At 33.0% G+C, this 58347-nt stretch overlaps 4 protein-coding genes across 12 annotated transcripts; 1 reads left to right on the top strand and 3 right to left on the bottom strand.

The window, feature by feature from the left end:
• Nucleotides 1-3472: 3472 nt before the first annotated feature.
• On the bottom strand, nt 3473-8899 carry LOC133668499 (uncharacterized). 3 transcript variants are annotated; one of them, XM_062088393.1, is made up of 4 exons: nt 8389-8899; nt 6738-7442; nt 4842-4882; nt 3473-4749 (listed from the first exon to the last, which is right to left on the bottom strand). In XM_062088393.1, the coding sequence occupies exons 2-4, from the start codon at nt 6961-6963 to the stop codon at nt 3757-3759; spliced, it is 1260 nt and encodes a 419-aa protein (XP_061944377.1). In that variant the 5' UTR covers nt 6964-7442; nt 8389-8899; the 3' UTR covers nt 3473-3756. The 3 variants fall into 3 exon arrangements, with proteins under 3 accessions (XP_061944377.1, XP_061944376.1, XP_061944378.1); XM_062088392.1 differs by having other exon boundaries at nt 6711-7442; nt 8389-8898; XM_062088394.1 differs by lacking the exons at nt 6738-7442; nt 8389-8899 and adding an exon at nt 6102-6686.
• A 28193-nt stretch (nt 8900-37092) lies between these two features.
• On the bottom strand, nt 37093-39481 carry LOC133668679 (thioredoxin-like 1-1, chloroplastic). Of its 2 annotated transcripts, XM_062088633.1 has the most exons (4): nt 38974-39472; nt 38407-38583; nt 38107-38271; nt 37093-37680 (listed from the first exon to the last, which is right to left on the bottom strand). In XM_062088633.1, exons 1-4 carry the CDS (start codon nt 39226-39228, stop codon nt 37390-37392), a joined length of 888 nt encoding a protein of 295 aa, XP_061944617.1. In that variant the 5' UTR covers nt 39229-39472; the 3' UTR covers nt 37093-37389. The 2 variants fall into 2 exon arrangements, with proteins under 2 accessions (XP_061944617.1, XP_061944618.1); XM_062088634.1 differs by lacking the exon at nt 38407-38583 and having other exon boundaries at nt 38974-39481.
• Nucleotides 39482-40461: 980 nt separating this feature from the next.
• Nucleotides 40462-43107, top strand: LOC133668489 (uncharacterized). The gene is made up of 2 exons (XM_062088368.1): nt 40462-42333; nt 42729-43107. The coding sequence occupies exons 1-2, from the start codon at nt 40784-40786 to the stop codon at nt 42805-42807; spliced, it is 1629 nt and encodes a 542-aa protein (XP_061944352.1). The 5' UTR covers nt 40462-40783; the 3' UTR covers nt 42808-43107.
• A 1437-nt stretch (nt 43108-44544) lies between these two features.
• Nucleotides 44545-55067, bottom strand: LOC133668490 (U11/U12 small nuclear ribonucleoprotein 65 kDa protein-like). 6 transcript variants are annotated; one of them, XM_062088370.1, is made up of 12 exons: nt 54788-55067; nt 54470-54541; nt 54146-54358; nt 52670-52751; nt 52331-52513; nt 51827-52015; nt 51572-51742; nt 51304-51391; nt 50991-51049; nt 49919-49984; nt 45289-45417; nt 44545-45026 (listed from the first exon to the last, which is right to left on the bottom strand). In XM_062088370.1, exons 1-11 carry the CDS (start codon nt 54997-54999, stop codon nt 45334-45336), a joined length of 1419 nt encoding a protein of 472 aa, XP_061944354.1. In that variant the 5' UTR covers nt 55000-55067; the 3' UTR covers nt 44545-45026; nt 45289-45333. The 6 variants fall into 6 exon arrangements, with proteins under 6 accessions (XP_061944354.1, XP_061944353.1, XP_061944356.1 ...); XM_062088369.1 differs by lacking the exon at nt 44545-45026 and having other exon boundaries at nt 45109-45417; XM_062088372.1 differs by lacking the exon at nt 44545-45026 and having other exon boundaries at nt 45109-45417; nt 54769-54966.
• Between the last annotated feature and the right edge of the window lie 3280 nt (nt 55068-58347).

Consider the following 58347-nt stretch of genomic DNA (forward strand, 5'->3'; position numbering starts at 1 on the left):
CTTGTCATTCGTTTTAAGACTAGATTATAGACTAGATTATAGCTCATGCTATTATGTGAGCGAGGTTAAATTTTTCATAACATAAAAAAAAAATATTCTAACAATAATAATCTGAATTAATACAAAATCTGAATTAATACGAGTTAACTTGATTAATATGTGATCTAGGATATGAGATTAATATAACATGTTAAAAGAAAAGTGAAAAAAACCAACAAATCTTAAGGTCCAATAATCTAATATTAAATGATGAAATAAAAAAAAAATTTCAAAGAAATAACGTTGAAGAGAGAAACAATCTGCCATGTAACATGAGATTGAGATTAAAAAACATATTTTAAAAAAAATGACCTAGCAAAAAAGATTGAAGTTAAATAGAAAAACACAAAAAAAATAGTTTAACTAATATTAACTTGACTAACCTGTATTTGAGATAACCTCAAAAAAAGAAAAATGAAAGAATTACAAAGTTCAAAGGTCAAGATGAATCACAAAGTTTTAAGGTCAATAATTTAATGTCAAAGAATGAAGTTGAAAAAAAATCTACTTTATAAAAAAAAACATTGAGAAAAAAATATTTAAATCAACTCGGTTTAACTCGACTAACTCGTTACTCGAGATATAAGATTGTGATAAACTCACAAAAAAAGTAGAACAAATAATGAAACTCAAGGCTCAATAACACAATGTCAAATGATGATATTAAAAAACAATTAATAAAGGACCTAAAAAAAACCCAAATTAAATCAAGATAATTTTCGAAACAAGTATCCCAAGTTATAAGATCAGAATTATCTTATAAAAAGGAAGACACATAAAAAATTATGAAGTAAAATTTTCAATCATAAAAGAAATTTAAAACAAAACAAATAATAATCAAAATAATGAGAATCAAATATGGTATAAAAATCTTATGAAAGAAAATGATTAGGGATTAAATTGAAAAACAAAATAAATTAAAAAAATCAAAATTAAAAGTTTTGATAAAAAGATTAAATGAAATTAAATATTGAGGGACAAAATTAAAAAATAAATAAATCAAGATAATGATAAAAAAAAGGGGCAATCAAAAGAACGAAAACTAAAATTAAATAAAAAATTAAAAGAATAAAATGATGAGGGATGAAATTAAAAAAAATAAATCAAGAAAAGAATAAAACACAAAAAAAAAAGAGTAATTAAAATAATAAGGATCAAATTAGATACAGAAACTAAATAAAATAAAATGCCTAAAGAGGAAATTAAAAATAAAAAACTTCAAAAAGTAGTAAAAACAAAATAAATAGTAATCAAAAGAAAGATGATCAAAATTGATAGAAATAGAAACTGAAGAACATAGTTAATTTTTGGAAAGGCTGACATGAATTTTCAGGGTAGGAGAGACAAAACAGAAAGAAAAAAAAAAAAGATCACCGGAGCCAAACCGCACATATGCCATGAACTTGCGCCTCACCAATACAAGTAGGACAACATGCTACTTCAAATATCGTAGCATGTTGGTGATGTTGGTCGCTAGATGGCTTCGCTTGCATTGCCTGAACGGTGTGAGGGTCATCACGCACTAACATGTGCACGCATCAACAATTTTTTTTAAAATAATATTTAATTTTTTAAAATTACCAAATAACCCCTAGGTCAATCTAAAAATAACAAAAAAAAAACATAAGGAAAAAGAAAAAAAAATACCCTTAGAACCAAACTTATATATTTTTTTTATTTTAAAGGCAATTCCATTACTTCATTATTCTAAAAAAAGAAAAGGATGAAAAAACCCTCTTGTGCAAATTAAATGGTTTTTTTTTTTTTACTTTTAAAGGTATCAATGTAATTTTATTGTGCAAATAATTTTGAAAGGATAAAAAAACACCTAAACATTGTTTTCCTTTTAAAGTCAACAAAGTCATTTCACCACGGAAAAAATAAAAATTAAAGTTGTGGATTAATCTATCTTCAATCAATTTTTTAATGTTTAATGGATCTCAAAAAAATGATTTTACCCTAATTGCAAGTTTTGTTAGTTTTTTTTTTTTTAAGACAAAAGCATAATTACATTGTTTTATTGAACAATGTAACATGTCTTAGTCACATTGTTTTAATGGTGACTTTTATTTTTTTTTAGTATATCTTTATCAAAAAATGACGAATGAAGAAAAACATACAATTATAATATTTTTAAATTCTCGAATGTGTTGAGCTGACACATGTCAATACTAAACACGTCCTAGTGGAGGCGTGCCTAGTTTGGTATTGGTCAAACCTAAGAGATGATTGGGTCTAATATCATAAATTCTATAGATTTTTACATAAAATAATAGAGGAATTATTTCTCAATAAATAGATTTAATTAAACAAGTCTACACTCCACCAACACTATTACGTGTGTTAAAATCTATCATGACCCGCCTTTCCATCTTTTAGCCGTATAAAATGAGTGTACTACAACTCAAAATGTCATAAATGTAAAGTTAAACTTCAGCCTCTCATCTTCACGAAAAGAACAAAACGCATTAGCTATAAATATACCATGAATCTTTTAAGATAGAGGTTCATAATTTTTATTTTCTATTACACATTTTTAGAGTATTTCTCTTTGAAATATTATTGTATTTTCTCTCTCTAAAAAAATACTTACGCATTGAAAAGTTCTCATCTTATTCAAATGAGATTTTTTACAAGTATTAGTCACATGCCATCTTAATCTCCTACAAGCTAATTAACTAATTATTCCATCCCGAGAATTCTAATTCTGTTTCTAAGCTAGGTTACGTGGTTTTTGAGGACATCATTAGCATGTCACATGGTCATCGGTTCAAGCTGTAGAATAAGATGTATAGCACGCCTAGGGGCCTCATTTGAGACACCATGATAGCTGTGACGTAAATTTGTCCCCCATTTTACCCAAAAACGCATTCTCTTCTCATCATGGTTTACAAAATATGTTCTTCCAAGGACGCCTATGAGCCACGTGATTACATGAGGCTAGAAAGTAACCACTGGTCCAAATCATGGAGAGCCCACTGAGTTTCCTTGTAGACTGGTGGCTTTAGCCACTCGGAGTTGGAGACAGCACGCTCCTATACTTTTGAAGGGGCATGCATTGAAATAGATAAGCACTCAACACAAAAGAAGAAAAGGGAAAAAAGGAGTAGATGTGCACCATCACCATATGTTCAAGCCCACCTGCTTGCAGCAAAAATTTGTCCATAGATGTAACTGGCAACTTTGGCACAAATATTGATCAATTTAAATGATTTTTACCTCTTGCATGCACATTCCCGAAGGCAGTAACCAACAAGCTACCGTGTCTGATGCTCGCACTTCACTCCAGTTCAGCACCAACATAGCCATGCAAGCGGACTCCGTCCTCAGCTCATTTCGATTGTCCAAATCATTGCATGCTAATGCAATCCATGACGCTCGAGACTTCCATCACTAGGTCTAGAGGGGCCATGCTAATTAAAATGCTCTAGTCTTTAAAACAGTATGCAATATTGCTTAATAATAATTGGAAAAATAAAAATCAATGTATAAATGGACCTCCATGGATAGCCATGACTGATAAGAGATGGCCCAATATTTCAATTCGCCACGGCATATGTATAAATAACAAAAACATGCAAGGGTTCTTACCAATGTCTTGAAAAATGAACCCAAGCACGATGAGAAAGGCATCATGAATAACTCATCAAACATCTAAATCTTCAAATCTACTTGCAAGTAAATTACGTACACGAGCTACTCGATGGACCTTCTGTGTCAAGCTGGTTTTTGGCTAGAAGATGAACCGATTCTCTGGAGCACCTTGGTGTTGAGAAGTTCTTTACCAGACTTCCCCTTGAACATAAAGTGCCTTCTAAGACGACTTGTTATTGAAGAGCCATTGTCATTCTGTCGCGACACTGCCTGAGGCCAGTTTCTCCTCAATCTGTCCTTGATATGATGAGAGACTTCCATATTACTGTGACTACCCTGGACCTCAGATATCACCACCCCCCTGCTTCTCCGCACAGATCTTAGGGCCATCTGCAAGGGCTCTGAAACTGGTGGGGACTCTTCAATTGATCCTATAGTTTTCAAGCACAAGGGGCAGGGAGGGTCATGAATCTGGGTCTTCGGAGTGACATGTTCCAAACATTCAGCATGGAAAACATGGCTACAGGGTAATACCCCAGCAGTTGGCATGTCCCCACCTCTCATGATTCGATGGGAACTCCAGGGGGACTTTTGCCACATAAGTTTTCCACAGACTCCACACTTTTGTTCCACTACGGGACCACTAGGTGACCTCAGACTCTCCATATCCATGTGCTCTGCTATGTCAAACCTTTCTCCATCAATTCCCAGATCATAACTGCTTGCACTGCTCCATCTAAAACCCTCTCTTCTAGAGCTTGCACTGGGGTCTGGTGAAATCTCCAACTTTTGAAGTTCAGTGAGGGTTTTATGGAACTTATACTCAACACTTGAACTGTTATCAGGCCAATGAGATGGTGATATCCGATCCTCACGCGATGTTAACCTACCAAGACTGCTGTTATCTGCATCCCCAAAGGTTTCACAATCTGACACAGGGTTGCGGAATACTAGCGGATAGACAGTTTTTGACATATACAAGCGTCGGGTTGAAATGTTGCGATTGGAGAAAGCATATGGCCGCTTGCTAGTTGATTCCCAATGGCTGGTGTCTGAAAGTGAGGATGGAGACCCAAAATCAGGGGATGTCACACTTGCTCTAACAGCAAATCTTCTCTGAAACATTAAAAAAACAGAGAAGGAAATGTCACTTAATATAACCTTTTCAGCCAGTGCTAATAAACCCAAAGACTAGCAATAAAAGTCACCTCAGTGGAGCATGGAAACCAAGTGGGCTGGGATCTTGATCCTGGCAATTGAAAATATGTTAAAACAACAACCACGTAAAACAGTAAATAATAAACTCATCCAGATATCTAGCACAGAACCAGTAGGTTAAGCAATACTGCTGGATTTTATTAAGAATTGGAGTGACATAGGACTGAAAAACAACTACCAAAAAGCTACAAGTTTTCCTAAACATGCGCTTGCAGACATGCACGCAAAGATGGACTCTAGATTTACATACCAAAGAAGCCTTAAATGAAACATTTATCTTGTGCAATCTTAAATCCACCAAGAAGAGATGAATTACTGATTTCACATACAAAAGAAGACTCTTCATATTCCTAATTTTACAGACAAAATAAGTCTTATATGAAAATTCTCTTGTGCGATCTAAATCCACCATCAATGAAGGTTAATACACAATTTCCCCTAATTATTTTCAATCACCTGATACTATATACAAAAGAAGCCTTATGAAAATTCTCTTGTGTGATCTAAATCCACCAGCAAAATATAATCATGGATTTTGCTTCTTTTAAGTTTTTGTTTTCATGAAAATACTACATAATATTCTCAATTTCCAGTCCATCATTTTTGGCTTATGCAAAGGCACATATTTCCAGTCCATCATTTTTGGCTTATGCAAAGGCACATATTTAATATATATGAAGCACTAGAGATAGTTATCGACCAACTGTGATTGCCATATTGAGCATAAAGAATGGAGGGCGATAAGAAGGCCTTGTTTCATTCTAAGTATATTACCCACACTACAGAGCGAAGTACCAATTTTGAAAATGATATGATGAGAGACGAACCTAAAACTTAACTAAATTCCATGCAATAATTAGTACATGAGCTAATTAACTTGTCTACAAATTTCGAGTTCCTCTTTTTTCACTTCTTTCTTTCAGTTGAGTAAAATTGATAATTTACTTGACTGTACATCATGATCAGAAGAGAAAAAAGTAAAATATAGTCAAAAGAAAAAGAAGATCGGAACCATAAAGATTGCACGAGAGTTCATATGAAGCTCAAAAGCATATTTAATAATCATTAACCAATGACTAGCTTGAAAAGGAGCTGCAAGGAGTACAAAACTGCAAAGCTGGTGGATTTATAGATATTGACAATTTCTCATTATGCTGACCGCAATATTTTCCTGGTTTCCACTCGAAGGTGTGTTTTCTGTATAATCTTGCATTATTTTCAGCAACATGCCCAGGATGCTAACAACTTACTCAACGTAGTTTCCAACCCAATATTCATTCTAGATATCAGCAATCTTCTTGACATTAATAGACATTGTTGATTTTTCTCCATCATTACAAGTATAACTGTCCAGACCTTGCAGTAATAAGACAAACAAGAGAATGGAAACCCTGCAGGAAAAGATAGGTAACCTAAAAACAGAATTGGACATGACACAGCCTCTGATAAATTTTCCAGAAAACAAACAGAACATTCAGCACGTGAGACCAAATGGAATTCAAATGAGAAATGACCTAATCAATGCAGATCTTTTATGTAATTAGGATATTCTGTTAGTTTATACTTGATTCACCAAATATAATAATTAAAATTACAATTACCTATTCTTAGCTGACTAATGTCAGAAAATCTTTCAATTGTGATTTTAAGAATCCCTTAAATGATGGAAAAGGTGAGAAACAGCTTGACCACATACACAAATATATGAAAAGGAACAAGAGAAAAACCTCATATCACACAGTTCCATCAATATACAGAACCTCTAAACAGGACTTGCCCTTGTCATGACAGGTATATTAATAGACAAAAAATCAGATCACCATGAATCTAATATTAGAGAATGATTATATTAAGATTACCTCCAGCAATAGAAGCAGCAGGCTCACCAAGATTAAATTTCCGCACAGGTGATGTCCATCGAGGCTCCTGAACAATATCAGGTGGGCTGTCAGAATAAGGGAGTGCACCATCAGACACAGAATGATGATGGTTGGTATACTGTTCACTTCCCACCCAGCTTCTGCTTCCCCTGCTATTTGAGGACAATGAAGAACCATGAACTGCACGAGAGCCATGTGATAAACCATCTGACCGTAACCTGCAATCCCACATCCTCAATGGAGGAGGTGAGAAACTAGAGTTAATTTGCCAATGTGGTTCGCCATGATTGTTGGAAGAGTCCCTACCAGTGGCAGGTGACTTCGCTCCATGTGGCCCAGCGGCCACACAACAAAGCGCACCCGTGTTAGCTATTTCTATTGGCACAGTAAGGTTGTTTGGCAATCCAGTTAAATATACTTATGGGCGAATGAAGGTCCACATGGCCAAAGTTAGATACTAAGTTGGATATAATGGCAAAACTAGCTCTAAATGTTGCAAAAAAGGATCACAGTATAAGATGAAGACAGAAATCATTGAAGGCAGCAGCCACCCAGTATACTGAACCCTTCATAGGAGGCATATCAAATTTCCATTCTAAATCGACTTATTATACAAGAGCGATTCTTCAAAACTTCAGCATGCTTAGCAAATGGCTGAACAAATATGATACTTTCCAAAACCAAGCTCCACCTGAAGCCTGGCCTTCTCCACTGCATTTATTCAATTGCACCAGTTTAACATCTGAACTAATATAATAGGTTAAAGAACAAAATAATCATCACATATATTCTACAATGATAGAGAAACAACATTCATAACGAGGATCTAAAATAAATAAACTTTGAATACAAGTGTAAAGGACACCATAAAAAGCATATTACTTGAGCCAGACAAAACCACTGGTAGAACACTAGTCAATGACATCAACAAAGAAAGACTTGGGTTTCTTTATTTCTGGAACTAACTTAAATGCAAACTTAATTTGAAAGTCCCCTTGAAAAACTTCACCTCATATTGAATTTATTTTTTGTCAATTCAACTTTTCACGCCATGCAAACATTTTTTAAGCTTTTCCAGGTTTCATTCAAATACTCTTCAGAGGGGTAAATGACTACAAAACCTGATCTGTAAGTAATGCATTGTAAAGGCCACTATACAAAATCATAGTAAAATACAAGACACCATGACAACCATTCCATGATAACTAAATCCAAAATACAAAATCATGTTTTCAGCTTATAAGCAAAAATGATATTGATTTACATCATCCACACTTAACAAATAGTGCCTAAATAATTACCTTCTATTTGCAGCAAAAGTAATAATAACAGAGAAGATGACACCATAACAGCCTCACACAAATCAAATCAAATCTTCCAAGCATTTAATTCTAACCAAAACTAAACTTGACCCATCCCCCCCCCCCCCACCAAAAAAAAAAGAAGATATTTCTACGCTTAAAAACAATCGCAAAATCAAGCATTAATTAAAACAACCCAATTAACATGAAAATAAGTAATGCACACCCAGATAAAAAATAAGCCCACCAACCCTTTTCATATTTCCAACAAAAATGAAAAAGAAAAAAAAATCTGAAAAACAAAACAAAAGAACACCATTTACATATAATAAAACAAGGGTCAAGAAACAAAGTACCTCAAAATGCCGAAAAGAAACAAAATTTGATGAAAGAAATGAAGAGAAGAAACAAAAACGAAACCCTATGGGTTTTGAGTCTTTGATAATAGGAGAGCAATGAGGTTGTTCGTATAAAATATTCACTTCGTGGTGAAATGAGACAAAAGGGAAAGCAAAAGGTTGGAGCTTTGAAATGGATAGGCATAACAATCTTTCTATGCTATCTTTTTTCTTCGTTGATTACTAATTTACTACTATATAAAATAAAATATAAATACTTTGTACATAAGATTCTTTACTAATGATAATTATTAATTAATATTGGTGGGGTGGGTTTTTTTTGTTGTTGAGAAAATAGTGTCTGTAAATTCTTGTCTATTACAAGGTTGGATTTCGGACACGTGATGCCATGGAGTGTATGTAATTTATACAGTTGGAAGACTAAAGCAGATGAATCAGAAGAATCTCTGTACTGTCTCAGACACATAAATTCCTTCGGTATAATTTCGTATGAGTAAACTATTGAACTCCTATTATTAATTTGGCCACTCTCATTCCTTCTTCTTCTCTCTCTCTCTCTCTCTCTCTCCCTCTCCCTCTCCCTCTATTCAATACAAAAATTATTAAGCATAAAAAAGGGCTCAATTTATGTGTTCATAACAAATTATTTCTTGTCGTCTCCTTATAATTTTTTTTTATTTACATGGATATCCGGGTCAGTTTACGTGCATTTCAACAAATTTTACAAATCGTGAAATTAACGACCGTATAAACCTTTTATAGCTATGAGAGAACTCAAACTCATGATTATTAAAAAATAAATCCAAGATCTGACTAATTAAGCTACCTCTCATATTTATTTCCTTAGAACTTGGATTTGTATGTGATGGCATGGTATAAAAAAAATAAAATCATTGCCAACTAAATTAGTCTTAAAAGACTGCAAAGCTAATTATATGTGTATGCATATAATATCATATCTTATCTATTTTCTTTCTAAAAACAAAGGTTAATTATTTAATTTGTGTTTGTATAATATAGTGTTTCTCTAATCTATCATTATATCTTTAATTAAGCAAATTTTATATTAAAATATATATTAAATTTATAATCTATTATTCATTTCCAGGCTAATTTATAGAAATTAATTACCTGAATTACACGTGATAATAAATTTATACCTAAATATTAACAAAATATTAACTCGTATACATAAAGTACTTACTGTAGCTAAATTCAATGTTCACTCTCTTGCATTTCATAGTGAACTAGAGCAGTATATTTTTTTTTTATCCTTAAACTTTTTTTTATCTTGATTGAGTCCATTTTAAGGCCAAATTGATGGCCAGTTCCTTCCAATTTGTTAAGAAATGATACTATTAAAAAACCAAAGATCAAAGTGAAAAAATAGAGAAATTAAGTGGCACTTTCATACTTGGCAAGAAAAAATTTAAATTAGTCCTTTTTCTTTCCAATTAAAAAATCTTTGATCCTTTTAGTTTTAAAAAATTTAATTTTGGTACAAAACTTTATTTTTATTATTTTTTTAATTGCTAGTTTGAAAGAGAAGAGAGAAATTCTTTGAATTCTAATGTAGAGAGAGAAAGTTATTGGTTGACATCACTTCCGACCACCAAAATAGTCATTCTTGATTTCAATGGATTCCATTCGACGAGAAGAGTTTCAATAAAATGTTATTTTGTAATATCTCCAACAATAAAATATCAAAGATAATAAATTAATTGTATCCTATTTATGTTCTGACTTTAAGCCTTTTATGTTCCCGTATAATTCTTTTACTTGATCGTGAGACCTATTTTGTTAAATTTGAGTTAGGGTATATCGAATTTCATGATACTACATTTCACCATAATCCTTTCACTATTTATTCATTTCATCTAATTTTAATTCATGTTTCTTGTTTTTTTATTTTTCAGGTATTTTTCATAATGCAATTTTTAAAAACTCATGCACAAACCTTTTTTTTTATTTTCTCACATCTATTATCTTCCCCCTAAGGTAAATATTCTCCTTAATTGGTTGGGATAATTTTTCCCTCTTTAATTTCATATATTTTTTTTATCCTAGGATTTACATATTTCACCTTCAAATTGCCTAAGAAATTATATCTGGCCTTAGTATGCTTTTGGATTTCGAGTTAATTTTTTATTTTTGGATCATGTTTGGAGTTATTTGATGAAGGCATAAACAAGTTTATTTAAATCTTTAGAGTGTTTTTAGGTGTTTTAAAGTCAAATTGTGGTTGAAAAATATATTTTTAGATATAAAACACCTTTGGCTCGACTTTTTGGTGACATGAGATAGTCGAGACTAGCACAACAAGCAATATGCCATCTACTCTTTAAAAAGGAAAAAAAAAATAAGGCCTAGGTGTGTGGGCTTGGGGTGGAGGACCCGAGTACCTAGCTTTTTTTGTTGAGGCTACCCAGGCCTATGCACCTAGGCTTTTTTTTAGTACTTTAGATATTTTTTCAATTTCATCGCCTAAGGTTTATTTTAAAAAAAAAACAATAATTGATTTTTTTCAATTTTATCTTGAAAATATTTAGTTTATTTTAATTGGTCTTCCTATTTTTTATTTTTTATTTGCTTTGTATGGGTTCATCACTGTCTCAAATAAACATCTTGTCATTTTGTTGGTGTTTGATTTTATACACGTTTGTTTTTTTACTCATAGAATCAACTAGGTCATATTGGGTTAAACCTCCACACAATTTATTTATTTTTATACTAGAAAACATGTTAGTAGCGTCATGCTCGTAGCTCTAGCCAACAAACTAGGAAGTTTCTAAATCATGTGCTTTTCATGTATAAATCATGTGAGTTATTTTAGTGGACTAGCCTAAAAATCATACCAAAAAAATAGATTACAAACTTAATATATGTTTAAGGATAAAATTGGTTCAATTAAAAATATAACAATAAATTAGAAACTTAATATGATATATATTAGTCGGAACCTTATGGATTTTTAGAAAAAAAGTTAAGAGAGAATGTTGAGTTTGCAATCGTGTTCAATATTGAAATCGAAATAAAAAGAGAAAATTAATTAAAAAGACTATATGTATAATTGGAAGATTTTTTAAATATTTGATTGAAAAGTAAAATGAGATAGCCTAGTGTCTAATTTGATTAATAACTGAGATGAGATTTTTATCTTCCTAATATTATCAAGTGTAGATATAAAAGAGTTAAAGAGATGTATATTAATGAAATCCATTCTTCACAATAGTTATATTTTTAATTTTAATAAATTTGTGGCGCATTCGCAATAAAACTTGAGAGAAAATAAAGAATTAAATCCAATATTGATGATAATGGTCATTACAAATAGGAATGGGAGTGGGTATCCATGGATTGGATTTCTTGATATTCATACTATTAGTGTTATATCTCTACATTCTATATATAAATCATTGTCCAATTATTAGACATGTATGTTTAGGCTTTATTCTCAGTTAGCAAATGTTTAAGTTTTAGTTTTAGGATCTTGTCTCATTTTTCATGTATTACATACCTGTTGTAACTATGAATGCAAAACACACATAACATAAATCATCTACTTTACATAGTATTAGAGCTTAATTCTTTGTACATGCTCTTCAACATCACTTGTTTTTTTCTTATAGCCATGTCCAATACTCCCATCTCAAAAAGCCTCCTTTTTAACATCTTCATCAATTTCAGATGTATCCCCTTATATTTTTTTTTATTCTATTGATCACCCATCTTAGTCTTCATCCTTCTTAATGGTGATAACTATCCTACCTAGAAACGGGTCATGAAAATAGCATTGAACACCGAAAACAAATTGAGTTTTGTTAATGGTGTCCTCTCCAAACCAACGTCCTCCACATCAAAAATTCAATTGTGAGAACGTTATAATGACATGGTCTTGTCATGGATTCTCAACTCCATTGATAAATCCATTGTTAATAGTCTGATTTATCATGACTATCCCCATTATGCATGGCTTGATCTTGAGGATTGTTTCTCTAAAAGCAACAATCCTAGAATTTTCAAATTGAAGCATGATATTGCTACTCTCATCCAAGACTTCATGACCATTTTTGCATATTTTACCACTCAAAGGCCATTGGGATGAACTTGTTATGCTCACTCCTACACCAAAATGCACTTGTGGTGTTCTAAAAGAATTAACCCATATGTAAGACATTGAATGGGTTTTTTAGTTTTTGATAGGGTTACATGACTCTTATGCTTCAATTCGTAGCCAGATTTTGGTCATGGATCCTTTACTCCTTGTTACCAAAATGTATTCGATTTTACATCAAGAGGAGAAGCAACACCTCTTTCATATCTCCATTGTTCCAACAAAATCTGTTGCAATGGTAGTTCCCCGTCTCTTTTCTCATCGTTCTAATAATAAGGGAAGAAGACATAGTCGTCCAAAATACAACTATTATGACCGTGATGGTCATTAGAAATCCCATTGTTATAAGCTGCATTGTTATACCAAAAACAAATCTTAATATCGTGAAACGTCTAATGGACAATCTAATTCATCAATGGTAGTGAATAATGTCACCAATCCTTCAACCTTTTTTGAGATTACTATTCTTAACCTCACCAGGGACCAATACAATTGACTATTGGATCTTCTATCACCCTTGAACATAAACTCTGCTAACTTTGCTAGTAATCTTGCCTTTTACCATTCTACTTCTTTCCCTAATCATGAATGGATTATTGATTCCGATACCTCAGATCATATAACTTCAAATTTGTCAACCCTTAATAATGTTCATCCTCTGCATCAACCATGTCCCGTTAAACTTCCAAATGGTGATATTATTTCTATAACTCATACTGGTACACTACATGTTTCCCCTGATATCTCTTTTTCTAATTTTCTATATATGCCTTCATTTAAATTTAATTTACTGTCAATTAGCAAACTCATCATTACTCTTTATTGCATTGCCATATTTTTTTCTACCTTTTGTGTTTTTCAGGACCTATCAATGAGGAAGGTCATTGGAACGAGTGAAGCACAAGATGAACTTTACCACTACAAACCTTTCTTTGCCTTAGTTTTCCACTCTTAAAATGTCCTTGACTCCATTATTTGACATCAATGACTTGGTCATCCTTTTACTTCATGTATTCCAAAAACTTTACATATTTTTAATCAGCATTTGGCTTGTGATATATGTGCTAGAGCAAAACACACTCGTCTGTTTTTTTTAATACAAATAAAAGCACATTTTGTTTCAATTGGATTTATTGTGATATATGGGGTGGTTATTTTACTGCTTCACATTCAGGAGTACATTATTTTTTTAACAATAGTGGATGACTACTCACGTACAATATGAGTCTATCTTATCATACCTAGTTTACTTGTCTTTTTCATTTTGGTCCTCTATCTTTCAATTAAATCATTTCTTAAAAAAAAACATGCAATTGAATACCAATTTGAGCTCAAAAGAGCTTAATTGTATAAAAAAAGTTCAATGATCAAATTCAAAATGAAGAAAAAATCATTACTCCAATCCATAATGATTTGTGAGGGAGTGAACAGATAATGAAAACACCACAAGCTTTAGTTTTTGTTAATTTGAACTAGCTAGATGGGTTGACCCGGGATGCTTTCATCTTAGGGTTTGAGTTGAAGAAAAATTTGAAGAAGAAATGACCTCATCTTATCTGATCAAAAACCCCAATCGACTTGCAGTAGAATCTAGTCTAAACCCAAACTTTAAACAGTTAACATTTTTTTTGAATTGGTTTTTTGAAAAAAATATATGGTATTGATTTTTTTTCTTCTTTAAAAAATAAATTGACCCTTCCAACCTATCAGTCGAACCTTATCCCAAACCAATCCAAATTTAGTTTTATAATTATAGTTTAAAGAGGTTATTAATTCAACGTTTAGTTAGACCTCAACACAGAAAATAAATCGATTTATTTCTTATTATTTCAAAAAATTGAACTCATAGCATAAGTTTTCGACAAGGAAAATAATTAATTATAAATAATCATCAGCCTTTCTCAGGATCAATGTTTCAACAACAAAGCCTTTCCCTTGTAATAAAATCAAGCTCGTTTGACTTTCATTATGGGCCTTTCTTAGAGTTTTTTTTCTTCGATTGTTCGGCCTAAGGCAAGAGATTCGGAAACCCATTTTCTCAAACATGAAAAGCTGCCACGTTTCCTTTCTTTAATATATTTTTATATCTTTAATCGTGTTTATTTTATACATCAAGTTTCTAATTTATCATTACAATGAGATTTTTCGCTAGCTTGTAAGAATTAATCACTTAATTTACATGTAATTTAAAAACTTAATAATTATTCAAATATAAACTTATTATTATAATAAATCACGTAGTTAATTCCTATGAGTGGGCTTGAGAATCTCATTCAAAACAAATTAGAAACTTGATGTAATTTCAATGATAAAATTAGCACAATTAAAAACATAAAAGTAAATTAGAAAATTAATATAATTTTATAAAATTAGTGCACTAAATTACTTCTCTCAATGTTTAAATCTATCTGAACAATTAGTTATAGCTTGTTAGACATTTAACAAACAAACAACACAATATAGAGAAAATTAATGATTAAAGAAGAAAAATTATATTGTTAGTTACCATAATGGCGTTATTATAAGGATTATGTGTTTATTATTGTGATGTAAGGTGCTTTTCAAAAGTATATTATTAGAAATTTTGTTTGAATTTTTTTATTTGATCTAAAATATAAAGTGCAATTTATAAAAATAAATATATAAAAAATGAGATTTAAATCAAACTATATGAGAGTTTTTGTAATTATTCTTATAAATAATTACAATAACTTTTTGAAATACTACCGAAATCAACTAAAAATATAAAGTTTTAACGCAAACTTTCTTTTATATTCACACACTTAATAAATATTTAGAAAACAATTATTTAAAAAAATTAGAAAATAGAGAAAAAGGTTAAAAACAAAACTCATAAATAAATTGACTTAAATCGAATAGCAAATTTAATATGTACTTAAGGTAATCATGTCCATTTTGTTTTATGTTTTATCTCTAATTATTAAGTTTTAAATTTAATTATCTTTTCTGAATAACAATTAATGACATTTTGGATAAAAGTGGAGGCTTCTTTAATATTTTTCAAACATGGATAGGGTTTTTATTAAATATTGAAATTGAAGACTCGGAGCAAAGTTGATGAAATTAATATTATTCATGTACTAAAAAGTAATTGTGTTCATTTTATTATGTTCTTTCTGTAATTTTATAAGTCTTCAATTTAAATATATTTTTTAATCTCAATTAAAGATATCTTGGATAAAGGTAATTTTCTATATAAATTTTTTAAACATGATTTTTTTTTGTTTTATGTTATTTGTGTAATAAGAGATTAATTAATTATCAAGATTTACCTTAAATCAACAAAACATCGATTTTAGTATATTATGAGAGAGAGAAAAAAAACAATTCTTTACTGTTTAGTAATGTGTGTGTGTCTATATATATATATATATGATTTGTTAATATTAAAAATAAATTTTTTTATTATATTTAGTTAAGTTTTGTTGTTAGGATTCCTAATTAGTGTTTGTTTATAGGGTTAATGATTAATGTTAGTGTTTAGATTTGTTTTTGAAATTTAGGATTATAGTTTAGGGTTAGCTAGGGTATTATTGAGTAAGATTAATTTGAGGTTAAAGTTATATTTTTTTTACCAAAGTTATTGTTCCAAATCACGTCTATGTTAGAGTTATTATTCCTAATCATATATTTGTCAAAACTATATTATTTTCTAGATAATTTGAGGTTAAACTAATTTTTTTTTGAAAAGTATATTGTATTACCAATCAAACACTTAAATTGATAACATATTATGACATCATAAATGAAACAAAAAGTTTTGTTCGAACATTGAACTTTGCCTGGTGGTGATCCTTGGCTCCTTGTCTAAATTCAATACAGCAAGAAATTCTGTTTGTCTAGAACATGTTCAGTGCCAGCTGGCTTTCAATATGCATGCATGTTTCCCTTTCACAAATCTCCTCCTTTTCCTGCTTGTCTGCTTGGCCTGTTCCTCACCGTTTCTTCACCTTCCAAAATGATTATTTTTTAAAATATTTTTTATTTTAAAATATATTAAATTAAATAATATATATTTTTCTTAAAAAAATTATTTTTAAAAATGTTTTCAAAACGCAATCCCAAACTCACCATCCGATATCGCATGCTAAAAGCTGCGAGACCCACTGAAGGATAATGCTATATCATTAAGAGATGTCTTGACTCTTGGGCAGTATTAGCCAGGCAAATTCATAGAACACTAAATCACAAGTCTGTAATGGTCTGACCGAGAATAACAAGAACAAAATCCAATAAATTTTAAACTACACGTACTCCTAGAAGAGCTAGTCAGTAGAGATAATAAAGACAAATTATGGAAAACTAGGGAACAATTTCCTTGTTTTTGCATTCTAAATATTATGATGCATTGCCCTCCTCCACACACACTTCACATATTATAAGAATACGTACGGTGAGAAGTGTTGAATCTCATATTCATACTAGGTTTTGCCACCAAGCCATCAATTTTATAGTTAATGCACCGCTTAGATTGGGATGAATGCATTCATTAAGCTATTATTAGAAACTCCAATATTGTTTGGATTCATCCTCTGTAAATATTTTGACCACCGCTCTAGCTAGTTGAAGCAAGAAGGTTGATATTTTTCTTTTTTTTGGTTACATTAATTTCCTTGCATATAAATATACTTATAATCTGCTTTAATTCATCGGTTCAGCCTCCATTCATCTTATCTGTGACATAAGAAAGAGAGGGATCTGAAAATAAAAGGGAGACACAGTGCTCTTTTTGGCAAACCAAGGAAACCTTGGTAGACGAAGGTATCCCAAGCTTTCTGCCTTTTTGTATTGAGTGCTGAAAGTGCCTTGATTCACGAGTCCTTCAATTCCCGATAATGAACGGTTTTGCGGTGCCACACTGCTGCCGCTCCTGCTTCTCATGTGGTAGTGTTCTTTAATCCTTATTCTCTAACTTTCTTCCAACAAGGCAACATTTCAAATCAATCCTTCTTCTTTAAGTTTAAAGTTCTCCCCGCTCCCTAGTGCAAGCATACATAATCCAGATCTGAAGAATCATTGAATTCATATGAAACCATTCTCATAACCTTACTTAATAGTTTTAAATTTTCTAATAAAAAAGGTTATTTAAAAAGAGAACAATCAAGAATTTTTTTCTCCGAGAATAAAGTAGACTGAGAGTCACTAATCACCTCACTAATTACTCTTTTAAACCTCAAAGATAAAAGCTTGTAAATAATCTTATATACTCCATTCATAAGACTGATAGACGTAAACTCTGTGAATGTATTAGCACCTTCAATTTTAGAAAATAAAGTAATATAAGCATTATTATTCCCGGCTTCCGACTAGTCTTAAAAAATTCTAAAATCAGTAAGTTAAAAATAATAAAAAGCTTAACCAATTCGTTAGTCAACCTTTTCTATTTATATATGTAGGGCAATGCACAATATTTATTGTAAAGATTTAAACACAAGAGTGAGCCTATCAACCTTTCCTAATTATATACAATCTATATTGTGCAATTTTCTATAATACATCCCCTCAAGCTGCGAGTAGAGGATCAACCCAAAACTTAAATCGAAGACCAGTAAAAGAAGTAGTAGTAGGAAGTGGCTTAGTAAGAATATCGGCAAGCTAATCCTTGAAAGAAATAAAATGAATCTGAATGTCTTTCTTAGCAACCTTGTCACATACAAAATGATAATCAACTTTAACATATTGAGTATGAGCATAAAAGATAGGATTTGTAAATAAATAAGTAGTATCAAGATTATCACACCAAATTATAGGCACAGAAGTAGGTGTAATCTGCAGATCAGGAAATAAATACTAAAGCCAGAGAATCTCAACAGTGTCGTCAACTAAGGCTTTATACTCGACTTCGGTAGAAGAACAAGCAACCGTACATTGTTTGGAGCTGATTCCTAAGAAATTGAGGTAACTAAAGAAAACAAGATAGCCACTTGTAGACTTACGATCTTCAACACTATCAGCCTAATCAACATCTATAAATCATGTAAAGCAAATGAGGAGCTATGAATGATATGTAAGCCAAAAGAAACCGTACTCTTAAGATAACACAAAATGTATTTAATGGCAGCCCAATGTGTATCGGTAGGAGCATACATAAACTAACAGACCTTATTAACAACAAAATAAATATTTGGTCTTGTAAAAGTGAGATATTGAAGGGCACCAATAATTTGACAAAACTGAGTAGGATCAGAAAACAAGCAATCAAGCACCATAGTAACCTTGGAGGTAGAAATAAGAGTATCAACATGTTTATAAGAAGACATACCTGCTCGATAGAGGATGTCAAGTATATACTTGCATAGCATGAGTCTCATACTAGTAGGATGGACCTCAATCCCCCAAAAATAATGAACAACGCCTAAATCCTAAAGTTTGAAATCGGAGCTCAATAATTGTATCAATTGGTGAAACAAGGTTGAATTGAAACACAAGAGTGAACCTATCTTGTCATAGCATGAGCCCTTCAGAGATCTAAACACAAGAGTAAGTCTATTAACCTTTCCGAATTATTTACAACCTATATTATGTAATTTCCTATAATACAATAAAAGATCTCCTTTTCAAATCATGTTATATATATATATATATATATGTGTATATATATATATATATGTGTATATATATATATATATGTGTATATATATATATATATATGTATATATATATATTGAAATTAAGACCATCAGGTCTTAGAGCTTTAGACCTATCACAACTCCGCATTGCATGCTTCACCTCTTCCAAAGTGATCTCTCTCTATGACCAAGTTAAAGAATCATTACTTAATGTCTTAAACCTTATACCCTATACATATGATCTATCAATAATGATACTTTTGTACTAGTTGGAAATGAAAGTTGTAGCTTGAAATTTGATCTCTGAAGGGCTAGAAAGACCATTCCCACCAGTAACTTTTGTATTAATAAAGTTTCTTTTGTTGGTTAAAGAAGCTGAGAGCTAAAAGAATCTAATATTTCTATCACCAATCTTGCACCAATTATTTCTTCTTTTTTTTTCCTCTAGAAAGATTCAAGATGTTTGCTCAATTTCCTAATCTCAGAGTTTAAACACATCAACTCTGCATATTCGATATCCATTAGACTCTTACTTTCACCCTCATTCTCAATAGCTTTAATTCTAGATTCTACCAATTTAGTCTTACTCTTCAAGATTCTATAGGTATTAAAACTCCACTCATAATTTTTTTCGTGGTCTATTAAGCTTCTTAATGATACAAAAGCGATTCAACAGTCATAACAGAGCGAGGCCCACATCATCTTTAAATCAGAATAAAAGGAATTATGCATCAACCAACAATCTAAAAAATAAAAAGACTTTTTACTGTAATCTTTGTATTCTCTACCATAGACAATGGCACAGTGGTCTGAGAGATTTCTCTCTAACCTAAAGAGCTTGTGCTGAGAAAAACTCAACATAACATCTAGATGTGTAAAATAGCTATCAACATGGCTTATAGATGAGCCTTAAAACCAAGTATGCTAGTGACCCTGCAAAGGAATCTCCAAGAGATCACAAATAGACATAAACTTCTAAAAGTTCATTTCCCAATACTATTTAAAAACCCGCTACTTCGCTCAGTTTGAACCAAAGTTTTATTACAATCACCTATAACATATAATGACCATCCAAATACAAACTTTAGAATAGTTAACTCCTCCCACAATATTTTCTTATCTACTAAACTACCCTCAACATATAGACAAACAACCATACAATTAAATCTCTGTCAACATGAGTGCTGTTACCCAATTTTTTACCTTATTTTTGAAGTTTTTTTCAAACAATAAATAAATAATTTGTTCTTAAAGTATTTGTGTCATTTTTAGTGTTTTTTCTATGCATTTAGTTAAGGCGCTTTTTTGTAATTGATGTTAGTATTTCTTTAAAAAAAATACAAAAAATACATATAAGAAAAAAATCAAAATGGATAAATATGGACCAAAAGTGAAAAACAAGTTGAGGGATCAAATTGTTTTTGGGTTGCTTGGTCAACAAACATCTAAAAACAACAAACTTATTTATCTATAAATAGTTGCTTAACACGCACAAAGGAAGGGGGAGAGCAGAAAAAAAAAAAAACCATAAAGAAAATACCCACAATACGAAAAAACCTTACCATATTTTTTTTTTGGCAATTGTGTCACCGCCTCTCTTCTATCAACTGTCCCCTCCATCTTCACAAATCTGACTATGCATATTTACTTCCTTATTTGTTGCCAAAACTGAACTACCGCTTTGCCTCAACTGGCCACTGGCCACCATTTTCCTCTTATCTAATACAACCTTTCCTTCTTTTCTGATTAACAACTCCCTCTCTCAACCATTACGCTAGCCATTCCTATTTTCTCCTAGTAAACCTAAACAACTGCCACCCACACTTCCAGCTGAAACCCTCTACCATTTCAGCTTCTTCATCTCCTTCAAACAACCTTAAACAACCCCTTTTGTTTTTTTAGTTGAAAACAAAACCCCTTTCTCATCCATCCACCAGTAACCCCCCAAAAACAACAACCTAGCTACCTCCTTTAACACATTAACACAACTCAACCATATATAACCACTAAACCATAGCTATTGCCCATTGTCAGTTAAGCTAAAAAACAGACCCAAAAATCCTTTTTCTTTCATTAAGCCAACCTCAACCATGACCGACCCACCATGATTAGAAAGCACGGCCTCAACCTTCTTCTTCACTACTAATAACAGCTCAAATTGATGGAGACAAATGAAGAGGAAGATTCAAATACAAAGCTTAAACAAATCTAAAAATAAAATAAAATAAAATCAAGTGTTTGTTGCGTTTTATTCCTTTTGTAGGTGATGGTAAGACTCACCGCCGACACAAGGAAGAAGAGGAGGAGGAACCGCTCTAGATCCACTTGTTTTCCACCTTTCCCTATGGTGGCACGTAGATACATTCGCAGCCATTGTTCCTACAATTTCAGAAGTCTTCCAACATTGTTTCCTTGATCACAACAGTCTCTCCAATTAATTCCCAGCCTTCACAAGGTTAATTCATGAACTCAAATTATTTTTTGATAAATTGTTATAATGTTATGGAATCCGAGACAAATATTTATGATTTTATATAACATTTGGACTGATTGGACACTATTTATTTGAACTGATATGTGTTTTTTATTTGATAATTTATGTTGGATAGTGCGTTTATTTTTATGGAGTGTGATTGCTAATTGAAATTTAATTTTTATGGTTTATATTCGATTTTGGTGTTTGCTTGTTTTTTAATCGATTTTGAATAGTAAATAATTTGTTTTTAAATTGATATCTTGTTCGATTTAAAACATATTATTGTATTTCGCTGAACGTGACTTTAGTCAAAATTTCAAAGGTTCGATAATAATTTTGCAATCAATTTTGATTTCTCTACTTTTGTTTTCACCCTTTCATATTTAATATTTTGAATTGTAACCTACACACGAGATGTTTTTTTGGTATTAAACGAATTGGTTAAAAAAACAAAAAAAAACTTTCCTTCAAAAATATAGTTTCTGTTTTATTTTGCATCTGGCCAAGTCTCTCAAAAATAAATTATACTTGTATATTTTATTATATAAAAAAAATCACAAAAAGTAGCCTTATATATTTGCATGCATTTTGGATTTAATACCAAAAAAACGTATTTCGTTTTCTGTTAGTATTCAAGATTATGAATTTATACATAAAACATATTTTTAATATTAAATAAAAAAATAATTTCTTTTATTTTTTTAGAACAATTAAATTTTTAACCTAATAAGTTAAGGATATCATTACTGACAATGACTTTTCTTCGACCATAAACAGGCCAATAGTTAGAAAACACAATATTTTCTTAGTTTATATCAGAGATATAAACAATGAATCTTACCTCAGGTAAGGCGTATTATGGGTGCTAATACCTTTTCTTTACACAATGATCAGTCCCCTTACCTGAATTCTGAGACTAGTTAGGATTTTTAGTAACCAAAATACTAGATGATGACTCTCATTCTTTTTTTTTTACTGATAAAGAACAAGAATTTCTTATATTTTTTTCCTACATCATTCCCGACCATTCTCGATCTAGAAAGATAGTTCCCATAGCACCGTATGTATGTGACAATGAGTACATAACAAAGCAATCTAATGAGAGTTAAATTCAATATTTGCAACCTCAAAAGATTCATTATTCCACGTGACAAATAAATCTTTTGGCCTACCTTTTGAGTCTATACCATGCCATTTTATATTGCAATTTTCCCCTAATCTATACACAAAAGAATCAGTTAATCTTAGCAATGCAACATAAATCAAGTTGATAAACTATCAATGACATTTCTAATCACATGTCTTTTGGGACCACTCCCTGGAGCTCTAGTATTCCAGAAAAAATGATGTTAGTAGATATGGTAAAAATAAATGTCTACTGCAGAAACGGGAAGGAATTGTACTGTTTTCACCCATTCTGCAACCTCCTTATCTAACATTTCTTGAAATTGACTCTTCAAAACCTCCTCTCCATACAGTACTGTAATGGCCAGGTCATATTTAGTATTCAATGACCTCTCAACTTTAGGTTTCTGATATGTGCAGTACCCATCTCTATTTTGCGCCTTTCGATGCTTCTTCTTCTTCACACAATCCTTCTTCTTCTTACGTGTAGTGATATTAGCCATATCAAAAGTTGTGATTTGACGATGTGCCATCTAGAAAAGGAGTGATTTGACGATGTGCCATCTACATCCGCCATACCAGTCAAGGTATTCACAATCCCATTATCAGACCCAAGCTCTGGCGCCGCCCCTGTTTGATTTGCCAACCCATATGGTGAAACAAACATAAGCTCGAACTGATATGGTTTGTCAGCCTAATAATAATCCACCGTTACTTCCTGGATTTATGGAAACAAACAGTTTATAGAGTGATTTTGGAAGTCAAAATAATGTCTCGTTATGCTTAAATCTTTCAATCTTGACGCACACCCAGTGAAGAAAAAAGTCGCAAAATCGATTTGCTTCTAAGCTGCTATACGTTTAGCTATATTGTTATCCTTTAAATTTTTTTTTTAGCCATTATAACGTGTAGAAGTTATCTTGAGTATTGATTTTGAAATGGGTTAGGCAAAATCTCTTTGAATGATGTCATAATAGCCTCTTGTAAACTTGGAAAGGACCACCTTCTTTGTACCCAATATATATATATATATATATATATATATATATATATATATATATATATATATGTAATAATTAATTACAACTTCATGAGTAGTTTGGTAATATTACTCGATTCAATGACAAAAAAGGAATGAAAGGATCCTTCATCACTTTTTTCATCTGGGTCCAAAATTAGATCCTGACATAGGAGCTGTCGCTGTTGCCTCGGCAGTAGATAATGCGTAAAATATTGCAAGATATTTTACCACAAATCTCAGCACACCATCACCACCTCTCACCCCTTCAATTCTATTTAAGGCCATAAGTCGCCTCCTCCATTTCATCCAATCTTTCTTCTTGATATTCACCACACAAAACTCTCTTTTTATCCTTCCATCTCTCCTTCTAAAGCCTCCAAGACAATGTGTCCTTCTTGCTTCAGTTGCTGTCTCACTATAGCAGCCTTGCATGGAGGCTCATAAAGTTTGATGCAGCCAAGGATGACTTGCCGACGACTCAATTTTTGCTTCCATATGGTAGAAGAGATGAATAGGTTGGCAGGTTTTCCTTGGCTACATTTTCCTTTCTGCTCCTCATGCTAGGTTTATGGTGATAATCCTAATAACTTGTAAGGAGCTCCTTGAAGAACTCTACTGCTTCTCTGCATGAAAAACCATTGTAATGAAAACATTATATCGCATTACTGTTACATATGCTACTTTATGGATCGACTAGGGTTCTAGGCTTCCTCCCTCTAACAAAATCTCCATGCATAAACTTGAGGAATAATTTTAAATTCAAGTAAACCTCCTAGCTTTTTTCTCTGTAGATATAAATCAATCATTACTATCATATTAATATGCTACGTAATTCATGCATACACACACACACACACACACACATGTTATTGAGAGCTTCTTGTCCCATTCCTGAATCCAAGCTATCATGAAATTGTATGAGATGATCTTGGACACAACAAAAGACTACATTAACTCTTTAATTAGCTTTTAAAAATGTTATTTTGCCTAAATTAGATCTTATATGAAGCTCTTGGGAGATTTTTTTCATGTTTGTCTTCTGCTTTAGTATATCTTCTTAAAACTTCAATACATATGTTCACAAACGCATCATCTTCATTCTAGTTAATCAAAAACATCCCTACGATAATTACATAGTAGCTCTTCTATAATGATTTTCAGTATTATATATTTGTAAAGTATATATTAGGAGTTCAAAGTTGTTCCCAATATTGCTGCATTTTCCAACTGATAGATTTCTCACAGTAATCATTAATGTTCTTAGTAGTTTGTTAGTTAGTCCATTGTTTAAAATTAACACGACGTTTAAACAAGAATTAATTACTTTTCCAATCACAATATCTCATTCAAAGTCAAAATAACATGATTTTATGGGTGTGTGTATTATCATTGGATTCCATATTTCATGACCTAAACTATACTTAGATCTACTTGAATACTCTATCCCATAAAAAAAAAAAAAAACTAATGTCATTACTTCCTTGTATTGTCAGAGTTTTTTTTGTCATTAGGTATGTGGACAAAGTCTTCAAGTTTCTATGTAATTTGTGATTTGTATCCTAGGTTCTTTCCTTGTGTAGGAAGAGTTTGTTCTGGCAGTCTGTAGACTATTCATGTATGTTGAAATCATTGATTTCTATCCATGCTCATCACGTGATTCATTACATATATTAATTACATCTATTATAATTAAGGTCAAGAGTTAAAAGATTAAAGAGATATTCAATTAATTATTTTAGGATATTTGGGTTTTATTTCCTATAAAATTTATGAATTCAATTCATTTTTCTACTTCCATGGATATTGAGCTTATTTTTTATAATATATAATTTTATATTAATATACATAATTTTTTATTTGACTAGACTGAAATTTTGTTAAATAATTTTAAAATCTTTATTTTTTTATAGAGTTAAAATTTTATAAAGATTAGACATTGAAAAGCTTTTCCCATAAAGACCAAAAGATACTGTGCATGAATTGCACTAATTTTTTAATTGATTTATAATTATTTTTTTAATTTTATTTAGAATTTTTTGGTTATTTATACAGTCTTGTTTAAGGTGTTTTACCTAATATAAATAAGATTATTTAATATGTGTTTAGAGTTTTTAAATTATTGAAAATAAATTAATTATTCAAAAATAAAATTTGTATGTGAGAATTTACTCTTATTATTAATTTCCTGTGGAACCTTTGAAGATCAATTATTTTTATGGTGTTCATTTTTATATTTTTGGTTCTTAATTTGTTGTAATTCACGAGTCACTATTTGTTTATTCAATAATTATGATTATGTGATTCAAGTAATCTCTTGTTAGGATTTCTTTCAAATTAATTTTAATTTTCTTAAATTGTTTCTTTTAGGTGTGAGTTCAAGAATTCTTCCATTCCAGATTCACATCACTGCTTCTTTCTTCATGTAAATGCAACATTGCTGAATATAACAAAAATATATAAAAAAAACGAAAATTTAGAAAGGTAAGGCACCTGTATATATATACACACAAGTAAATCATCAGATTTCAGGGCACAAAATGCTAGCTTTCTTGGCATGTAGTGTCTAGAGTTCGGATAATTCTGTCACATGCTTCTGGATGCACTGATTGGTGATCATCATAGAGAAAAATTATTCTGATTTAACATGTATAACTGTGTATGTATAAATTGGCAGCTAAGTTAATTGGTCGGCAAATGGATTTTGCAGTCCCAATAAACCGAATATCAAGAAATTATTCTTCCTATCTGTAACCCAAACATTATATTAATAAAAACTGAATAACTTGTTGCTTGTAAATTTTCTGCGTAAAATAACACATAAACACAGTACGTACACCCACATGTATATTATCATATAAAGTTAATTTTTTTGGTTATCTTTTTCTTCCCATCTTCTGTTCTATATGTACAGTTCAACCATTCTTTTACTCAGTGCAGAGACAGGGAATGCAGACTAGGAGACAATGTAATGTGACGTAAGCCCTTTTTGTTTCTGAGCTAAATTATATGGCTCATCTGCAGCTGTTCTACCTGGCAGAGAGATTTCACTAGTTCCATAATCTCTTCTTGGACGTTGTAAAATAATAATCTCAATTTAATTAGATTCATGAACAAACTTTTGTTGGTTTCTAGATATATATAAAAAAGTTATTATAATTCAAGAGTTTAAACTATTAAATAAAATTCAATAAATTGTTTTATATTACTCTTTAATAGATCTTCTTAATTAGAACACATGATTTTACATTTTATTTATCGGTCACGGAAGAAAATATGTTATATATATAAATTGATTAAAGGTATTCTTGAGTTTGTTTTGCCCTATTTTCTTTTAGCTTTTACTTTTTAACTTTAAAGCAAAGTATAAAAAAAGTATCTGGTAAGAATTTTAAAAATATGTTTGAATGTGATTTTTATAAAAAGTCAGTTAGAGGTATACTAGTTTCTACTAAAAAGGGGGAGGGGGTGGTTTTAGTTATAGTTGAGAATAATTAGGAGGTTTAACATATTGGTTAGCCAACTTTTTCTATATATATATGTGTGTGTGTGTGTGTGTGTGTGTGTGTGTGTGTGTAGGGTAATATACAATAGTAATAGTGTAGATTACAACACAAAAGTATGACTATATTTCCTCTATAGTATGCCTATAATATTTCCTATATAGTTACATTCTATAAGATGTCCCCTCAAGTTAAGAGTGAAGGATCGACCTGAAGCTTGAACCAAAAAGCAGTAAACGAAGCAATAGGAAGCGGTTTAGTAAAAACATCTGGAAGTTGATCCTAAGAAGGGATAAAACGAATATGAATCTTTTTCTTTACAACCATGTCTCTTACAAAATGATAGTCAACCTCAACCCTATTTCATTAGAGTCGCAAGATTAGACGTGACGTGTTGGTTCACACCGGTGTCCGGGAACCAAATAGGGGTAGAAACCAGACCAACAGCAAGGTGGGCAAAGGGCTGGTGACCACTGCTGTGAAAATAAGCACATTGTGGAGCTGTATAGCCGAAGAAGAAGTATAGCTGACACTTGACGATCTGCTCAAAAGATTGGTGAGGAGACCATTTCCTACCAGCAGCAGGTCGTCTGGGTTGCCGCCAATGACCCTGCTTCTAGTCTGTAGGAGTAGAGGAATGAGAACCATGAAAATTAGACCTGTTATGGCTGGTATACCTGTTGTTATTGGAGCGCCAGTTGTTACGGGAACGACCTCTGTTATGACCAAAATTAGAGTTGTGTTGTTGCAAAGAGGGCAGCAGAGATGGTGTGGGCAGGGGAGGTGGATTTGCAGCCAATGATGGAAGAGAAGTCTTAGGCAAAAACTCATAAGTAAGAAGATGGTTATGAAATCCACGTATGACAACGATTCTGCTTTAGTCACGAGACTAGTTACCAAGTCTTTAAAATCACTATGAAGACCACAAAATATATAGACGTTGAAGTCTGAGAGAGAGAGAGAGAGAGAGAGAGAGAGAGAGAGGCCGGCCAGCAGCCGCCAATTCATCAAACAATGATTTGACGTGCTGCATGTATGTTGTAACCGAAGCATCTCCTTACAGAAGATCTTGAAAAGACCTATGAAGTTGCATAATACGAGATTTTGACGGAGAAGCGAGCGCTTTCTCAAGAGTGCGCCAAACACAAAAAGTCTGACAATCTACCACAAGATACAAGACGTCCATGGAGAGAGAGGAGAGTAAATGCGCTTAAAATAAACTGATCTTGTTGCTTCCAACGGAGAAAAGAAGATTTGATTGTTGAAAAAGAACCATCAAAATAGTCAGAAACATGAGAGGGAGGACACAACACTGAGCCATCAACAAAGTGGAAAACACTTTGATCAAGTAGATATGGCTTCATCTGCATTCACCAATAAAGATAGTTGGTGGTTGTAAGCTTCATTAAGACCACTTGATGAGTGTTGGACAACACAATGATAGAAGGAGTTGTTGTCCTCATGATGTGAAAAGGGACAACAGAAACATGAGAGAAGGAACCATGGTTTTACTCTACAGGTTAGGGCTGCTGCTGCCGGGAGAAAGAAACAGCGGTAGCAACTTCTCAGTGGCTGGCTTACTGTGCTGCACCGCTGGTTCGGTGGGGGGGAAAGGCAGCAACAGCAGCAAATTCCATCTAAGAGAGGAAGAGAGGTGGTCGACTGTAAGGGGGAGGAAGAGAAAAGTTCTGATGGCAGAAGACTCTGATACCAAGTTCAGAATAATTGGGAGGCTTAACCTATTGGTTATCCAATATTTTCTATATATATGTGTAGGGCAATATACAATAGTAATGGAGTAAATTACAACGCAAGAGTATGACTATATTTCCTCTATGGTATGCCTATAATATTTCCTATATAGTTACATTCTATAACATGTCCCCTCAAGCTAAAGGTGGAGGATCGACCTGAAGCTTGAACCCAAAAAGCAGTAAACGGAGCAATAGGAAGCGACTTAGTAAAAACATCTACAAGTTGATCCTAAGAGGGGATAAAACCAATATGACTCTTTTTCTTTGCAACCCTGTCTCGTACAAAATGATAGTCAACCTCAATCCTGTTTAGTCAGAGTCGCAAGATTAGGCGTAACGTGTTGGTTCGCACCAGTGTTCGAGAACCAAGTAGGGGTAGAAACTAGACCAACAACAAGGTGGGAAAAGGGCTGGTGACCACTGCTACAAAACTGAGCACATTGTGGGGTTGTATGGTCGAAGAAGAAGTATAGCTCACACTTGACGTTCTGCTCAAAAGATTGGTGAGGAGACCACTTCCTACCAGCAGCCGGCCGTCTGAGTTGCTGCCAATGACCCTGCTTCCAGTCTGTGGGAGCATAGGAATGAGAACCATGAAAATCATACCTATTATGGTTGTTGTACCTGTTGTTATTAGAGCGCCAGTTGTTACGGGAACGACCTCTGTTATGACCAAAATTAGAAGTGTGCTGCTGCTGGGCAAGGTGAGCAGATTCTGAGAGGCAGCCTGCTGGGCTGCACCGCTGGTTTGATGGGGGGAAAAGGCAGCTACAACAACAGAGTCCATCTAAGAGAGGGAGAGCGAAGGTCGACTGTGGGGGGGAAGGGAGAGAAGAGTTCTGACGGCAGAAGACTCTAATACCAAGTTGAGAATAATTAGGAGGCTTAACCTATTGGTTAACCAATATTTTCTATATATATGTGTGTGTAGGGCAATATACAATAGTAATTGTGTAAATTACAACACAAGAGTATGACTATATTTCCTCTATGGTATGCCTAAAAGTTTAAGCTACTAGGTGAGATTTCAAAAATAGTTTTATATTATTATTTAACTCATCTAAACATAAAACAAGACAAAGTTGGTGACAAACACGCTCGCTATAAAACTTAATCTTATTGTTAGGAATATATATATATGTGTGTGTGTGTGTGTGTGTGTGTGGGCGCGCGCGCACGTGTGTTAAAAAACCATTTCAACTCAATAGTTTAAATTATTAAGTAAAGTCCTAAGATACGATTTATATTATTCTTTAACACACCATCTTCAGTGAAATCCCTTCAGGCATGAAACTTGCATAGACTCACACTACCTTGTGCTTAATTTTTATTAAATAAATGAGGATGATGAGATTCGAACTCGTGAACACTCGATGATCAAGACTCTGATACCATGTTAAAGAATCATCTCAACTCAATAGCTTAAACTATTAGGTAAAGTCCTAAAATATGATTTATATTATTCTTTAACAATATATATATATATATATATATATATATATATATATATATATATATATATATATATATATATATATATTGCAATCCAATAAAAAGAAAATGAATTATTTGTATTTAGGAATCAAATATTAATGTATTGGTTAAACAAAGCTTATTATTTCTAAATCAATTAAGATTATTCTTAAATTGCCTTTACAAACATGTGAAGTATGATCTATATATTGCTCATACCAGGTGATCAAAAGCACGTTAAGATCAGAAAAATCTTGTCTACTATTCTCTATCTATAATTAATTAGTGTTCATCAATTGTCTTATATCATGTTTTTTTTTTAATCTTTTAAATATTTGATAACATAAAGTAATTAACCTTAGGACTAAGCAAGGTAGTAAAAAAAGTTCCTCTTTTTTCTTGATTTTATAAGCAGGAACCTTGGTGCTTTTTCATGGAAAAATATATTATGTTGAATTATAGAGTTTTTAAAATTGTCTGGATGAGACACACAAATTTAATCTGAAGATACCTTTGATCGTAAGAAAAAAAAAAGTTGATAAATTAAAATGTGTTGAAATCCAATGTTTTTATTTATTTAATTATTTATTTTCTTTGTTCCCTAATCCCAATAAATTATTTTTGTTATATACACACACATCAGATTTTCTTTATTTTTCATTATTGACCAGAACCATGTGGTGGGCTTCAGCTGGGTCTATATAATACCGGGACGTAGCCTGTTAATATTGATTCTATGAAAGCCCAAAACAATAATAGAAAAATAATATAATTGATTCCGTTTTTTTATTATGTCTTTTTTTTAATTAATTAATGGTATTTTAAGAAATAGTCAGTATATTAGTAATTAAATAATAATTTAAAGAATTAAAAAAATCTTATAATAACTTACGTTTATTTTGTTAAATGACCAAAACATACATCAGAGAGAGGAAGAGAAAGATCAAAGAGGAGGTTTGATCTAAGATCAAAATCTTTGTTTTTTTTTTCATCAATTTAAAGTATGTGTTCTCTATTCTTATATTTTAATCGAGCTTTTGCAAATATATTAGAGTTATTGAGAAAGGTTTAGGAATTAGGATTTTTATGATATTTATTTTTTTAATCACTTTTAAAAAGTAGGTGATATATTAATAGAGTCGTAGATTGATAGATAGTCATTTAAAATAATTTTATATGTTTTTGGTAAATTAATTTAAGGTATATATAAAAAAAATAATGAGCTGGTAATTTTAGACCATCCAAATTTGGTCTTTCAATGAATATTATAGTCTGAATTTGATATCTAATTATAATATGTCACGAGTTTTTTAATTTAATAAATTATTTATCTAAATTAAATTTATAGATTAAAAATTATGATAATTAAAAATATATTATTTAAATATGTAATTTCTAGATTGATAAGAATATATATTTTTTTAAGTTCACTCTTAGTTAATCTTAGTTAATTGGAGGGAACACAAATATTTTATAACCCCAAATGCCCAGTATGCTTTTATTGGTACTCTCTACCTCATTTTTTTTGTTCTTTTTCAATTTGAATAATTATATTTTCTTTCCGTTTACTTTGTAGGTGTTTTGCTTGAATGCTGGACAGAACAAACGTGGTGGATTTTTGAAGGTAAAGTAATCATTTTTTGTCTATCATTTTGTATGCTTATATATGCTTCTAAGAGAAAGTTTAGAGAAATATTGTAACAATAAAAATCTATTTTAATGATCTTCTTGTGTTGATCACACACGCTGTAATCTTGGGGTCCATTTGATTCTTGAATTTTGGGTGAGAATAGATATGAGAAAGCCTGAGAGCCAGCATTTTTTTCAGCAACTACTTGAGGGCTTAAGCTTTGGCATGTGTGATTCTCATCAATTCTGTGAAAGCTACAAGTAAATTTGGTGTCTGAAACTAGCTGTGTGCCCAAGCTTTGCGCGATGAACTTCAAGCCTACAGCATAACACTAGCAGAATTCCTAGTTGTGTTTCAGTGCCCTTCATGGACTTGAGTGAGCTATTGACTTCCATTTTCACCATGGAGTACCTAGCAATGAATGCAAAACTGCAAACGCCATGTCTATAAAACATTTATGTGCCTGTCTCCGATGTTTTCTGAGAACTGTCCGCAACAATTAGTTACTTCCAGCAAGGAATCAAAATCCTATGATGCTTTGATATGTCCCCTTTTATAATGTTCGCGATAACCTACGAAAAAATTCTTAGTTTTTTTTCCCCAGAGATAGAAGGATTTTTCTTTTCTTTTTTGGTTAGACTCTGCTAGATGGCCTGCATCTAAAGAAGGGAAGGTGAATAAAGAAGTGCCATTGCCATCTCCATGCTGTAATTACAATAAGAAGCTTACTGTCATAATTACTCGTCATTAAAAGAGAAAACAAGCTGCATATGTGTCTTCTTTCTCCAAAACTTTCAGATTTCAAATCTGCAATATGCTATTCTCAAAAAAATAGACTACTTATATGTCTAGAAACCCTCCTGAGTTAAGTTGCCATCGCCTCCAATCATAGTTGAACTGGGACTCTCCCTTCCCTAGAAGTAGGACTAAATCTGTTGTGTCGGATACTGTTGCAGTCAATAATTCAAATCTAAGGTGTTCTTCAAGTAACATTCTCCTGCCAACAAAGCATAACTAACAAAAAATGAATGGGAGATATACCTTTTAAAGAAGAGAATGCAACAGAAGAGATGGCAATTGCGTAAGCAAATACCACAGAATTCTAATCTTGTTCATCCTGAAATGTGCAAGCTATTGCTGAATCCTGGAATTTCAGATGATAAATACTGGAGAACTTGAATGCTAAGAACTTTTCATGGAAGATTGACAACTTGGGAAATGCTTGCTATGATTGGTGAGAATTTTTTACACAGTGTATAAAGCTATAAGTTTAGGGAATCTTGAATGTTGATCGTATATAACTGTCAAACTTCATATCGTCATTTGCTAAATCCCGTGTATAATTTTTGTAACTGTGCCTCAATTCATCTATTATACCTAAACCTAAAAATCCGAGATCATCAACTTCATTTGCTTTCCTGATGCCCTTAAGATATGCGCCATTCAATTGTCTGATACATAACAAGGAAAATAAAAATGTCTAAGCTGATTAATTTGTGAAATCAGCAATAACTTCTCTTACTGAATCATATGATAGTTCTCTGCATTTTTTTGGTGTTTGTCCAGATTGTTTATCACAGTTCTTTATGCTGATCTTATTTGGCTTAATGATATGTTAATTTATTCCATGAATTGAATCATATGCATGCTTTAGATATTTCCTTTTATATTTACATAACTGTGCTCTCAAATTCATTACTTATTTGCTTTGTAGTGGTTTGATTACATTCAGAAAGCCAGTTCTCAAATTTCATGATTTCATTATGTCATCCTCTAGAAGCTCTGACTTGATATCCATTATGTCTGTAAGCTATAGCTCCTCCCCCACCCCCCATAGTAATGAAAGAGATTCCAAATCTTTCTGAGGATTTTGATACGTGCATATCCTCTGCTGCTTGTATAAAAGAAGTTGTTGTAGGTAACTCTGAGGGGAAAAAGTCGATAAAGAATTCTTTGATTTTCCATGCAAGCTTTGGCCATCTACATCAATTTATTTCATGTTTCATTTCCTTTAGCGACAATTAACAATAAAAGATGGAAGTTAAAAAAAAAAAAATCCATGGGATAAGAGATCTGCACTTAAAATCGATATGGTAGTGGGTAGGATCTCCTTGTTTTTTTTTCTGAGTGGTCTTGAATTGATCGTAGTTTTCTTGAATTTTAGGTATGCCTAAGTATGGTATGATTTCTGTCTTAACTGTGTTTATTTCTTATGGCTACCAAATGAGTGGTGTCATAATTCTATTATTATGCATTGAACTCTGAGTTCTGTGTTTTCTCATCAGCCTTAAAAGTGAGAAGTTTTTGATTCCTCTCTCTTTCTCCCTTTTTGTTTCTTGTCAAAAAAAATTTCCTTTTTAGATTGAAGATCATGGTTTGGTTCGTCTGTCAGGATTTTGTTTGACAAATGTTGCACCATGCATGCAGATTTCTGAAGCATCAATTAGCACAAACTGCAGGAACATTATCATTCCTTGCAGAAAGAATAAGGACAATGGTTGTCAATTGTTTACAAGGACATTAGAAGAGATTGGTACAGGCGTACAGCTACAAGAGTTCTTTTCCCTCCACATCAGGTCTCTGGCTTTTCATTTTTCTTGTTTCGTGTTTGTGTATATGCAAATGCATTTTCTATTCTGCAGCGGCAGCAAATTTATACTCCTTCAGAGGAACCCACGGAGCTTGCAGACGCCAAAATGCTCAGCGCACTTCAGCACCACAATCAAATGTGGAGCCTGCATGCTACGAAAGTAATAGCTGTTGATCTTCAAAAATGATGAGAGCAGGCCAGAAGCAGTTCTTCTTTGATCTTGGAAGCAATAAGAGTGATCATTTCCTTGAGATTACCAACGGTTCATATTCAAGAGAAGGCCATTTGACTGAAGAGAATGTCAAGAATAGCGGTGCAGTGCAGAAATGAGTGAAACTCAAGTGTTGAACGCAGATGAAGAAGCTTTAATCTGATACCTCTACTCTGTTTAGACAAGTCATGGGACTTTTGATGTCTTAAACTGGATCAACCCTCTTGTTTATCAAACTTTCTGTACTTGACAAACCATAGAACCTTCTGAACATTGGATCAATGAACAGTATTTTGTACATCTGAAATGGAAGCATCTAGTCCTGGTAATGAGATGGAAGCATGCAAACAGGTCATGGTGATGCAGTAAGCTGTATCAGATTTGGGCTGCCCTTTCTGTGGGAGTATGTAAGCAAGCAAGCAGATGGACAAGTTTTTGGAAGCCGACAGCTCCACCTTACTGCTCTGGTTTCCTGCTCGGGCATTTTGTGACTTGGGGTTGGATCCTAAGCTAGGCTCACCTGATTAGACCCAGCCTAATTAAATGCAATCAAAAGATATTCATATTACTAATTATTGGATACATAATGGCCGGATGGCGGGATTGTTAGGTGAACTCACCTCTCGTTAAATCAATCTAGGTTTATTCCAAAATAATTTAGAAAAAAAAAATTAAATCACATTATTTTGGATTAAAAAATTAAAATACTATTGTTTAAAAAAATTATTAAAGTTGACTTGACAAAATCAGTCTCAGAAATAAATGTCACCATTATATATATATATATCCTTTTTTCTTGAATTCTACAATATTTGATGTCCCACAGGTACATAGATTAGACCAATATTACTCTGGTATAGCAAATCATGATTATTTACATCCGAGTATTTTGTTTTTTTAACATGTTTATTTTTTAATTGAAAAAAATATTAAATTGATGTTTTTTTAGTGTTTTTTAATAATTTTAATATATTAATATAAAAAATAAATAAAATTTTAAAAAACCATTTTAATTTATTTTTAAAAATAAATATTTTTAAAAAAAACACTCTAATTACCATACTAAGAGCATGTTTGGGAACATGGTTCAACCCACGTTTCCAAAAAATTAAAAAAAAAAATTTTTGCTAAAATTTAATATGATTTAAACGTTTTGGATTGTTTTGATGTACTGATGTCAAAAATAAATTTTTAAAATAAAAAAATATCATTAACATATATTTTAACATAAAAAATTATTTAAAAAATACCAACAACCACAATGCAACACAATCACAATCATATCAAATTTTCACTGCCACTCCCATCGGTATTTGACAAGGATATGGTAAACAGGAGCCAATACATGCCAGTCCAAAAGGTTGCCTTCAAGCAATATAGGGCAACCAATCTTAGATGGATATGCCCTACTGGGACCTGGACACCTGGATGGAGAAGGAAGGAGCTTCTTGATATTCAATGCCTATATTTGTGCAGATCATTCAAAGCATGGGAATTTTTAACTGATGTGTTGGGAATCAGGACACCTGGTAGGGAAGGAGAGGAGCTTTGGATTCGAAATCACTAAAATGTGTTCAAAGTATATAGATAGGTAGACCCCACAAAGCATTTTGTGTTGAGCAAGTCAAGGCACATAGGAAGAGGAGAGGAGTCTAGGGATTCTTCAATCCCTGAACTTGTGCTGATAAATAATACAAGTTTATCCCCACAAAGATTAGGTTTTCCAACGATGTGTCCTGATTTGACTTGAGGCTTTGGTTTTTTTGAAAAAACGCCATGCGAAATGCAAGATTGTGTCAGAAATAGAAATTTCCTCCCCCGCACAAAGCATCATAATGTCTGCGAAGGGAGTCGGGCCACGTTGATCCATCCTCGTCCACAAGCAAGAGCTTTATCCATTTTACTTCACTTCTATAGTACTTTTTTTTTTTTCTGTAGTCAAGTTTCATGCATCTTCTCATCTGGTCCAGCAAAACCCCACTTGCTGCTGCTGCCTGCAGACAGAGATTTGGTCATCTAGTGGCCCTAACTTACATCAATCATCCTACAGTTGACAACAGTTTTTTTGGCGTCCACAAACATAGAAGCACCAAGCCTTTCTTTTTCACTATTAAAAAGAGAAGATATTTCTTTCCCTTAGAGGATAAGACTCTCGCATGGGATGGGGAAGGGCATATACACATCAATGATATCATAAACTCAGATGAAAGAAAGAAATGATGGAAATATTAGCTGTATAGCTGCTGCATTAAATTGATACTGCAATCGGTACAAGCCAAACGAGAAAAAAAAAAAGCTTTTTAAAAATTAGATCCCTCTTCAGGCTCGTACACGGTACATGCAAAGGCTAGGATCCAAAAAAATAAATCCGTAACCCTGCAACTCCATGAGGACATACATACATCATGACTTGAGCCTCTTTTGGTTTGTTCATTCCTAATATTGATACGAAATGAAAGTAGAGCACAGACTGTACAATGATAGCAGGGAGGAGGTCAATGATGACTGCCCACATCATCTCCCAGAACTCACTAGGGTTTTCTCCTCTGAGTCTTGAGCAGACTTCGAGCTTGTTATAGGAAGAGGAAGAGGTAGACCTCGGTCTGAAAGAGATGGGCTTGCTGTTGGTGCTACCTCTTCCTCTGCAGGGACAGGAGCAGGTTGAACTGGTTTGGGTGTATACGTGAAGGAGAGATCTTTGTTAGCTGCCAATGCAACAAGCTCTTTTTCCTCCAACCCTTTTGTTGGCCCAAGGCTACATCGCTCTGGTGTGTGCTTGGCCAATGCATCTTTGAATTTCTTGATCTGAAATAGAACCAAAACAAAGACCAACATTATAGAAACAATCAATGAGATTGACAAAGTACGTGCAATAAATTGAATGATCAATGCAAAATGCTAGCAACTTACATCCATTAATCTGGTTCAGTAAAAAACTGGGTTTGTGAAGCAACATTCAAGATTAAGTAGTTAAGTTGAGTGTGATGTGGTTCCAATGAGTTGATAAATCTTGGATTTTGAAGAGAAAAAAATGCAGAAAATGGTTTATCTCAAGAATCAATCAAGCTCTGCATTTCATTATTTCACCATTAAAGCTCTTGGCATACAAGAAACAGAAAATCAAAGGCGAAACTGAAACCAATTGGTCTGTTCATAAAATTAACAGTTATTAAACTCACTTCAAATATTACAATTAATCAACAAAAGAAGTGAAGGAATGGCAAAACTAACCGTAGCATTAGTACAGCTAAAGCTGCATAACCGGCCATGAGCTCCTCTATAAAACCGGAAGAATGGTAACACATGGACATTGAGGCTATAACACATGGATTTGTGCTCCTCGTAATTAACTTGAAGAAACTGTACATCTGGATTCATCTCTGCCAATTGACATATCTGCCCGAAAAAGGACTCCCATTAGCATTCTTCCAGAAAACTAAATCCATCAAAAAAAATAAAAAAACAACTAAACCACTCATATTCACATGCACATGCACCACATGTATATCGAAATAGTTATGCAGATCATACCTTGGGATGGAGAGCTTTGCAGCCACCACATCCAGGGGAAAAGAAATCAACTACAACAAGTTGGTCCCCAGCATTCATTAGGGAATCCACAAGATCTTGCGCAGAAGTTACTTCTCTCATGTTGGGTTGCAGACCTTTCTCCCACCATTTTTTAGCATATTTAAGTTTAAGGCCAGTCTATTAATTCCACAAAAGATAACAAAAGGAAAAAACCATTAAGCTATCCATCCTTGTAATATCAAAATGACACGAAATAAAAAAATCAAAACTTTGAGTTTCCACAATATACAAAATCTCATGATTCTTTTTATTAATTAAAAAAAGAACAAAAATCCAGACTCTCTTTTCCTCTAAAAACCGAATATTGAGGACCCAGCTCCTCCGATTCATTCAATGGTTAAGCGAAATCACAGTAATTTAAGCAATCCAATAATTAAAAATCAACCAACAATTACGATAACAAACAGGGAAGAAATTAAAAATTCAACCCCACAAGAAAATAAAAAAAAATCACTCAAAACAAAATCAAAATAGAGAATAAATCCAAACCATAAAAATTTGACTAACCAGAGCCACAACCGAAGCTTGAGGAAGATACCCTCTTCTGGGTTTGCTTTGATTTCCATGAACAACAACCCTCTTGCCATAAAAATCACTACAAGACGAAGATCTTGAAATTTGAGATCTCAAACCCTGTGGTTTGACCCTCGAAGGAAACCCTTTAAGCCTGCAACTCTTTGTAAAAACAGAAATAGTATTCTGTTGCCGGGTTTGATAGTTACCAGAAGAAAATAGATTTGTCTTGCTCAAAACCTCTGTCATAATTTCTCAAAACAATTTGAAAAAAGAAGACAAAACAATTGTTTCTGAAGCCAAAGAAAGCTCAGGTTCTTGCAAAAACATAAAGAAAGGCTTTTGCTTTATTGGTTTTGGTCTTTTCTCTTTGAATAGATAAAGCGTTTTCCTCTCTCTTTCTTTCTTTCTGAGCTGGGAAATGTTGAAAATTGAAGATGGTGGTGGGGTGTTTTGGGCCGCTAGATTTTTGTATTGGATGATGGATCTAACGGTTGGAGAAATTGGTGAAATTTGAAGATTATTGGATAAGGTCGTTATTTTGTGCTGTTTAAGATTTATTTTGTTGACGTTTGCCGGTTTTTATGGTTGATAGCGGCACGTGAGGCGCTCGATGTCTTAAACGTGGCGTCATCTAATCTTATGGTTTTTTCGGATTTGGAATTGGATGGATGGAATACTTTGGAAGCTTCTTTTTCTTTTTCTTTTTCTTTTTCTTTTTCTTTTTTTTGGGGTTATTTTCCAACCTCTAGCAGCGGTAGAGATTTACCTTAATCACATGGAAAAAAATATATAAAAATATTTTAAATAAAATTATATTGATGGAAAAAATATTTTAAGAGTTGAAAAGGCTTCAACTTTGATTTTTCCCAAAAGAAGTAGTTTTTTTTATGTATTTAATAATATGATGGAAAGTATTTTTTTCTAAATAATTTTTTATTTTTTTTATATTTTTAACATCAACTTATGATATCATAAAAAATTTTAAAACATATTATTTTAATATTTTTTAAATAAAAAATATTTAAAAAAATTAAAATAAAATGTGTTTGTTATTGTGTTGAAAACTTTATTTTAAAAAAATTGATTTTTTTTCAAATTAATTTTTTTATATTTTTATATTGTTTTGATATACTTATGATAAAAATAATTTTTAAAAAATTAATATTATTTTTATATATTTTTAAATAAAAAATACTTTAAAAAATAACTACTAATATTCATAAAATAAAAACTTAACCTTGAGGGGTTTAACTCAACTACTCATGCTTTGAGTTTTCTTTCGAGAAATTATTAGTTCAAGTATCACAAATTCTAAAGGCTTATCTAATCATTAATTTTAAAAACTTAAAAAATTAATAAAAATATATATAAATTAATTCAAACATTTTTTTTAAAAAAAAAAACCTACTGAACCAGCCATTACAATTCGCAACATCATATTTCCATTATCCATATCCATTCACCGAGAACAGTGTTGGGTTCCATCATCTCCAGGCCCCATCATCAATCTTTAAGAACAGAGTGCTGAGTACTATTCGGTTGTTTAGTGGGCTGGACAAGCCACAGGAAACAGATCCCATCTCTCCAGGCCTCAGCCTTAATATTTCCCGCAACTCTCTCTCTAACAATTGAAAGTCGGTTAGGAGTGATGATAGATTCTGACTGAAAAGGTCACTGTTCTTTTCCATGGATACTTGTTGCCTACCGGTCAGCATTCAGGATTGAAAATGAAGTAGATGCTTACCCTGAAGATTCCAAGACCAACATCATCACATCACAAATCTAAGTTTAACATCCCAAAATGTTTCATCTTGCCCACAACCTATCCAAACCCAATTCAATCGCATGCTCAAGATTCAATCTTCAACCCCACAACACTTCCAGGCTCCCCATATCCCACATTACCCCACCCAGGAAAGTTACTTCATTTTCTAAAAACCCTAACATTCTCATTCCTAGGTGCACAACACAAGATACCATTTCACTTTCCATCACTACTACTCGTGAGGATAGAGCAGACGATGGTATATTTACCAAGGAAAATGAAGTTCTGGTATTAGAAACCCCAGAAGGAAGTAAAAAGAATTTCTGGGGTGCTGTCAGTTTGATTATTGGCACTGCTGTAGGGCCTGGAATGCTGGGCTTACCAACCGCAACTATAAGGTCTGTTTCTTTTACATCAACCATTGTCATCATCCTTTGTTGGGTTTATGTAATCTCCTCTATCATTCTTGTTGCTGAGCTTAGTTTTGCTGCTATGCAAGAAGATGGAGTTGCAGAGGTAAGCTTTACTGGCCTTGCAACAAAAGCATTAGGAAGCAAATTTGGTGCTTTTGTGGCGGTGGTTTATGCTAGCTTAAGTTTTTCTTTGCTAGTAGCATGTGTTTCAGGCATTGGTTCAATAGTATCACAGTGGTTTCCATGGATGAATGTTGTGTTGGCTCATGCTTTGTTTCCTGTTGCTGCTGGGTTTGTAATTGGGTTCTTCCCTTTTAAGGTCATTGATACTGCTAACAGGCTTTTATGCTTGCTCATGCTTTTCTCCATAACTTCACTGGTAGCTATTGGTTTATCTGTGGCCAGAACAAATATATTAGCCTCCCTTGTTCCCACCTCGTTGAGTATTTCAACAATCTTGCCTGCTATCCCTGTAACTGTACTTACGTTGGGGTTCCATGTTATCACCCCTTTTATATGTAAGATAGCTGGGAATTCTGTATCTGAGGCTAGAAAAGCAGTGCTGATTGGTGGGGCTGTTCCTTTGATAATGGTTTTGTCATGGAATTTGATTGTTTTGGGGCTTGCTGGTGCTAACACAGCCACCTCCTCCAATGACCCAATCTCTCTCTTGCTCTCTGTCAATCCTTCTGCTTTATCTGCTGTCCAGGGCTTTGCTTTTTCGGCTTTGGCAACTAGCTTGATAGGTTATGCAGTCAGCTTTCCGAGACAGCTTCTTGATACCTTGGAGTTGATATTCACAAAAACTAAATCTGAAAAACAGATTCACAGTCAATGTCAAATATTTGCTAATGGGGATAGTGCTGGTAGAATTGGATTCGTAACCTTTTCTGGTCGGCATAATCTTGGAAATACAGGGAGGGCTTCATTTGATGGAACAAGGTGTTTTGCTGCATCAGAAGTGAAGCCACCATCAAGCACGGCCGAGTCTAATGCATTCCACCATAAATTTGTAATGATGCTTGTACTTGGTGTTCCCATTCTTATAGGATCCTTCTTTCGCTCAACCTTTTCAAGAGCTCTTGATTTTGCTGGAGTTTATGCAAATTGCTTCCTGTTTGGCATACTTCCTCCAGTAATGGCATATGTACAGCAATCCAGGAAGAAGCTCAGGTATTGCAGGCAATTCCATGTTCAGTTATTCGCTAATTAATAGGATGTTTGCACTTCTGATCCACAATGAAAACCTCAAAAGAAAAACAATATTAAAGACAGCAAAAAAGCACCTAACATATTTGAGACATCCGATAATATATTTGCACCTGCTGAAGCCTAAATCTTAAGGTCAATCTCATATCTTGGAAAGCAAACATAAACCAATTTATCATTTCATAATGAGTTGTTATTATGTGTCTGTAAAATGCATGTTATTTCTCAACAATTTCCCAACTTTACACCAAATAACAAGTAATTCGTTTCCATGCTTAACTAAGTACTCAAAGTGATTTTAATTTATTCCTTTCAAAATTTTCTTTTCAACATTTTACAAATGCTCTCTGGTTTTTCAGGTCATCTATTCTTCCAGGGGGAGATATCACTCTCCTACTGCTTTTTAGCATTGCTGTCATTTTGGGGATTTGGCATTAGACAGTTAGCAGCAGAGCAGTGTCCTTTCCATAGGTCAAAATTCCGTAGGTCAGAGTTTACGTGGATAATTTTTCCATATAGTCCACATTTAGACTGAATAAACCTCATGCCCTTTCCTTTGTGGACTTTGGGATTTCACAGAGGCATCTGAACACATGTTTAGGTCATAAAATTTAAGTCAAGTCATGCGAATAAATGCATGGTAATTGGATTTTTTCGTCGTCCCAAATACTGATTCAAGATCTTGTCGATTAACTATCAGATTCTGATATAATCTGTGTAGTTCCGTTTCTTCATTTACTCCTGGCTTCAGAAGTTACGGATCAAGTCTTTTGTAAACATGGAATGTTCAGTAGAAAACAAGCAACAACATAACTCAATGTCAAATAGGCAAGTGCAATTGGTTGATGCAAGATGAATACAATACTAGGCAATGAAAGTAGAACTCGGAAAAATAATTTTTGTGACTGACTTCTGTTTTTGAAGTAAAGTTCTGCTTGTGGGACCCATGTAGGATAACAAAAAGCAACATCAAGCTGCTTTTTTCTGAGTTGTAAACACAGATTTTTCTCCACCTACAACTTTCCACACAACAGAGCCATTGTTTTCCAAACTTCCCATTACCTTGTCATCTTCCCCATCATCTCTATTCTCTACCTTTACTAGCATCTGGTCATTCCACCTGTAATCATTTTGCTTTTGTCCTCCTCCCATCTTTCTTCCTCTAAGTCTGGCCGCCTCAAGTAGGTTTTTCAATTCTTATATTCAATATATGTTATCTGTCAAACCTCACCTTACTATCTGTAAGAAGAGAACCCAAACCCCATAAACAATTATAATTTTGTTTCAACATAAAGATGAATTTTTGAATTGCAATTGTTGGCCATCATACACCAGAAAAACATAGTTGATTGTCAGTTAACTTCTGGCAACCCAGATTGTTCAGGCCAATTAAAAAAATTGATTATTTCTACCCTTCATTTAAAACTTTTAATGCTCACTATTATAAATTTAGTGTCCTCTTTGGTAATTTAACATTCATCAATAACTTCAACCTCACTTACACTTATAACTTGCTTTATAAAAGTAATTTTTAAAAATCAATTTCTTTCAAATTCCAAACACAAAAAAAAAAAAAATTGTGGGTGGAATTGTAGGGTTGGTTGGTAGATTTTTGCATTCCTGTTTGAGAGAGAGAGAGAGAGAGCAAGTGGATTAGTTTTTGTTCTTGTTTGATTGTGGAAGGAAGGTAACTTTTCTGAAGCCTGGGGAAAAAAAGGGCAGTTTTTACTTTTAACGCTGTTGTTTTGTTTGTGAAAGCATGGTCTTGTCACCTCAAACATACTTTCCAGGAGCCTTTACTTTCCGCAAGATGCAGAGTTTTATGTTCTTTGGTCTGGCATTTTTTTGCATCATGCCAGTTGCTGGGGCTAACCACCTTCAACATTTAATATAAATTATGTTCTGGTAATGCTTTTTGGTGTTAAAAAGATGTATTTTTATAATTTTTTTTATTTTTAATATTTTTAAAATCATAAAAAATATATATTTATAAACATTATTAATTTAAAGTTTTTTATTAGCCAAAAAAAAAAGGCTATCCACTTTGTCGCTTTCAACACTCTTGCTTTTGGCAGAACAGATCTGTTGATGAATCCACCTTCTCAGCAATCAGGCTGCTGCTGCAATGATTGTTGATGCATTTTCAGTTTTTTATCTACTCCTCTCTTCATGAGAGACAAGAAAACTGCACCATTTTGACGTGACAGAATCCCCGTCTGATAAAATTCAGAACAGGTCTATACTCTATTGTTGGGTCCATTTTCTCGTTTACAAACCTTTTTCTTTTCCTTTTTTTTTCATTTCACCATTTCTACATCCCCCAGAACTCCAAAATGTTGCAAAATATGAAACCTCAATATCAGAAGGTGATAGAATTTGAACTTTGGACACTTTCTTCCAGATGTGGATATTCTGCAAGTCAAAAAGCCTTTTTTTCCCCCTTCTCGCTTGTATTATAAAGATTAACGGCAGTCTTCGTTGCACTGGCAGTCTGCATGGTTACATATCCTCCCCCCCTCTTTTACTCGAGTCATTTTATATAAACGGCAGCAACTTAGGATGCTCAATTGCTCACCATCAGCAACTTGCTCTGCACATCTTTCCCGTGAGGAGAAATTGACATTGTCGACCTTCCTACAGCCATAGGACGCAGGTATCTGCAAGTAGACAAGAATCATAACAGATACAATGTTCCCACATTTGTTTGGTTGAGGTCTATGTCAAGAAGGTACAACTAGCAAAGATTAATCATGCATGCATCATTGAATCGATTCCCCAAGTTGACATTGAATTAGTCTTCAAAATGCTCAAGCCCACAGAACAATCCTTGCAACATCAGTATTTTATAATCTAAAGTTCAAGCCTTCCGTGTTAGCTTGCTTAAGAATATTAAGTAGATTGATCGATTAAGCAACGAACCATGAGAGGTTTAGTACAAATAGCTCCTAATCATGACAAATCTGTCTAATTTGGCTTGGCAGTTGTGGGATTCCGACCAAATTGTATGATCATTGGTTTGTCTCTGAATACATATCCATTCACTAGATTCTGCAACCACAAGCCACAAACAAATTAGAAAATATTAATGCTCCATCATGAATGCAAAGGAAGGTGTGGTCTTGTGACGCGGGACAAGAAGATTTAAAGCTAGAGAAGAGAAAGTAAAGAAGAAGCTAAAAAGAAAAAGCTAAAGAAAATAAGAAAGGGGGTTGAAAACATTTACAACTTTGTAATTTTTATTCAATTCATAAAAAATTATCTAACATTTAGAAAAATATGATATAAATACTAAAACCCTAACTAGAACAAACAACTAGGCTTATAGCCTAATAAATAGAATACCTAAGAATAACTAAATTAAGTCCAACTAATAAAATCTAATTAAGAAATTTCAACTAAAAATTCACATAAATTAAACCAAAAACATAAGTTAAAGCCCAATCTCTCAATGGTTTGGGCTAACCTCTATCATCTATGATCATATGAGTGCGTAAACAATATCTTGGGTCTAGTGTCCCTACCAACTCTCTTGAAATTGGAGAAACTCGACCCCGTCGAGTGTAGTTCAAGACGACTCCAATAATACTCTCAAAAATCATGATCAAGCTGTTGTGATGTTTCTCTGATAATCCAAATATAATCTGAATCTGATCGTCTAGCTTATATACTGGGATTCGTTGAAATTCATCATCTTTGGTAAAAACAACTTGTGCATCTAAAGTAGCATTAATATGTTCTTTTTATGCCAAAAACAATGATAATGGGGCAAAGATTTCATAAGAATCATCAGGGATAGATTGTTGTGTTTTATATATAAACAAGGTTTTTCATGTCAAAAGTAGTTCATATCAAAGTTTAGTGGTGGTTTAATGACATAACTATTTGATTCAATTATTTACAACACTTTAAATGATCTAGCACTACTCACTTGCAATTTATGACTGGTTTTCAAAAGACATTGTTCAGGTCTAATCTGTATCATAAAATAATCTCTAACATGTATTGTTCATTACTTATTTGAATATGTTTTATGATCTCAACATGCAAATTATGAACTCTACATGCAAAAAACTCAATTGAATCAGACATTTTAGAATGAAGAGACAAGAGAAAGATCCATTGGCATCCTAGGTTTGTGACCATGAACCTTATATGACTAGGAGAGTGGAACAAAACACACTTTTTAAATCCTATATAGATATAGATTGGACATAACCCAGTGAATCAAAACCTTCCTTATCCTCCTTATCATGAATAAAAAGTAAGGATTTAGAGAGTTCAACAGACTGCTCGAGACTTATGACATGTTGGATGTCAAGCATAGGGCACAAAACATTAGGGAGCTTAGGAGGTTGTTTAAAATCTATGACATACTGAATGTCAGATATAAAGGGTAAAGAATCAGAAAGCTCGAAAGGTTACTCCAAATCTATAACAAGTTGGGAGTCGAGTATAGAGATTGAGGAATTAGAGAGCTCAGAATAAAAATTTTCTTAAAACTCTCCCAACATTACACTTACCTCTTCAGGCAACTCTACTAAAAAGTCTTCAGAAACTTTCACAGCTAAAAGAGACACAACTGACTCTTTATGAATCTCCTTTTCAAACTCGTTTGGACCTATTATGTTAGCTATATTTAACTTCTTAGATAGTTCCACTAGAGAGTTTCTTAAAATTTCTTCTATAACTAAACCAGACACAATAGGTTGTTCCTTAACCTCATTCACAAACTCATTTGGACTCATTGTATTAAGTCCTTGTTTCTTCCCATTCTCTTTTTTTCTTGTTTTATTGCTAGGTCTTAGTAGTGATCTAATGAGTTTGATCTTTCTACCTTTAAAAGCAAAAGAACATAAATTTGATCGACCGGAAATGGTGACATGTAAATTATATATTCATGGCCTCCCTAAAATGACATGTCATACATCAATTAGATTCACATCACACCAAATTTCATCATGATAATCTAGGAATTTAATAGGGAACAAACATCTCTCATTGACTGCTATGGAGTTATTATTAACCCATGACACATTATATGGTTTAGAATGGGGAACAAGTTTTAGGCCTAAACAAATTACAGTAATTAAAGATACTGAATTGATACAACTTTCATTATCAATGATGATTTTGCAACCCTTATCCTCACACTTGATATAGGTGTGAAAGATAGCAATCATTCTTCAATCTTCAGTTCCCTCGGGTTATGTCAAGACATATCTAACTACACCTAACCTAGTTGCCTCAAACTCTACAGTGTTTTGTTCAGAATTGGTTCTAAAGATATCACTCTAGGTCAAATTCATGATAGTTGTAAGCTTAAAATTGGATACTAGAAGACTATTAACAAATGCATGCAATACTAACTTAAAAATGGAATTGAGATCATATATGATTCCTGCAAGTGAAATCACAATACAAAAATAAAACTAATTTCATTTTTTTTTAAAGTGGAGATTAATCAAGAACAAAATACACCACTAAAATTTTAAGCATGTATTACTAGACCCTTAAGTGTAAATAATTAATCAAACACCATTGCTAGATATCAATGATGAAAGAGGTTGTTAAGCAAAAATTCACAGATAAAAATGCAAGGTGTGATTTTTTTTAGCCACAAAAAATAATATTAACGACAACTTTAAATGACAAGTGTAAAACCAGAAAAGTAAAACTCAACAAATCAAAAGGTTAAGTAATTTACCGATCAAATTGCTTAATGTTGACGATAGACTATTTGGATCATGTTAACTTTTGTTAATGTCATAGAGTTGTTGATGTCAAAGTGTTGTCGTCAAATAATATCCTTTTGTTGCTTTCACTTTTTCCTTTTTTTTTCTTTTTCACTTATTTTTCACTCTTTTTTTTTTGCTTTTGACTTTTTTAATAAATCAATATATATATATATATATAAACAATACAATTAAGAGTAAAAAGCAGTTGCGAAATTGGTAGAAGAGTAAAAGACAACGATTAGTAAAGAATAGCCAAAACTTGTTCCTTTCTTCTTCATTTCTCTCTTAGCCAAAATCGGTGGAACTCTTGAGATTGAAAACGCGTGATGACTTGCCTTGATGAAACTGATGGCTAAAGAACAGTGTATGGAAGCTGAGGACTGTCTAGCAGTGGCTGGACTTCGAGCATGGAGGTTGATGCGCTGGATTGAGTCTGTGGTGGTTGCGACGTTGATGATTGTTGGACTGATCGGGGTAGAGTGATTGTTGGTTGTGGTTAGATGGGAATGGTGGTTATGGTAGATTGATGGTGTTATAGGGAAGATTAGATTGGTTATTATGGCTTGATTTGTTGTGGTAGACAATGGCTGATGGGTGGCTACTATTGGGCTTGGGTTTTGTTGGTTGGCAATTGAGGCTCTTGGTCTGGGCTCATTATTGTTGCCTAAGCAAATGGTTACTGGATAAGAGGTGTTTACGAAGTGTTGCGGTGTTTGTTGTTGAGGTAGTGTGTAGTGGTTGATATGGCGGTTATTGCTAGTTTTTGGTGGATGGCGGATGTGTGTCAGACTGTTGTTTTGGGCAGCAAGTATGTGTGGTGGCTGGTCTTTGGCTTGATGTGGCGTGGTTGGTGTCTAGGTTGGTCAACGGCGTGGTGGCTGCGGCTGAAGACTGGCTATTTTAGTTGGTTGTTACAGTTGGTGTGTGTGGGGTGGCTAGTGGATGAGAAAGATGAACAGTAGCTAGAGTTAGAGTGTAAGGGGTGTTTGGTTGGATTTTTTTTTTATAAGATCTAGATTGTAAAAGAAAGGCGAAAAGAAACAGTTTTTATTTGTATGTACTGCTACATTTTTTTTATCACTATTGATGAAAGCTTCCCACAAAACCTAAGATTTACGAACTGGATTGAATATTAGAAATTTAAATAAACTCATATATCGTTTAATTGTGAGAACAATTAAAAAAAAATAAGCTCTGATACCAAAACTGATGCGGGACAAGAAGATTTAAAGCTAACGAATGAAAAAAAAAAGAAGCTAAGAAGAAGATGCCAAAGAAAAAGAAAAAAAAATGTTGAAGAAGAGAAGAATAGGGGTTGGAAAAGTCTGCAACTTTACAATTTTAAATAAAAAATTGTCTAACATTTAGAAAAATAGAATACAAATACTAAAACACTAGCTAGAGCAAACAGTTGAGTTTATAGTCCAATAAATAGAATACCTAATAATAGTTAAATCAAACCCAACAAATAAAATATAATTAAGAAAACTAAAAATTCAAATAAATTAAACCAAAAACACAAGTTAAAACTCGATCTCTCAACAATTTGGGCTACCCTCCATCGTCTATTATCATACATATGCGTAAACAATATTTCGAATCCGGTGTCCTAACCATCTTGTCACATAAACATCTACATGACACTCCCAACTGGGAAAGTGAGATCAAGTTAATGCCCCTGACTTTATAAAAGCACTCAGCAGTCAGCACTTGCAAAGCATTTATAAAAAAAAAATGAACGAACTCACACGGGTTCAACAATCGCGAAGGAGTTTAGGCATTATAGTAAACAGATGATCTCAAGAGATACATAGCAGAGCTTGATGGGCAAGTTCAACTGATGGAAATGTTACAAAAGCTTGGCCCCTCATTCTTCCCTCCTGAAATTTAAAAGCAGAGGTGATTCCACATTGATAAATAATGTAATCTAGCATTTTAATTTTTTGATATATAGTGTAATATAGCATTTTAATTTTAAGTCAATGTTGATCAGTCTAGAGATCACATGTTTCAATTATATATGCAATATGTCATGCACAAAAACAGGATTTTATCTCCCAACAACAAAGCTTCTCAAATTTCTTCTATTTCCTTGACAGCAACTCAAATAAATATGCAAGCACATAGTCCTCGGGTACAGCAGTACAAGAAGAATCTGAGCAATATCCAATCTTAGATAACACTGAAACCTAAAGCTGCCATCTAAAAACAAAGCTCAGGCAAAAAAAAAATCAATTTCATCAACCCTACTTCATACTCTTGGTCTCACTCTTTTAGATCTTAATCCTGAGCCATCAATACACATAATATGCATTCTCGTGCATGCTTCATACTCTCAAGTTAAGAAAGAAAAGATTTACCTGAACCAACAGTCCGGTTTCTCATAAACATTTCAATCCACAGTTCCTCTTAAGAACCTATTAAGGAAAAGCTCCTCTCACCCTACAAATCAACAAGCATCCCCTTGTAACTGACTTTAAACATTCTCAACTCATATTCTCATTAGATGACACACCCAGTGTCTTGCCAACAAGCCCTTTCTCACACACCAGTGGCTATAAATTTCTAAACTCGGGTTTGAAATCATCACCCTCCCTGGACCCATTGCAAAGCTAGCAGTTTCAAGGGAAAGGGTTTCCTTGCACTTCCATGAAATTATCCTCCTTTCACATCTTCCATTCACCAGTCCTCTCATTCAACATAGAACATATACATAAATCTATGAGTATATCATACACCAACATAATAAAAGGTGGATTGCAATCTCTCTAATGCCCACATGGCATTTGTATCACATGAACTAAGACCTGGTGCTCCTTGGAACATTAAACTTAAACAAACATGTTGAGCTTTATGCAGAGTCAAGAGTCTACCAAATGACCTCACCTGCATCAACTTGACACTGAGGCCACTTTTTGCTGCATCAATGCTTCCAAACAATGATCCTACAGCAAATTGTGAACAAGATATAGTAAGCAGGTATTATCTTTGCAGTAACAAGAGGCAAATTGTACGAATAACAAGATCCACAAAAAGAATGAGCTTCAAAAATATCAGCACCAAATTTTCATGCGTAAAAAACAACCATTTCCTAAAATATTAATGTTTGGCACTAAAGACAAAAAAAAATATACCCCGCAATTTGATACAAAAGCGCCAAAAATTGGCATCCAGCAATTGTCAAGGTTTGCCAGCTTACCAAATATGTAGAAGAAATCATCAAAAACCACTTCTTTGTCCAGGTTCTTTATGTACAGCACAGGTGCAGGTTTCCCAACTGTGTAGTTCTGCAAAATTTAAGAAAGCTTATGCAACTGGGTATATATTCTTTGCAATTCATACGAGCTACCTTCAGTCAAAAAAGCAAAAAAAAAACAGTTCAAACTGAACATAGATTAGACTCAACAAATTAGGAAAATTATGTATCTTCCATGCAGAAATCACTTAAAATTTTCCAGACCAGGTACCTTAAACTTTGGAAGTGATAAAATTTTCTCTGGAGCTAGTCTTTTACTCTCTATTTCTTCTGCAGTTGCATAGGGTCTCTGATCCAAACCCTCTTTGTCTGGGTCCTCAGATTCTGTCGCGATGTTATCATCTTTATGTTCATTTTGAGTTACTCTTGGTGCAATCTTAATCTGCAATAAAACAATAGAAGAACATGAACATTTGTAAAAGTGATCAGAAAAACCAAAAAACATTTCTATTAGACAGAAAATGACCTGCAGCACAGGATTCTTTTTCTTTATAACTGGAATTTCTTTTGGGACCAAGGAGGCAGGTTTCAGGCCAACAGCCTCATGAACTATGTCTTTATCAGCTGCAGGTCCTACAATTGCTTCCCGCTTGACACGCTTTCTTCTGGGTTTAACAGCTCCTGAGGCTTCATACAAGGCTTTATCATCAAACTCCTACAAACATTTAGCCCCCAAAACATTACTATTGAAATTGTTCATGGTAATTAGAAAAACAGTAGAAAAACAAATCTGAACTGCTCTATCTAGAACGCACAAAAAGTATTTGAAGCCATCATTCCTTGATAAAAGAAGTAAGAAAAGAGGACGTCATGTACCTTCCAATTATTAAATTACAGATAATGTGGAGCAAGCATAGTTTGGGTTCAAATTTCAGATCAGATGCCCACTTGACTTTGTACAGAGTGATATTAGTGAACACACACACACACATGATGTATAAATCAAGACTACAACGTAGCAGCAATGTACCTCATCTGAAGACTCCATTTCTGACTCGCTACTGGATTGCTCTGCCAATGGAGACTTTTCAAATATACAAGGAGGTGGTGATGGTGGTGGTGGAGGCACAAGTGCTGCAGGGGGGAGAGGTGGAGTGGGCAGGGCCATTCTAAATGGAGCTGGAATGTTCATTTTGTTCATCAAATGCAACACCTATGGAAGAAAACTAAGTAGTCAATGACATGGCAACATGCTTGCAGCTGACTAGAATTTTTTTACAAAACAAAAACCACAATAAATTGTAACTATCAGAGCCAAGGAAGGTGATTTTGTAAACTTGTCCCAAACTTTGCAGATTATGGGAACAACCTGTGTATAGAAGCGAGGAACAGCAATAAGAGCATTTACAATGTTGGTTAGAATGTTTCCATCTGGTGGAGGGTAAGCATACCTGTAAGAACAAAACATGACCCAATCAAGGTAATTCTAACAGCATATCATGATACCATGAAATAATGAGGATGTTTTTCTGCCCTGCTATTAATTGCATGATGCTATAATCGGTTTCCAAAAGGTAGTGTCCAACTTCACAAGAGACCAATCAGTTATATGAATCGCCAGTTCCTATGTAGATTCCCTCTAACAATTATATCTTAAGATAAAACTCATATTGATGCCATTAAGAGGAGACTTCTAACAACTTATAAATCAGTCTGCTTAAATCCCTAATCTCCACCTCTTACCCTCTCCATATGCTCAAGCAGCCAACTGATCTGCAGCGTAGATCTAAAATTTCACATTAAGGATGTGGACACTGGACTAGTGTTGTCAAAAGTGAAAAGCACCCTAAGGCGGCAAGGCTATCAAATGTCCAAAGCTCCAGTGCTTGCCTGAATAAAACAAGGCGCTATGCTATAAATTCAAATAAAATATATGTATAGTATTATAATCACAAATATATATGTTAAAAATTAAGATTAGAAAATCAAAGTGAAACTCAAAATTTTTTAACAGTCATAAAAAGTAATACTATTCACCCTTAAAAACAAAATTACAATTTAAATTTGTAAGTAGAATAAAATAGTTAAACTTAAATATCATCATCATTATCTTCCAACACATCATCATCCATGCTTTCATTTCCTTCACTCAAGTCCCCCGTATCCTCGATTTCAAGATTATCATCTGAATCATCTCTTAAACCATAATGCACTTCTTTAGAATTAGAACACAATCCCACTTCATGTCTAGATCTAGAACTTGATGCTCCTCCTACACTTCTCAACCTTGTTTGCTGCCTAGTGATTGTTCATGGTTCGTTAGCTCCGGTTGCCCTCGCCACATCACCCCAAGTTCGAGTGTCATCATCAGACACCAATTCATCCATTTTGATGACTTTTTTTCCTTTTTAAACCCTACTATTTACTTTAACAACTATACCCTTAAATTATTTTTTGTGGTAAAATGAGCAAATAGGTCAAAACACATATCAATTTTTAAAAAAGGGGAAAGATATTTTGACCAGGCGCTCGCTTCAGCGCCTGGTGCTTGCACTCCAGGCGAGCGCTTATGCAGCGCCTAGTTAAATTGTCTCGCCTGGAAAAATAAAAGGTGTTGGGGTCTCGCCTCTCCTTGCTTGGAGCGCCTCAGTGACTCTTGACAACCCTGCACTAGACACCAAAAAATGAAGATGCATGTCTCAAGTAACCTCAAGTACCGTGACATAAATGTCTTCCATCACAAAACACACAATGGCATTCACAGAGAAGACACTGCTTTCCAACATAGACACAAAAATCCTTATCAAATTAGAAAAGTTTACGAAGAACGGAAAGGGAAACATACTCCAAATGAGGGGGGAATGGATAGTCAACACCAAGCCTTGGAGCAATTGGTTCGCTAGCAGGAAAGGAGCTGAATTTTGAGCCATCGGCAACATCTCTAGTCACAGAAGCATCCTCAATCAAAGATGTTGGTGGTACAGATTCTTTTCCTTGTTGAGCCTCACTTAGCTTACTAGCTCTCTCCACCGATAAGACCTTGCCAAGAAACCTCAGCCTAACCAAAAAAAAAAGGAAAGAAAACGGAAAAAGAACAGGCAACAATTCATTGGCTTATTTCATCATATTGGACTAGCATCAACCAGGTGACAGTGATAGACAAAATTACCCATTTAACTGAGTATGCGCTTGATAAGCCAAGCTTTCACTTTTGAAATCAACAAATGCACAATTTTTCAATCTGCGCAACCAACATTATCAAAGAAATATCACCTCAACAGGACAGTCAATAGTAACACAACAAAAGCGGAAATAAACTCCATCCAACAAAGAAAGATTATAGAAAAAAAATACTTATAAAGTTCAAGAATTTATCAAAAAACAACAACAAAACTAGTAAATAAAAGCATCAAAATTGACAAAACATACAATATGCAGTTAAGGCACAAGTAAAGTAAAAAAGATTACAAATTTACATTGAAATAACCTTCCAGAATTGCAAGGACGAACAGAGACAGCACCATAATGAGAGAAAAGCCTCGAAAGAGTTTTAAAAGGAATAGTTTCAGGGAAGTGTTTGATCAAAAGGGTAACAGTCACTTGTGGTTCTACTGATTCTGCTTTCAAATCGTTGCCTTGAAACCCAAAATCCTGCAGCTGGGCATTCATTAAATTCTGTGAAGAAGGAAAAGCAGACATTGGAGCATACACAAGGAGACTTAGGCAAGATTTTTCATACCCTGCAGTGAAGGGAGGGAGAAACTGTAGAGAACACAGGATTAAATATCTGATTGGGCTGGGCTTTCTTTATGGATGCAAAATATATGGGTTTTGGTGCTGGTTGGAATTTTAATCGAATGGTAGCTGGGAAAATTTGAAAAAACAAATTATTTAAACTTAACTATTTTTTATTTTTAAATTATTTTAATGTGTTAATATCAAAAATATTTTTAAAAAAATAAAAAAATATTATTTTAATATATTTTTAAATAAAAAACACTTTAAAAAATAATTATTATCATACTTTCAAATATCCATTTAGCGTAGTTATAATACTCGATGAAGTTTACGGATTTATCTAGAATCTGACTTTTTACCTAGGCTAAATTTTAAAAAATAATTAACTTGAAGTTGAACTAGTAAAATAAATCAAAACTAATTTTTTTTTAATAGTACAAAACTCATTTAACATTAGAGCCTTGTACCATTGAGTTTAATAATATTGCAAATTAACCTTGCTTTTATACATTCAAAGTCTTGGAGTAGGTTGTAAAAAAAAGTCAATAAAAAATACTCAAAACTGCTATTGTGTTTTTTCAATGAAAAAAAATAAATTATTGTTAAACAAGCTAGTATAAAATTAGTTTATAGAAGTTAATCAAATCAGATTAAATTTTATTAAAATATATGATAACTACTAATTAAAATTTTCGAAATGCTTAAGAAATTTAAAGAAAAAAACCATTAAAAATAGTTTTGTAAATTTTAGAAATAAATATGAGGATTTATACAGAAGAATCCATAGTATGTTATTTTTTTTATTTTACCTGATATTTTTCAAAAATTATACTTTACATCCTTAATATATAAATTTATAACATTTTACATCCCCGTGATGCATAAAAAAAATCAACAAAAATATTGAATTATTCTCAAGATTTTTATTATCTTTTATTTATTTACTAAAGAGTCATTGTACTATTAATATTATAACTTTGTCATTAAAAAAAAATAAACCCTAGCCACCATGGCTATCTTCTTCTTCAAGCCCGCAAGGAATAATTGAAGTCATTATTATTAAAATTATTTTATTTCATAGAGCTTAATTACAAAATCATTATTTTTCCAAACCCCACTACAGCTCCAAGCTAACAGTAGAAATCCATACGAAAAAAGACAAAAAACATCATTAAGAGAAATGAACAGAAACCTTTCTCTCGACACCTGGGATGATTAAAATGCCATCAAACCTACTTTATTTTGATATTCATCTACGTTAAATGCATCTTCTGAACTACCACCATGATCACGTGCCTTGTCCATGTCACTGTTATTATACATTCCAGTCCTTGAACTTTGTTAATTCTAGTATTTCAGCCCCTGTGTTTTCTAATATTTATAGTTTAGCCCTTGATTTTTATTTTATTTTTTTCTTAGAAGTTTTGTTCCTTTTGAGCTGTTATCCAGATTTGGCCTTCCAGGCCTTCTCGTAACTGAGTAGCAATTCCATGGCTACTTCATGGGAAACGACCTCCGGAAACTTCTTTAAAAATTTAAGCACGATTTAACTGTCGGATTAAAAGTTATGTCCTTTTTGAGTCGTCACTCAGGTCTGGCCTTCCAAACCTACTCGTCACCGAGTAGCAATTCCATAACTACTTCAAGGGAAACAGTCTCCGGAAATTCCTATAAAAATTACAGCACAATCTAACGATTGGATCAAAAGTTGTGGTTCTTTTGAGCGGTTAATCTGGTTTGACCCGACCAGACCTCCCTGTGACCAAGGAGCAATTACATAGCTACTTCAAGGAAAACTCCCTCTGAAAACTCCTATAAAAAATTAAGCGCAATCCAACGGCCGGATCAAAAGTTTTGTCCCTTTTGAGCCGTTACTCAGGTCTGCCCTTCCAGACCTCCGCGCGTCACCAAGTAGCCATTGCATAGCTATTTCAAGGGAAAACGACCTCCAGAAATTCCTATAAAAATTTAAACGCAATCCAATGGTCGAATCAAAATATATAATCTTTTTGAACCATTATTCTAATCTGACCTAACTAGACACTTAGATTTTCATTTATTGTGTGGATTTATATTATGATCTATTGACTTATTGTTTTTTATATGATTTTCATAAGATTTATGTGATTTATCAAATCAAGATTAAATGAACTAGGCTTAATTGACAAAATTAGAGATGTTCAATCTTGCCTGACATATCAAAAGAGGCTTTAAATCTAAATTTATTACAAGGTTGTGCTTGAAGAATGATAAATGGGGTGGGTATAGAATTATATTTTCTTATTTATTTTTTTATTTTTTAATAGTTAGGGGTTAAAGGTGATATATAATATATTAATTTTATTTTCAGTTAAAAGCTTCTAGGAAACTTTTTGGGCAATGATGAAGTTAGAGAAATGCTATCTTTTTTCCTACGTGCTAAAGTTAAAACAAACCAACAAAATTAATGTGTTAATAGCCATATAGAGGTGTCGGTTGGTTAATTTTAACATGTTTCATCTACCTATTATGTGTAGGTTTGATTATTTGGTGCTATGTTAGTCTTGTTATAAATCTAGGGCTTTTTTATGTTTATATATTTGCTGTTGTTGTTATTTTATTTTTATTAAAAATTTGTTTGAAAGTGTGGTTGTGGTTACTTTATAAAATATTTTTTACTTGAAAATGTATCAAAATAATATCTTTTATTTTTTAAAAAAATTATTTTTGACATCAGTGCATAAAAATGATCTAAAACTCCTAAAAATATATTAATTTCAAACAAAAAAATTTTTTTAAAAAAAACTTTTGAAATACAAAAACAAACAGGGCCCACTAGAATTATATTTATTGATTTTATTTTATTTTTTTGGTGTCCTTAAAATTTTCTTCTTTATAAATTTAGCTATATATTGAGATCAGATCTCAATTTTAGTTTTGCTAAAAAAAATTTTGACAAGCTCATAAATAAGGGTAAAAAAATAGACATAAATGAACTTGTACGAGGAAATTTAATGAGGATTGAAATAAGCAATAACCTAGCTATGAGAACATGCTAGGGTGATTATGGTCTTTTCCAATTGTGTAAGCAACCCCTATAGCCAGAACCTCTTAAATCCATTGTTAGGTTTTTCTTAGTTTTCACGTTCAAGTAAAACTAGATGGCAACTTTATGAATAATCTTATCTTACTGATCGCCTAAACATCTATAGTGATAGTAAGGACTCAATTGCATAATATGCATTGTGTTTTAAAAATGTTTTTAAAAAAAAATTAAATTTTTTTTTCTTTGCTTTAAATTAATATATTTTAATGTTTTTATATCATTTT

This window comes from Populus nigra, chromosome 11 (assembly GCF_951802175.1).
Source record: "Populus nigra chromosome 11, ddPopNigr1.1, whole genome shotgun sequence".
Classification (NCBI taxonomy): domain Eukaryota; kingdom Viridiplantae; phylum Streptophyta; class Magnoliopsida; order Malpighiales; family Salicaceae; genus Populus; species Populus nigra.

What these genes read in the sequence shown, in the direction of transcription:
- LOC133668499 (XM_062088392.1), bottom strand. Translation starts at nt 6,963, where the DNA reads ATGTGGGATTGCAGGTTACGGTCAGATGGTTTATCACATGGCTCTCGT. An exon ending in TGCTGCTTCTATTGCTGGAG is followed by an intron (nt 4,883 to 6,710) that starts GTAATCTTAATA and finishes TTCAATTGCCAG; the next exon opens with GATCAAGATCCCAGCCCACT. An exon ending in GGTTTCCATGCTCCACTGAG is followed by an intron (nt 4,750 to 4,841) that starts GTGACTTTTATT and finishes TTAATGTTTCAG; the next exon opens with AGAAGATTTGCTGTTAGAGC.
- LOC133668679 (XM_062088633.1), bottom strand. Translation starts at nt 39,228, where the DNA reads ATGACAGAGGTTTTGAGCAAGACAAATCTATTTTCTTCTGGTAACTAT. An exon ending in GCAAAGCTCTCCATCCCAAG is followed by an intron (nt 38,272 to 38,406) that starts GTATGATCTGCA and finishes TTTTTCGGGCAG; the next exon opens with ATATGTCAATTGGCAGAGAT. An exon ending in TTAGCTGTACTAATGCTACG is followed by an intron (nt 37,681 to 38,106) that starts GTTAGTTTTGCC and finishes GTTCTATTTCAG; the next exon opens with ATCAAGAAATTCAAAGATGC.
- LOC133668489 (XM_062088368.1), top strand. Translation starts at nt 40,784, where the DNA reads ATGTTTCATCTTGCCCACAACCTATCCAAACCCAATTCAATCGCATGC. An exon ending in CAATCCAGGAAGAAGCTCAG is followed by an intron (nt 42,334 to 42,728) that starts GTATTGCAGGCA and finishes CTGGTTTTTCAG; the next exon opens with GTCATCTATTCTTCCAGGGG.
- LOC133668490 (XM_062088370.1), bottom strand. Translation starts at nt 54,999, where the DNA reads ATGTCTGCTTTTCCTTCTTCACAGAATTTAATGAATGCCCAGCTGCAG. An exon ending in CGTCCTTGCAATTCTGGAAG is followed by an intron (nt 54,542 to 54,787) that starts GTTATTTCAATG and finishes TTGGTTGCGCAG; the next exon opens with ATTGAAAAATTGTGCATTTG. An exon ending in TTCCTCGCTTCTATACACAG is followed by an intron (nt 52,514 to 52,669) that starts GTTGTTCCCATA and finishes TTTCTTCCATAG; the next exon opens with GTGTTGCATTTGATGAACAA.